The sequence below is a fragment of the Suricata suricatta genome, chromosome 3, assembly GCF_006229205.1.
Source record: "Suricata suricatta isolate VVHF042 chromosome 3, meerkat_22Aug2017_6uvM2_HiC, whole genome shotgun sequence".
NCBI classification, from domain to species: domain Eukaryota; kingdom Metazoa; phylum Chordata; class Mammalia; order Carnivora; family Herpestidae; genus Suricata; species Suricata suricatta.
The window spans coordinates 116,801,283-116,873,094 of NC_043702.1; the positions used below are offsets into that span (position 1 = coordinate 116,801,283).

The 71,812-nt window shown below is 50.2% G+C and overlaps 2 long non-coding RNA genes across 4 annotated transcripts in view; both read right to left on the bottom strand.

Moving 5' to 3' along the window:
* Window positions 1–29,062: 29,062 nt before the first annotated feature.
* On the bottom strand, window positions 29,063–57,323 carry LOC115288017. Its single transcript, XR_003906780.1, has 7 exons — window positions 57,243–57,323; window positions 56,004–56,308; window positions 55,612–55,812; window positions 52,172–52,384; window positions 43,235–43,367; window positions 41,702–41,925; window positions 29,063–29,792 (listed from the first exon to the last, which is right to left on the bottom strand). It is a non-coding gene; the product is annotated as an uncharacterized LOC115288017 (long non-coding RNA).
* A 13,440-nt stretch (window positions 57,324–70,763) lies between these two features.
* LOC115288016 overlaps window positions 70,764–71,812 on the bottom strand; it is a 35,488-nt gene continuing 34,439 nt past the window's right edge. For all 3 annotated transcript variants that reach the window (XR_003906778.1, XR_003906777.1, XR_003906779.1), the window contains exon 6: window positions 70,764–70,848. This is a non-coding gene — a long non-coding RNA (uncharacterized LOC115288016). The remainder of the gene's footprint in view (window positions 70,849–71,812) is intronic.

Consider the following 71,812-nt stretch of genomic DNA (forward strand, 5'->3'; position numbering starts at 1 on the left):
ATTACCTTTCTCCAAATTCAGGGTTTGAGATTTTCGGGGGTAACCAGAGGACCATAGTTTTCCAGAGGCAGGTTTTTTTCCACTTCACCCTTGTGCACAAGGAGTGGTCCTTTCAGACCCTGGGCCGAGGCAGGTGCTTATCAGGTCCTAAGCTCCAGTGGCCCTTGGACTCTGGCTTTCCCCCAAGCCCTACAAAGCACTAAAAGCCCAACTCAGCCTCACCCCTCTTCCAGATCAGCCAATGGCCCAAAGGACAAAACTGGCCCCCAGGGCTGGGCTGACCTCTCTGGATCCTGACCCCTCTCTGTGAACTTGTCCCCGTGAGAGTCCTTGCTCTCAGGGTAAGTCTTTGATGCTTTTAATGTTTTAAGATTTTATTCAGCTCTTTAAATTGTGTGTGAAGTGGGAGGATTGGTCTGAATTACTTGGCCTACCATTACCAGAATCAGGAATGTCTACATAACCATAAAATGTCAAACAAACAAACATGGAATCCAGTACCCCACCACTCTGACTTCCAAGGCTCCATGCATATCTCAGACCTCTCCCCAGCCCTGCTGCAGAACTGTCTTGTCTGCAGGAGTAGATTTCAGGAAGTGAGAGCTGCAGCCAGTTACGGCTTATTAATTCAACAAATGTTCCTTAGTGGTGGTGGGCACTGTCAGGGACCCGCAAGACCTCCAACCTAATTGGTGAGGTTATAAATAACCCCTTCACACGGAGTCAGAAGAAAGACAAGGAGAAGGAAGAAGGAAGAGCTGCCTGTAACACTTACTGCCTGAGGAAGCCAAGAGAGAAAGTAATGAGGAATGGATGTTGAGTGACCAACCTACATGGTTTCATCTACTGTGGACATTGGAAGGAAGACATTGGAAGGGCAATTGGTTTGTTTTTTTTTCTGAGCCACCATGCAGCCACAAGTGGCCATGTGACACCGTTTGAGCTTATGAGAGATATACTCCTTTTTGTCTGGAATGCAGATGTGATACCTGGAGATACAGCAGCCATATTCTGATAATGAGGAAATCAGCACATTAATAATGGAAAACCTACCTAAAAAGATAGAGCAAGCACCATTGACAACACAATAGAGCCACCAAACCAAGCCTGAACTTCCAACTCCCTGTAGAGTGAGACAATAAAACTTGTGACTTTTGGGGGGCACCTGGGTGGCTCAGTCAGTTAAGCATCTGACTCTTGATTTCAGCTCAGGTCATGGTCTCAAAGACCTGAGATCAAGCTCTGCACTGGGTGTGGAACCTGCTTCAGATTCTCTCCCTCCCTCTCCCTGTCCCCTTCCCTGCCTCCTCCCTCCCCAACCCCCAAACAACACAAAACCCTCTGACTTTTCTAAACCATAAAAGTAAGGGATTCTTTTACTTACAGGTAAACACAATTCTTTGCCGATACCAGGGTGTAATGTTTCGGGGATTGTTTTCCTGATGTGACAGGAAATCAGATCCTTGACATCGTTACTGTCCCCAACTCCTGTTACCTTCCTGACTTGCTCTTCTTAGCACATGGCTTTGGTTCTCATGGTCACCAGAAGGCTGCCATGTCCCCGTCCACATTGCAGGCAGGACAAAAGAAAAGAGCCAAAAGCTTTCATCCCATGAAGACATGCTTTTTGGGCGAGTAAAGGAAGCCCTCCCCAGGGCCCTCCTGCATTTGATTGGCCAGGACTCTGACACGTGGCTGCCATATCTCTGTGAGTCTGGCAAAGAAGAAAGGATTCTGAGTGGCCTTTGGAGACCTACATTTCTTCCATACCTATTGTGGGGGTTCTCTTATAAAATTTCCGAATGTACAGAAAAGTAGAGGGGCACCTGAGGGGCTTAGTCGGTTGAACGTCCGACTCTTGGTTTCGGCTCAGGTCATGATCTCATCGTCTGTGGGGTCAAGCCCTGGGTCGGGCTCTATGCTGACAGCCCAGATCCTGCTTGGTATTCTCTTACTCCCTTTCTCTCTGCCCTCCCCTGCTCTGTCATTTGCTCTCTCTCTCGCAAAATAAATAAACCTTTAAAAAACAAGTAGCAAAAGGGGGTAGACTGAACATCCATCTCCGTGTCACCCAGGTTCAACCACCATTAGCATTTTCCCATACATGCTTCCTGGTTGTCTCAAACCACATCTTACAGCCGGTTTCTCCAAACCAGGACGTGAAGACCTTCCCTCCACCCCCGTCACCCTTGGGACTTTTCAACCTCTTCCTTGCGTGTGATTTACCCGACAGGAATTATTTTTAGGTTGAATGTGTGCCATGGACAGCTGGTGCCGGGCACAGTGACTGTGCTCAGCGGGGGCCCACGTTCGTTGCTGGGCGCGTGTGTCTGACTCAGGGCTGTGTCCATATAACTCGCATGGCACACGCGTGGAGAAGCTGCTGCGAGTTATGGACTCGAGAGTGCTGGGTACACCACCTCTTCGTTTCCTGGAAAACAATGTAAATCTGAGTCCCCTTCCTGCCTGGCACGCAGGAAATTCCGTTTCAGCCTGGCTTGGGGCTGCCCACGGGATCTGGGGGGCTTGCATACACCACACACCGGGAGGTTCCTTCCTCTGCCATTGGTCGTTGGTCATCTGCTCCTGCTGGTTCCTGCTGACATCCCGGCTGGACGGGTCCTGGGTCCCCGCACCTCTGGCCTTGTGCTCCCTCCCAAATGGAGTGTAGGGAGCCCTGATGCCTAGCTCTGCCCACCCCGGGCACCACACAGCCCCATCTCTGAGGTCTCCCCTGCTCCAAGAGTCGTGGGCGTGAAAGAGTGTATAGGTCCCCTCCCTCCAGAACCCCAAGTCAGCCTGTTTCCAGTCTGCAGGAGACTACTTCCCGCCTCCGCCCAGCTGTTGGCAAAGCCAGTCTCCTCTCTGGCCTCTCCCCCAGAGGGACAGCTCCCAGAATATCCCAGCATCTCCTCAGAACCGGGAGGAACCTTTAACTTCAAAGCTCTGCGACTTTTCACCTCCCAGTTTATCCCGCCGACATTTATTAGTGTAACCGCAGTAATTACAGTAAATTGTCCATTTTCTGTAGTGATCACAGTAATTTCCAACATTTTCTCTTCCGACCAGTCAACAGCACAGCGGTCGTTGCAGTGAACAGGAAAATTAATACAGGATTAAATTCCAAATTAAACCCATTCATTCCGGCTCATTGTCATAGGATGTCAGGAGGACCATAGGTAAACCGTAAACTGGCCCCTACCGCCCTTCCATCACCAGGCTTGCCGTGCGATCTGCACCCTGGTTTCTCACCATCCGGAAACCCCGTGGTGGCCCTGAGCAGTTGTCACCCGGGTCACATGGGCACGCTGAAATGTAGTGTTTCAGCATTCATAGATTTAAGAATTCACACGTAAAAGGACTAAGAACGAACTCACGAAAGAAAGAAAACTGAGTGTGGATCCATTTATTAGCGCACTTAAGTATCACTGTCTCAGTCTTCTGAGTCTGTGGGGACCCTTCTGTCCCTGCAGCGCGCCCAAATCACCATCACCGTCCACACTCACGAGAATTAGGACAAAATAACGCGATACTTCTTAACACTCCAGACTCCAATACAGTGTGATTATTTTAACGACATACAAGTGTCTCATCGGTGCCAGGCATGTAGATATGGTGCAAACGGTGCTCAGAGTTGACAGCAGATCACGTTCTCCAAAAGCCCATGCTTTCATAAAATAATTGTAGTTATCAATGAGAAAAACAATCCAAAGATCAGTTTCACACAAGAGTGCACTCAAAAGAACAAAATTTAAATTTTTTTCTAAATTTAAATATTTATTTTAAAAAAAAATTTTTTTATGTTTATTTACTTTAGACAGACAGAACATGAGCAGGGGAGGGGCAGGGAGAGAGGGAGCCACAGAATCAGAAGCAGGCTCCAGGCTCCAAGCTGTCAGCACGGAGCCTGATGCAGGTCTTGAACCCATGAACTGTGAGATTATGACCTGAGCAGAAGTCAGATGCTTAGCTGACTGAGACACCCAGGTGCCCCTAAATTTAAATCTTTAAAATGTTGATAAAATGATTTAAAATATTAAGAAAATATCCTTAAAAAAATGTTAACACCAGCCAGCATGTGCTTAAACATGCTTGAGCATTTCCAAACATGAAATATTCGAGAGCCGTTTAAATAAGAATAATATTGGGGCACCTGGGGGGCTCAGTCAGTTAAGTGTCCAACTTCTGCTCAGGTCATGATCTCATGGTTTTTGAGTTTGAGCCTTGCAGCAGGCTCTGTGCTAACAGCTCAGAGCCTGGAGCCTGCTCTGAATTCTATGTCTTCCTCTCTCTCTCTGCCCCTGCCTTGCTCACACTCTGTCTCTCTCTCTGTCACTCAAAAATAAACATTGAAAAACAAATTTTCAATAAAATAAAAACAAGAATAATATCTATATGAGCCCATATTGCATCTAAATTCATGGCCCCAGTTGTTAGAAAATATATCCAATGAAATGAAAAAACAACTTAATTGAAAAGTTGTAAATCAAGACAGTAAAATCCCTGGGAGATACAATCAAAGATGTAAATTCACTAAATCACTTTGATAAATAAATAAGTTCAATAAATCACGTTAGCCTGCTCTGACCACCAACAGAATGTCACAGACGAGACGGCTCACACATGAGGAGTTTACTTTCTCATAGTTCTGGGGGCTGGACGTCCAAGGTCAAGGTGCCGGGAATATCATTTCTGGTGAGAGCCCCTCTTCCTGGGTGCCCGTGGCTGTCTTCCCCGTGTCCTCACGTGCCTTTCTTCGGTGCACGTGCTGAGAAGAGGGGAGGCATCTGGGGTCCCTTCCCCTTCTTAAAAGGACACCAGTGCTATGGGATCAAGGCCCCCACTGTGACCCCACTTAACCTTTATCACCTCCGTATAGTCCCCATCTCCAAATGCAGCCACACTGGGGTCTAGAGCTGTGACATACACATTAGAGAGGGACACAGTCAGGTCCACAATAACTACCACACATCAGATAAACAGGAAGAATTTACTCATGTGATAATCTGGGGACTGAGATCAAGAATTGAAAGAATATATGAGGAGTGCCTGGGTGGCTCAGTCAGTTAAGCATCCGACTCTTGATTTCAGCTCAGCAAGATCTCACTGTTTGTGAGTTCAAGCCCTGCATTGGGCTCTGTGCTGACAGCCCGGAGTCTAGCGCCTGCTTCAGATTCTGTGTCTCCCTCTCTCTGCCCCTCCCCTCACCCATGCTCGGTTCTCTCTCTCTCTCTCTCTCTCTCTCTCTCTCTCTCAAAAATAAACATTAAAAAAATAAAATATAAATAAGTAAATAATAAAATTTAAAAATAAAACTTTAAAAAAGAGGAAGAATATTTGAACCTCATGGGTAGCCTGTAATGCTGTCATGCAAAAAGAATGTAGGGATTTTATAGTCACTTTACCGTAACTTCTAAAACAAGGGTCAACATTTTTAAAACGGAAAAAGAATGTAAAGAATAAACCTTAGAAAACAATACTCCAATAGTGAGATTTCTGCTCTGTATGATTTACAAGAAATAGGGGTTTCTGTTCAATTGATTTTATTCAGCACCACTCAGTGAAAGTTAACTAAGCTAAGGATAAGTCAAAGAACCTACAGGGAGACCGAAATAGGATATACCACTTGAAACAAAGCAAATTGGCATATCTAGTAAATGACATAAAGCAAGGACACAGGTAAGAAGCAAAATGAGTTTCCTGTTTGTTAAATGCTGTGACTTCACCAAACAAGGTTAGCAAAGCTCCGTGGAATGAGGGTGACAAAAAATTAACAAAAATCAACCCGACTCATGAAATATGTGTGAGGACAGAGAGGCCCCACCGGTCCCCACTCTCCCATCACGAGGCTGAGGCAACGTCCTGGGGGAGGCCTCCCCAGCTCTTCCTGCCCCAGGCCCTTGGTACGTGCAGCCAACACCCCACGGAGCCCAGCACAGAGCTCAGTCACCAACAGATAAAGAAAAACTGCTGTTTCAAACCAGGTGGTGCAGTGACAGCTGCCTGCAAAAGGCCTTTATTTACCAAGTGACCTTCCTAAGATGGAGCCCACCGTGGACAGAGCTCGCGCCTCCCCAGAAGGGAGAGCGTCCAGAAAAGGAGGGTCTCCCACAGCCATGCTGAGGCTCCAGATCCCTTAACTCCATTTGCTCTGATCCCTGCAGCCCCCCAAGTCCCCTCTTGACAAGCAGGACACAAATTCTCTGGGGTCTGGGCACCCGGGCCAGGCTCCAGGGTCACGAGTACTTACCCCCTCGTTTGTCTGGGGGGCAGGGTGTCACAAAACATACATAAAACTTAGCATTTTAACCGTGTTTTAGGCATTCAGTTCCATGACATGAAGTACATTCACAGTGTTACGTGACCATCACCACCATCCGTCTCCAGAAAATTCTCATTTTCTCCAACTGAAACCGTAACTCTCCATTCTCCCCTCCCCCAGTTTCTGGCTCCCGCCGTCTTACCTCCAACCGCTATGTCTCTGACTGTCCTCCATACCCCATATCTGCAGAACACCACCCCATCTGACATGCGGAGTTTCTGCCTCCTCTAGACACGGGGAGGCACTTGACACCAGGGCGCTTGCCACACCCGGTCCCCTCTAATCCTCACGCACTGCCAATTGTACATCAGCATCTCCAGTTGACCAACGTGGAAATGGAGATTCGGAGATGGTCAGCTAGGATTCATGCCCACATCTGCCTCACTCAGAAGCCTGACCTCTGAGCCGAGGGACACTTGGGTCCTGGACAGAGAGCCAAGGAACTTAGGCAGGTAAGTGTGTGCATGCACAGGTGGGCTATTTTATGGTTTGGGATCCAGGACCTACACACCGAGGCACGAGTATGTCCTGGTTTGCGGGACACGGTTGGGCCCAATTAAGCTGTGGTCTCTCCTGATGCTTTGAAATGGGCTTCCAGGAAACCCACCTCCACAGTGAGACCAAGCCTATATCACATGTGACTGGTGAGGCCCAGCAGGACAGAGGAGTTAGGTTAAGTTTGCCAGGGACACACAGCTAATAGATGGAAGGGCCAGGATTCAAACCCAGGCGATCTGCCCACACAGAGTACCTTCAGGGAGGACTTGACTGTTCAACCACACCTGGGAGCACAGGTGGGGTTTGGGGAAGTAAAGGGGTGCAGGTGCTCGCACACATGGACCACTAACGGGCCCGTCCGGCTGAGTTAACGGGGGGGGGGGGCGGGGGAGACACAGCATCACTAGAAGAGGAGTTTGCTGCTCTTGAATGCCAACTGAGAGGAAATAAAAACAACTTCAAGTGAAATTGGGGTTTGCCTTTCCCAGTCGCCTCCCATATCCTGCATGGACACCTGTAAATCTGCCAGGAGCCCAGCACCCCATTCCCAGGGAGGGATGAGGGGGGGCAGACAGGATGGCCAGGGACACATGGCACACGGCCCAGGCTCACGGTCACAGGGCAAGGGCGGGGAGTGACGGAGGCACAACAGCCCAAAGAAACCAATCAACTAGTAACTCTTTCATCAGGTTGGATGGTGGAATTTGGGCTTCCATTATTTCTCCATTGATTTGTGGTCTGTCATGTGCCAGGTACGGTGCTGCCATATAGAGGCAAATACGCTGGGGCGCCTGGGGGGCTCAGTCAGTTAAATGTCCACTCTCAATCTCAGCTCAGGTCATGATCTCACAGACAGTTCGTGAGTTCGAGCCCCGCCCCTGGCTCTGTGCTGACAGCTCGGAGCCTGCTTAGGATTCTGTCTCTCCCTCTCTCTGCTCCTTCCCTGCTCTCTCTCTCTCTCTCAAAATAAATAAATTAAGTTAAAAAATTTTTCTCCTCCCCAAAACTCGAGTTTGGGGCAAAATCTTTCTTACACTATATGGAGCTGCCATCACAGCTACGGGTCCAAATGTCAACACGAACAGTTCGTGCAAAAACCAGACCCGACCAAACCCGCGGAGAGCCTGCTTTGAGAAGAGGCTGCAGCCTGCCCTCGTCCAGGACAGAATCAGTTTCCCTTGCGCAGAGGAAGTAATGTGGCTTATTTCTCATTTAACCTGCCGCTCCATCTCACCGGAGAAGACCAAGCCATTACTCTGGTTGGAATGTGGACCCACAGCAGTGAGGACACGTCATCCCTCCTACAGGAAGGGAGCATGGAGTCGCTGGGCACCCGGTGCAAGCAGGTGCACGAAGCCCGTGCCCGGGGACAGTCCCCTGCCTGCTTCCTGACGTCCGACGGTGGACCAGACTGGCTTTCTGAGCAGCAAGAGTTCAGTCCAGCTTTTCACCTCAGAGCTCAGGTCCTGGAACCCATCTTGGGGAAGATCTGGGAAGTGGATGGACATCACGAGGCCCATGAGACGGCTCCAAATGAACACAGGCCAGGAGGAAGCTGGGGGCTTGGCGCCAGGGCAGCCTCAGAACAGAGAACAGAAGCCCCTGGAGGGCCCAGAGCCCGAGAACCCAGGCACCAACACCCCAATCTTTTTCAACTCCTAGAATCAGCACCGTCAAGTCAGAACTAAGAAGGATGTGCGGGCGGGTGCTGCTGGCAAGATTGTAAAAAGTGCAAAAATCTACCTAATTACTCAGGCCATGTGACCAGACACCTCTGTGTGTCAAGTCCCTGGTTGTCTGAATGGTTATTTACATCTGAATTAATTTGCACTCTGGGAGCTTTAAGTACTTTTCTCATTAAAGCAGCTGCAAAGATCCTACCAGAAATTATGTTGTTTCTGAAAAATCCTTTTTCTACATCTCTGATGTATTCGTGGGCCAAGGGCCAGGACTCCTGTGCTAGCAGAGGCCCCAGGCAGGAACAGACATCCCTACCTTGAGCCACCACCACCTCCCAGCTTCTTTTGGACCCTGAGCCTGCACCCTGGTCCTCACACTCTTTCGGAGTGCAGGTCCAAGGCAAAGGCCCTGAGAAAGTCTGCACACTCATTAAAACTTGAAAAGAGGGACGCCTGGGGGGCTCAGTCAGTTAAGTGCCCGATTTCAGCTCATGTCATGATCTCACAATTTGTGGGTTTGAGCCCCACATCAGGCTCTGTGCTGACAGCTCAGAGCCTGGAGCCTGCTTCGGCTTCTGTATCTCCTTCTCTCTCTGATCCCTCCCTGCTCATGCTCTATTTCTGTCTCTCTCTCAAAAATAAACACTTAAAAATTAAAAAAAAAAACTTGCAAAGAATGAGTGACAGGGGACAAAAGGTACAAACCTCCAGGTATGAGACAAGTGAGGCCTGGGGACACGGCACAGTGAAGAGCACCATGTCGTATATTTGGACGCTGCTAAGAGAAGAGACCTTGAACGTTCTCATCACAAGAAGAAAAATTATAAAAGCGTGGCTCATTGTAACTGTGATTGGTGATTGTTGTCACCTTCTCCTGGTGAGCATTGCAGAATACATACGCGTATCATAGCTTGTGCTGCATACTAGCATGGCGCTGTCTGCCAGTCAGATCTCCGTAAGACTGGAAAAAAATAATACAGATAAATGATAAATTTTTTTCAAAATCTTGAAAGAAAGCTATTGAGGAAAAATAAAAGGAAATGCCGCTTACACATTTTGAATATGGTCATTCATTCAACAGATACTCGATGACATCATATTATACGTCCGATGGTCTGGTTACGTCTTGGGGACAGATATCCAAAGAGGCACGCCATCATCTCTACCCACAGGGAGTTCGCAGTTTCATTTTGGAAGCAAACACAGGAGGGAAAAAACACAGAGTATGGTAAATATTTAGGGGTGCAGTGGAACTTATATACTAAAACTCAAACATGCAAAAACTATAAATAGATTTTCTATAACTAGTTTTCCCTTGTGCTCAGTCCCCACTGACAACACAGACTCACAGATTTCCCGATAAAAAATAGCTCCAGCTCTTATAGACTGAAATGTTTCTCTCCCGTAAATGCACACTGACTTTCAAGTTCAAATTCTCTATCGGATCTGCTTCCTGTTTCCAAAGGGGCTCTGGCCACACACCTGCTTCCTTCTCAAATGGCGCTAGGGGGAGCCTCCCTCTCTTACAGCATCTCGCCCAGGCCTGCGGCCCACAAGCTGTCCCCTGACCTCTCTTGGCACCGATGTCCTACCCCATGTGCACGGCTGTGGCTGGTGCCTCCCAGGGTCCTGGGCTGAGGTCCCAGGCATCTGGCCTCCCTCCATGGCCTCCCTTGTCCCAACCGCTGGCTTCACTCTGTCAGTGGCCCCTTGGCCACATCCGCACCCCCACCGGCCAAGCAGATTGGCCACGGGCAACCAAAACATGACCCAGAGCACCAGCACTGCCCAGGGGGCCACACAGTACTCCCTCCCGTGGCTGCCCAAACCGAGTCCCACAAACTGGGGGGTTCACACTACAGAAATTCATTTTCTCATGGTGCTGGGGGCCGGAAATCTGAAGGCCAGATGTCAGCAGGGCCACGCCTCCACGGCCTCTCCCAGCCTCTGGTGGCCCTTGGCGCTCCTGGACCCGTGGCCGCATCACCCATCTTGCATCCTCCCTGTCTATCCCCGAGTCCTGTTACTAGCAACAGAAAAGAAACAACTGCTTCAGGCCGGGAAAGGGCAGAGACCTTATTAGGTGGATCACCTCACCTTCCTTGGGACGGACAGGGCCCTCAAGACAGACTGCCTCACTGGCGCTGCCCAGAACATTCCTGACTGACCCATTCAGCTACATTTCTGCAGGGAGGTTGAAACTGCAGTCCGGTTAAGTATCAAGCCCCAGTTTGGTGGGTTGGCCTGGCACGAGGGACTCGATCTGGGGCCTGTGGTTTTCTTTCAACCCCATAAGTGGGCAGTTCCCATTTGGGTTTGATTCACTTGCCAAACTAGCAGCTCACAGAACTCGGGGAAGCCAGTTTCCTTATGAGATTATCAGCTGACGGCAAGGGCACATCCAGATGAAGAGGTACACGGGGTGAGTTCGGAAAGATCCGGAACACAGGAGTGCGGGGTGCACATGGGTGTGCTCTGGTGGTTGAACCTGTAAGCCTTCTGCACCTCATTCTTTTGGATTTTTGTGGAAGCTTCATTAGGCTTGAGGGATCAATGGCATTCACCATCAGTGACTGAACTCCATCTCCAGCCAGACCCCGCTCCCCAGAGGTAAGGAATGGGACAGAAAGTTCCACCCCTCCAGTCCCACTGTGGCCCCCAACCACCCAGCTTCCAGCCTAAGGTCACTTGAGGGCTTCCCAAAAGTTCCCCCATTAACAAAATCCCCAGAGTGGTGGAAAGGGGCTTTTTACAACTAAAAAGGCACCCACTTCACCTTTATTTCTCTGAAGCCCATGCAGGAACTGAGGACAGAAAGCAAATATTACAGCAAAAAATCCTCCCATGGCTGTTATCCCTCAGAAATTCCAAGGGTATCTGGCCGTGCACCAGAAACTGTGACCAAACCTACATATTATTATTACAAACCACAGTATCACACCACCCATTTCTCCCCCGCACTGGGGAGGCGGGAGGGATGGTCCTCTCCCGTGCAGTGAGAAGTTCCCTGCATCGGATCTGGGCTTCTCCCTGCGCTCAGGAGAAAGCCCAGGGCCTGCACAGACCCAGTCAGTTTTCGCTACGAGAGGGGATGACTTATGTCTCTAGAAAGTCCCTTTCTTTTTCAACAAAGTCTGCCTTTCGAGACTCTTGCCCGAGTATAGATTCAAAACAACTTCAAATATGAAATTTGGAGGTGAATGCTCCCGTCCCACTCTCCGCGAAGACATCGATTTGTCATGTGCGCAGCTCAGGACACCCAGGAACCAGGGCATTCGCAAATGAAGGAACCATACTTTGATTTAATCTCACCAGAGCATCCCCTCATGTAAACTAAGGAAGCACACGCCTGACCCCCTGAAGGGACCATGTCCTCCCCATCCTGGAAGGGAGAGGCGGGATGCTCGGTATGTGCATGTTGAAGGACTGTGCGGGGTTGGAGGCGATGTTGAGTCAGGCCTTGAAATATAAATGAGTAGGATTTGGATCGAGGGAAATGGGCAGGAAAGGCATTATAAGCAAAGGGCGAACGACCAAAGTCATGGAGAAATGGAAGAGAGGGCATTCCCCTGGGTGGGAGGGGCCTGGCGTGCCCCGTGGCGGTGGGTGGGGGCCGGAGGGGTGAACTGTGGCCCACACCGCACACTCAGGCTCTGGGGGTGTGCCGCAGGCCTGGGATGTTCACAGGAAGGAGAGAGGCGGTGCAGGCTGAGAACAGAATGTGCTTCCGGGGTTGTTCAGATGCAAGCATGCCCTGTAACAGATTCCTGGGGAAGGCAAGGGAGGGGTTCAGAGCAAGTCTCCCCAAAATGTGCCCCTCAGGCATGAGGACTACTTGAGGTGAAGGCCATCAGGACAGAACGGACTCAGGGACACTTCTGCCCCTTCCTTAATGTCCTGGGAGGAAAATTGGGGGTCCTGCCCAGAATTAAGAGTTATTGCCAGAGACAGACTTCATTCGAGTAGCCCGCCTTCAGGGCAGAACAAACATCTTACCAAATCCTGCCGTGCGCGCTGAGGCCCCAGGCCCCCAGCCCATCCCTCAGCTCAAGATGGCGAAACGTCTCACTCTCCCTTTCCTGCCTTTGAACCTCTCGAGTATGTGGGGTTCCAGTGGGCACCAGATTAAATTCGATCTCCTCCTGTGAGTCTGTCTTGTGTCAGTGTGGTTCTTAGCCCAGCCGAGAGAGCCTCCAAAGGGGAGAGGAAAATTGTTCCCTCTCAACCCTCACACCTTATCTTCTGAGACTCACACCAGCAGCTGGGTCCTTCCCATTCCTAAACATGCCCCTCAGTCCTAACCTCACAGACCTAACAGTGGCCAACCTGCACGAACATTTCTAAGACTGCTGTGACCATATCTCACACAAAGGCTCACGCTGCTGAATCAAGGAGCCAGAATATCGTGTCAAATGATAATGATGCTTGCTCATCAAGTTCAAGTTCTGCCCTCCTTAGGACGGATATTTTTACCGGCCTTTGTTCCGTGACAAAAGGAAGGGTCTACATCAGCACTTTTCCTCTGCCTTCTCGTGAAGCGGCGTCGAGTCTGGCATTAAGGGTTCGTGATAGATCCGGTGAATTTCCTTCCAGCACCCAAACCAGACTTAAATCCAATTTGTTCAAGATTGAGGAGAACCTCGCTGTCTGATAGAACACCAGGTAGAACATTGCCTGCAAATCCCTTGTTATTCTGAGATTTAAGGATAAATTAGATGTGCAGTATTTACCCGGATTATATGTCCTCTCTGCAACAGAAACTTGAAATTTTTTTCTAATGCCTTTCTCTGTATATTATAACTCTTTTTTTTAAGAATTAGACAAAACTGAAGTCAGAAACTAAATAAAATAGCTTTTTAAAACATAATGATGATGGTTAACATCAGCTATAGCAGTGAACAAAAATGCCCTTTTTAAAAAATTCTCCACCAACAACTCTGTATCCTGCAGAATTATCTCCCTGGAAAAGACTCCAGGTGGGGCTGGTGCAGCCACGGGGCGCGGGGAGCTCAGCAGTTGCTCGTCCAGGAAGATACACAGAGAGTAGGGTGTGGGTCAAACATCCCACATTGGGAGCAAGGAGTGCTCTGCTAAAATGCAGGCAGCAGGCCCTAGAGGGACCCTCGCGTCTAAAACCATTGGCAGAGGAGGACTTCACACCCCACCAGCCTCCGGTCCACCAGCCCAGCCCCAGCAAGCTTTTGCCAGGCGTGGCGGAACTGCCTGTCCACACCGATGGGACCCTCCGCCCAGCGACGTCTTCCAACCCCCTCAGGAAGGCACCCTTGCCTGAAATAATGCGTTCTTTGCTCATAATTTCCACCTGTGAAAACGCTTCCTTTGCTCAAGCCCACTGGGGCTCCTTCCTATTTGCCAGTGGGACAGGCTCCAATTCATGAGCTGCTGAATAAAGCCAAGGTCATGGCAGGGTTTTCTCTGTTGCGATTTGGGTGTTCGACTCCTCTCTTCTATCTCCCTTGCCACTGCCCTGAGGCCCAGTAACGGGGAAGGAGCAGAGAGAGTGGGAGGGGCGAGAGAGAGAATCCCAAGCTGAATTCTGCCCTCAGCGCTTAGCGCAGAGCCTGACTCAGGGCTCCATTTCATGAACCTTGAAACCATGACCTGAGCTGAAATCCAGAGCCGGACCCTTAATCGACTAAAGCAACCCTGGCATCCCTACCATTCTGGCATTTTAAAACCAGGGAGTGAACAAAAGTGGTTGAAGAGCTTTTTTCTGATCAGAGACTCCAGTCCCCGGGGTCCTGGGAAGTTCGAGATGCTCCCCACATGATCTGAAGCTTCTCTGATTAGGGGTCACCCACCCACCACCGGGTCTCACATGCCCTCGCCCCCCCACCACACGCCCCCCCTGTTACCCCCCACCCCGAGGCATCGCTGGGATGCTGTCCAAAACCATCAAAGATTCCTGAAAACAAGAAGGGTAGCTGATGGCTGATGTCCACTCACTGGCCCCACACGCAGTTCCGATCTCATCCCTCACTGTCCCACAGCTCTCTGAGCCGGTCCCCTTCCTAGCTGGCAGTTCTGCCCTTGCACTGGCACTCGCACCCCTGGCATTCCCCACCCACCCCACTCAGGCCTCACAAAACTCTCGGTCCTGGGAGACTTGTCCCCATGGTCACTCAGGACTGTCCCTGGCCAGGAATGCTCCCTCTGTTCTCTGAATTCTTACAGCACTTGATGGGAGCCTGGGGCAGACGGAGCGGGAGGGTCCGGGACCACAGACTCCCAGGACTCAGAGCAATATCTTTAAAGGTTAAGGTTTCTAAAACTGTATGTGAGTTCTGAAGTCTCCATGGTCTGTCTAGGGAGACCACCAATGCCCCAAGAAGTGTGCCACATTGACCCCGGCCACACACTGTGGACCTTAGGGTCGTGTCAGTTGAAGTCATAGGTTTGAGAAGTAAATTAAAGTCAAAGTCTCCTCCCCTCTATTGCTAAGAGTAATGTGGGCACAAGGTGGCAGCTCCCAACCTGGCAGTCTCAGCTTTCAAAACAGCACAGTCCGCCAATTAGCAGGACTCCCCCTTCCTAGAGGCATCCGGAAGGCCTTCTGATTCCAAGCGTGTCCCCTGGGGTCACTGGCCCTGCCCTCGACAGGCTCCTCACACTATGTGCCCCGAACACATGCTCCCTTCTCTCCAAGAGGCATTCAGGCAAATAAACTGCTTCCATTCCATTACCTGTACAGGTAAGAAGGGACTCGTGCAGGAATCCATCGGGTGCATCGTGCATACGACAGCACCCTGATATTCAGTATCTGTCACTATTCTGGACAAAAAGTAGTCAGTACTTAGCTTGGGGAGAAAAGCGATGGGCTTTGTTCTTTCCTCTCTTCACACCAGATCCTGCTTAAGAAAATATTTCCCTCTAAACCCTCATGCTAATTACCCATTCACACTTGGAGGCCTGGCCAACAGTGGTGTCAGCCGCAAATAGCAGTTAAACGAATAAACGCAAGAACATCTAGAGGAGGGAGCACAAAGCGAGGGTACAGGAAACCCGGCCTCAGCCGTTCAAAGCCAAAAAGCCAAACAGTATGTTAGTTTTATGAATGAGAATGCAAAGATCACCCAGAGAAGAGCCAGCCTCCCGGCCCCCAAATCTCCTCTGCTGATTTTTGTCATCGTAAGCACACCTGCCCCTCCATCTGCATGGACAGATGTCTGACGATCCCACCTGGCGCATCCTGTCGGATTCCAGAGGTGCAGAAAGGCATCAGGACACCCAGACCCCCTGCCTCCCCTCTAGCTTCTGAGGGTATCTATACTGCCCTAATTTGGGTATGACAGTGTCTGTCTGTCCCTCAAATTCCAAGCTTACCTATGAGTGACTCAAATGTCATCCCTAAAGACCCTTAGTAAAGAAGATGAGCTAAATATGGCCTTAATACATCATCTTCCAAGGAAAGAAAAATGAAGCCTGTCCTCTTAACAAAGCCAACCGGTCGATAATAGAAGAACAGCTCAGGCGAAGGACAATCCTGTCCCCCCACGACACAGGTGCACACGCAGCGGCGCTGGTTTGCAGAGCACCATGACTGACTTCGCCTACCTCCTCACTTCAGGGGACGATCAACGTGCTTCAGATTCTTCGTGTTATTGTCTCGAGAGTGAGGAGTGGCATGTTTCGTGTCAGCCAAAATACATGGTAGATGAATCAGCAGAGTGTGGAGGTGGGCCCAAGAGCGAAGGTTTCTCAGTGGTGGAAAGAAGGGACTGGAAGAGCCGGCCCCATGATCTCCAGGGCCTTCCCTATGATGATGCCTCCTTTATCTCCAGAAATCTTAGGGCTCCGGTTCAAGTCGCAGACTAAACATACTCACAAGTTTCCACTCCCTCAAAACCCACAAAACCAGGAAGGAGATGCCTGGTGAGGGCAAGCCCTGGAATAACAGTCAGTTGATCTTCAACAAAGGTGCCAAGAGGATTCCATAGATAAAGAACAATCTTTTCCACAGAAAGTTCTGGAAACACTGGATAGCCACATGCAAAAGAAGGACTTTGGACCCTTACCTTACATCATACACAAAAATTAATCCAAAAAGGCCAAAGAACTTAATGTAAGTGTTAAAACTACAGAACTTAGGGGCACCTGGGTGATTCGGTCAGTTGGGTGTCTGACTTCAGCTCAGGTCATGATCTTGTAGTCTGTGGGTTCGAATCCTGCCTCAGGCTCTGTGCTGACAGCTCAGAGCCTGGAGCCTACTTCAGAATTTGTGTCTCCCTCTCTCTCTCTCTGCCCCTCCCCTGCTCATGCTCTTTCTCTCAAAAAGGAATAAATATTTTTAAAAAATTTTTAACTATAGAACTTGGAAGAAAATGCAGAGAAGAGTCTTCATGACTACAGTGATTTCTTGGATGTCAAACCCAAGAGACAGGCAACAAAAGTAAAAACAGATAAATAGGACTTCATCAAAATTAAAGACTATTGGGCATCAACAGACACTACAGGGGAGCAAAACAAAACCCATCAAGCGGGAGACCATATTTGCAAATCACATATCTGGTAAGGGATTAATAATAGAATATATAAAGAACACTTACAACTCAACAACAAAACAAACAGCCCAGTTCAAAACTGGGCAAAGGACATGAGGCTCAGGGGCTGTGGTGAGTGAAATCTAGAAGAAAAAAAAAACACACATCCCAATAGAAAATGGTTAGCAAAAAGAAAAAAAGAAAAAGGTTAACAAAGGAACTGAACTAGCTCTCTGAATAAGAACTACAGACAGCAATGTCCATACGAAATACGCTCCACCCCATGCATAATCAGTAAAAGCAAAATTAAACCACCCAAGACAGTGTTTCACAATAATAGACTGGTAAGAGTTAAAAGGTCTGATAAAGCCAAGCGCAGGCGATGATGGAGAAAAATCAGATGCTTGCATAGTGCTGGCAGGAGCGTAAATGGGACGAGCACTGGGAGAACCACCTGGAAGCAGCGGTGCACACGGAGATGCATGTGCCTGTGACCCGGCGCCCAGGTAGCGCCCTGGACCTTTTGTCCGTGCGCACCGGGTGACCCACTGACCGAAGCAGTGGGGGCAGCCCAGACATCCATCCCCACTTGGACAAGTAAATGTGTTCGAGGGGACCCGACAGAGAAAAGGAGCCGATCACAGCGACACCGGCAGCTCAGACAGGTCTCACTATCAAACATTCCCGTGGGAAAGGAAAGTTGCAAAAAATACCTAAAGCATGACTACACGTCTACAAAGTCCAAACGCATGTAAAAACGACACGGCAGATTGTTTTGGGAGAGAAAAAAATCAAAAGGTTAAAAAAAAAGAGTAAAGGAAAGCAAAAAAATAAAAGTAAAAGGAAAGCAAGCGATAGAGTTCAGGAGAACAGTGGTATCTGGAAGGAGGCTCCCAGAGAAGCATGCAGGGCGTGTGACACAGCTATCACCATCTGTCATACGTCACACACATCTCACGACTGTCCTTTGGAAGCTACTCAGTATTGAATGAAAACAGTTAAGTGACATGATGAGTGTGACACAGAGCACAGGGGCTGGTGTGTCCTAGGTGCCTGGTCCTTTCAGTCGTCTCTTGCTATACAGACTCTAGAACAAACCTGAGCTAACACCAAAGAGTGGCTTTCTCGCAGGCCCAAAATCAGCTGGTAGAGTGGCGGATGCGCAGGGTGTGCTCAAAATCACAGACCAGCAAGGCTTCCCTGCTTGCCCCCCACCCCCTTCTTACGACTCCTCACCCTGGCCATTTGTGCCCATTTTACTAAAAATAACCAGCTACAGGTGTTTCAGCTTATCTCTGCCCACCACAGTGCTCTTTCTGACTAGAAAGTTCTTGGGGCACCTGGGTGGCTCAGTTGGTTAGGTGTCTGACTTCGGCTGAGGGCTTGATCTCACGATTCATGAGTTCAAGCCCTACATTGGGTTCTGTACTGACAGGTCAGAGCCTAGAGCCTGCTTCAGATTCTCTACATCTCTCTCTCTCTCTCAAATAAAACAGTAAAAAAATTAGGAAAAGTAAAAGAAAGGTCTCCTTCGTGAGGCCATGAAAGAGGCCGCAGCCTGATGGTGGAAGAAATGAAAATCGGCCCAGCACCCCATGTAACGGGCAGGAAAGGAGTGAAGAGAAATGCCTGCTCAGGGCCCACTTTTCGATTCTCTCCTGGCCCAAATGTCATAAATCTCTGTCCATCTGAAAACACCGGTCACACCAAGGGAGTTGCAGGCAGCGCTGACATTTTCATAGTAAAGGCTCTGACATTGATCCTCTCCCTACAGTTTTGATTTTCTTCCATAACTACGATGCAGTTTGAAAAACATCCAAGCAACTAACACATACCACATTTTGTTCCTTCACCCAGACAGACTTCAGGGAAGTGGCATCCAGGAGGGACCCAGAAACAAACGACAGAGGAGTGGCCATCTCTGACGCAGCGGGGTGGGGCGGGGCAGGCCCAGGAAGCCAGGGAAGGCAGCCCCCAGCTGGTGAAGGGCAGGGAGCCAGCACAGCACCAGATGCCAGGCTGACCAGAGGGCCTGGAGCAAAAGGGGTGTGGTCCAAGCTCCCCAGGGCTGACAGCTGGCCGGACAAGCCCGGGCAACGCGCAGTCTCCTCCCCCGAGAACAGGGCTTCAGGACTCACACACCTTGCCTCGGTTTCCCACCGCACCTTGCGCTTGTGCAATGAGAACACACTAAACTGCAGGTGCGTGCGGGCCAGGAGGCGTGGCTGGGGGCCCCAGGAGCGCAGCCGGACAGTAGAACCCGAAACCCAAAGACTTGTCTACAATGTCTGCGAGAAGAAAACATTTGTAGTGGGCTCCCCCCCCCATTTTTAGGTCCCCTACTTGTAGGAACCTCTGTCCCTCCCCCCACCGGTACGTATGAATAGGGGCCTCTGAGCCTTGCAAAGTTTATTTGGCGAAAGGGTTACCCATTCTGTAGGGTCCTTGTTGTCACTGAGAAACTTTGATTATGAATCAAATCAGCTGGGGGCATTTGTGATGTGGGACAGAGCGGGCGAGTCCGGCCCCCAGCCCCCAGACTTCCCAGAGTTAACCCCTCCCTCCAGTTCTGTTGAGCCCCTCACGTCACGTGGGCTCATTTGTGACTGACCCTCCTTCACGTAGCCCTCGATGTTCCTTTTGACCTAATCTCACTGGGATAAAAATGCTGGTTGTCAGGGGTAGGGCTTGAGAGTTCCAGGGGGAGAAAGCTCAGTGTGTGGTCTGTCTTGAGGTCTCTATAAACCCAGGATTTGGTCAGACATTCCTGGTGGATATAGTAATGGATTCTTTTCTTTAAAATAATGGCTAGGGGCACCTGGGGGGCTCAGTCGGTTAAGCGTCCGACTTTGGCTCAGAGCACGATCTCACAGTTCGTGGGTTTGAGCCCCATGTCAGGCTCTGTGCTGACAGCTTAGAGCCTGGAGCTGCTCTGGATTCTGTGTCTCCCTCTCTCTCTGCCCCTTCCCTGCTCACGCTCTATCTGTTTGTCTCTCAAAAAATAAAATAAAATGTTTTAAAAAAGTTTTTTATTATAATAGTTAAACCTAACTTGTTCTTTTTGTTGTCATGGAAAACCAGCCATGTTCCAAACCAGTAGTGACTGTCTCTTCTACCACTTCAGACCACCGGCACATAGCAGGTGCTCACACACACCCACTGAGGCGAGAGGATGAAGAGGCAGCACCAGAGCCTGCTTGTTCAGTAAAGGAAGTTTCCAGAAACCAGAGATCCAGAAGCACATGCACAGACGACCCCATCCCGGGCACACCTCAACATGAGGCCATCCCCGGGGGCCATTCCATCCAAGCCCACAGACCCAAAGCCCACAGACCCCTTCAGCATGGGGACCTATTCCTCTCTGGAATCCCACCTGGGGATCCCCTTTGGAAAAATGTATGTTCACCGGGTAGATTTTGTTTGAGATTCTGTCCTCTCCGTGGGAAGAGATCTGGAGACGCCGCCCGGCAGGAGGGACCAGGAAGGACCAGATGGCTGGGACGTGAGAGGCTATTCTCAACCCAGGGCCAACAGAGATGCTGGAAGCCAGAGCCCAAATTTAGTTTGAAACCTGGTACCCAACAGGATAAAGTTAGAAACTCCCTTGAGCCATCTGTCTAACCCTCGCTCAGCGAGGAACCTCAGAGTCTAGCTCCGTCCCGGACACGAGTCCACACCATCACCATCAGAAGCCTCGAGGCCCCAGGACCAGCTGACAGAGTGGGCAGCGGCCAATCTGAAGGGTCTTCAAGGTCTCTGGGACCCATCTTCCACCCTCTCTTCCCGCCACCCAATTCTCTTCTCGCTCTCCTGCCTGAAGTCACGACACATGCACGTGCACACGTACCCCGTGTAAAATGTCCCGTGTTCTTGGCCTTCCATCAACCCAGCCACAATGGTCTCTCCTTCTCATGGACCTGTGCCTCCATGCCCTCGTCCCCTTCTGTGGCACTGACACAATGTTTCTGTCACCCCTGAGCATGAGGACCAGGAGGAAAGAGGTAGCCACCGTGTGAGGTAGCGTAGGGTCACACGAGGTGCAGCGAGGTCTCAGGCATCCCTGCGCACCTGCCCGCCACTTCTTTTTTTTTATGTTTTTCATTTATTTTTGAGAGACAGAGAGAGACAGTTTGAGAGACAGTTCGAGCAGGGGAGGGGCAGAGAGAGAGGGAGACAAAGAATCTGAAGCAGGCTCCAGGCTCTGAGCTGTCAACACAGAGCCTGATGTAGGGCTTGAACCCACAAACCGTGAGATCATGACCTGAGTTGAAGTCAGACACCCAACCGACTGAGCCGCCCAGGCGCCCCCGCCCGCCACTTCTTAAAGGTTGTGCAGTGGCCTTAACTGGGTTTGGCCACGTAAACCCCCCACGTGCTCCTGACACCACCTTCATCTCCCATGCCTCCCCTGCGGGAATGGTGAGCAGAAGGCACACAGAGGGACAGAAAGGGTGCAAGGAGCCCACTGCGGTCCAGGCCAGCTCTCGGGGTGAGCAGTGGCCACATCCTTTCCAAGAATTTCTCCAAGAGGTCACCGCCCCGTGCCTGCCCTGCACCTGCCAGCACCTGGCCTCCAGCCTCCACACGTGGCCTGTGGTGAAAGACAGACGGCCTGCGATGCGGACAGATGCAGCCCCTGCCTCCCAGCTCACACACACTGTCTGACAGGTCAGAGAGGAAGATCCTGCCAGAAGGTGGGGCATTAGGAGCAACACAATTAATTTCCTGATATGATGAAGCATCGTCAACCCCCTCTTTCTTAAACAAAAGAAGTAGGAAATAGGAATATTACTAGTAGAAATGTCATTGGAAGCAGAGCCGGCCGTCCAGCGGCAGAGTCGGGGCCATGCCTCTAGTCCCGGTTCCGGGCCACCTCCTCCTGGCGGATGCCTGGCAGTTGGCTGTCTCCAAGTCCTCTGTGCCCAGGGCGCAGTCAGCCCACTGCCAATTACCGAGTACCCCAGAGGCCCTTTGTCGTTCAATGACATTTATTTCTTAGTGAAAATGGCAGGCAAATGTTAACATTTATTAGGATTTTTCTAGCTGATGGCAGTAGAACTGACTTTAACAGCTGGAAATAACTGGGCTATTATGTGGAAATCACGATGGGGGGGGTACGTGGTGAAGACATCACGCACTGTGCCTGCCGTGGGGCACTCGCCACCCTTGAATATCGGCCCTGGCGGAGTCCCTGTAACGCCCCTGGGCAGCTAGAGGAGGGGCCCCACAGCCAACTCGCCTCAGCGTCAGTCGCATGGCCTCCCAGTTCAGGGTCAGTGGCAGGAAGCAAGCAGATGGGGAGCAGGGTCCACTAGTCCATCCAAGGGCAGGGGAAGACTTAACACTGAGGAAGGGGAAAGTATTGGCTGGAAACTCTGAAAAGAACACTGCAAAACCACAATCAATAAATGTTTTACTTTTTGTCTGCAAGATGTAATAATATTATGTCAACCTCATTTGCTAAATTAATATTCATAACAATGTCATTACATTTAGAAACAACCACAAGAATTCCAAGTGTGAATGAGCCAATCATGAATTAAACAAATTATTCACAGCCAGATTACTTCAAAGGCAAATTACTTTTAGAACATCTTCCAAGTATTTATAGGAAAAATGTACATTTAATGTAGCATTTTATTTATTTTTTAATGTTGTTGGATAAGGCCTAAGAAAGAAAAGCTTCCTCGGGTCTTTAAACAGGCCTGGCCAGTGTCGTCCTGAACCCACAAAGAAAGGCTATTAAAACCATCAATAAATCCAGTTCTTTGCACAATGACTGAAATGTTCTTGGTCTCCATTAAATCCTAATTACAGCCGCAGCAACTTCTTACTCAACATGTCTCCGGAGGCAAGAGAAACAAAAGCAAAAATGAACTATTGGGACCTCATCAAAATAAAACGCTTCTGCACAGTGAAGGAAACAATCAGCAAAACTAAAAGGCAACTGATGGGATGGGAGAAGATATTTGCAAACAACATATCAGATAAAGGGTTAGTATCCAAAATCTGTAAAGAACTTATCAAACTCAACATCCCCCCCAAAATAAACAACCCAGTGAAGAAATGGGGAGGAGAGATGAATAGACACTTTTCCAAAGAAGACATCCAGATGGCCAACAGACACATGAAAAGATGTCCAACATCACTCATTATCAGGTAAATACAAATCCAAACCACAATGAGATGCCACATCACACCTGTCAGAATGGTTAACAGTAACAGGTCGGGCAAGGACAGGTGTTGGTGAGGATGCAGAGAAAGGCGAACCCTCTTGCACTGTTGGCGGGAATGCAGCCTGCTGCGGCCACCCTAGAGAATGTAGATTCCTCAAGAAACTAAAAAAAGGGGCACCTGCATGGCTCAGCTGGTTAAGCGTCCAAATCTTGATTTCAGCTTGGGTCATGATCTCATGATTTGTGAGACTGAGCTCCAAGTCAGGCTGTGAACTGACAGCACAGAACCCGCTTGGGATTCTCTCTCCCTCTCTCTCTCTGCCTCTTCTCCCCACCCTCAAAATAAATAAATAAACATTAAAAAAAGAAACTAAAAGTAGAACTACCCTACAATCCATCAATTGCAGTACTGAGTATTTACCCAAAGGATACAAAAATACAGATTCACAGGGGCACATGTTCCCCAATGTTTGTGGCAGCACTATCGACAATAGCCAAAGTATGGAAAGAGCCCAAATGTCCATGAACTGATGAATGGATAAAGAAGATGTGGTATATAGATACAATGGAATACTACTCAGTCATCAAAAAGAATGAAATTTTGCCATTTGCAATGGTGTGGATGGAGTAGAGTGGATTATGTTAGGCAAAGTCAGTCAGTCAGAGAAAGACAGATACCAGGTGATTTCACTCACACGTGGAATTTAGGAAACAAAACAGATGAACATATAGAAGGGGAAAAAAGAGAGAGAGAAGGAAATGAACCATAAGAGACTCCTAATGACAGAACGAGCTGGGGGTTGCTGGAGGGATGCTGGGTGGGGAATGGGCATTGAGGAGGGAGCTTGTTGGGACGAGCACTGGGTGTCATATGTAAGTGATGAATCACTGGGTTCTACTCCTAAAACTAATACTGCATTCCTTGTTAACTTACTGAAATTTAAATTTTAAAATAAATGTAGACCTAAAACATCTTTTGGAGGCTTTCCTATCCAAGGGGATCCAGGGAACTAACTTTTACCAAACAGTCAAGCTCTCTTAGGGATGACTCTTCTGAGCAGCCCTGTCAATTATTTGAAATTTCGATAGCATGATTTTTATTAAAACCCAATGTCAGATTTCTTCAAGATAAATAATGAATAAACCCTGATCGCGTTTGGAGGCCAAACCTCTGTGATCATGAGTATAGGGTCCAGGGTCAGATGGCTCCAGTGCAAACCATTGCCTCTGGACTTCACTGGGCATCCTGAGGCAAGTAGGGCAACCTCTCCATGACTCCTTTTCCTCACGTGTAACATCAGGAGCCCAAGAGGACCCACTTCAAAGGGCCAGGAGGTTGACTGGGTTCATACATGTGAGCATGGGTAACTGTGGTGGGCACACAGTAAGTGTTGACTGTGTGGTTCATGGAAATGTGAATCCGCTGTGGGAACTCGAACCCACAGTCATTATCATGTCTTTCCAAAGTGAGTATGTGCAGGAGTGGACAGAGATGCCTCTTCACCCAGGGTTCTCGGGACGAGGCGAGGGCACATGACACAGGCAACCCCAGCTGGGCGTTCTAGTGGAGAGCCAGAAACATGGGGCATAGACATGACTCTCCCAATGGAGCCCTGAGCACGCTGCTGGCTATCAAATAGTTTCAAGCCTCCCTGTGGTGGAGTATTTGTTTATAGAGAGGAAATGGAGAACTTTTGAGAAACTACATGATTAATTAGTCAACAACTGAGTGGTTGATCTGTGGCAAATGGATGTTTCCTACAGAAGAATCAATTACTTGAATGCCAACTTAGTGTTTTATAAGCCCCTTTAAGATCAAGGTAATTCTTTAAAGCATTCATTTTGTTTGTTAGGAAGGAATGGAAGGGAGGGAGGGAGGGGAAAGGAGGGAGGGAGGAAGGGAGGAGGAGGAGAGGGGAGGAGAGGAGAGAGAAAAGAGGAGGGAGGAAGGAAGGAAGAAAGGAAGGAAGAGGGGAAAGGAAGGGAGGGGAGGGAGGGGAGAATGGGTGGAGAAAATAAGGAAAGAAAGAAGGAAAAAAAACCTACTACCAAAGAATTTGTAGTATGAACTCATATGTGAAAGTAAGAAACCCAGACTCCACTTGGTATGTGTTATGTGTATAAATCTGCAGGAAACAGGCTGGAGGGCACACAGGTGTTTGTCGGAGCCCCACCCCTGACAGGGGAGATTTTCTGCAGGGGAGGGGGGGCTATAGTAGGGGGTCAATGGGGAGTGGGGGAGCACAAGTGTAAAATGAGAAAATTTGGGGGGTGGATCAGCTGGGTCCCTGGAACCTCAAGCTGAACTCACAGGTCCACACCCCACTGGGGGTCCCACAACCTGGATGTGTGTTTGGAGGGGAATGGTGAGGGACCCTTGCCAGAGGAGAAGAAACTCACCTCCATACTGCAGATGGGTGCTATGAACCTGAAGTCTTCAAATATTTTAAAAGTACAATAACAGGTGTTGGTGAAGACACGGTGGAAAAGGACCCCTCATGCACTGTTGGTGGAAATGCAAACTGGTGTGGCTGCTGTAGAGAACAGCATGGAGGTTCCTCAAAAAAATTACAAATAGAATTACCATAAGACCCAGTAATTCCACTCCTGGGTATTTACCTAAAGAATATGAAAATGCTGATTGAAAAAGATATATATGTCCCCATGTTTACTGAAGCATTGTTTATAATAGCCAAATTACAGAAGCAAACCAAATGTCCATCGACAGATGAATGGATAAAGAAGATGTGTGTATACACAATGGAATATTATTCATCCATGAAAAAGATTTAAATTTTGCCATTTGTTACAATGTGGATAGACCTAAAGGGCACAATGCTAAGTGAAATAAGTCAGTCAGAGGAAGACAAATACCATATGATTTCACTCATATGTGGAATTAAGAAATAAAACAAAGAAAAAAGAAAAAAGACCCAGAGTCTTAAATACAATTGATGGTCACCAGAGGGGGTGGGGCAGAATGGGTGAAACAGGTGAGAGGGATTAAGAGTACACTTATCCGGATGAGCACTGGGTCACAGGCGCCTGGGGGGCTCAGTCAGTTAAATGTCTGACTCTTGATTTTGGCTCAGGTCATGATATTCCTCTTTCTGAGTTCGAGCCCCCAAGTCAGGCTCTGTACTGACAGCTCAGAGCCTGGAGCCTCCTTCAGATTCTCTCTCTCTCTCTCTCTCTCTCTCTCTCTCTCTCTCTCTCTCTCTCTCTCAAAAATAAGTAAACCTTAAGGAAAAAAATAGTAACTATAGGTTGACTTCTAGGTAAGATGGAGAAACAGAGCCGGATTTACTTCCTGCTTGAACCAACTAAGAAAATAGAGAAACTATATAAAGCTATGGTTTTCCAGACACAGGATGGAAGGCAGGCAATGAAGGATGGTGATCTCTGAGAGATCACAAACAAACGTGAGTCCAACGTTAGCCCACCTTACTGGTTTGGGACAGTTTCCAGGCTACGGCTCAGAGAGGAAGAAGGGAACCCAGGCAGAGCCCCCGTGGTCTCCCTGAATTGAGGACACAGATGCGGGACCACAGAAGGGCCAAGACAGCTAGCGTTCCAGGACAAAGTGCCAAAGATGACAGAGCTGTGCACAGAAAGAGCTCAAGAGATCTACAGAAATTCCTCCTCTAGGTGTCAGCTGAGTGCTGCCCAGCTTGTATGTGTGAGGAAACTAAGGCTGGGGAAAGAACCACAAGGAAGTCCTAGAAAGAACAATTCCTGGACACCATGACAGGGAGAGTTCCTGTTCTTACCAGAGTGAAAACTCTCCTAATTCCCAGAACCTCAGTAGAGTATACAGAAGGTCTGTGCCCGTACTGGGGGAAATGATCCACAGATTAAATGCTACTCTGGTCCCACCTAACAAATATTAAAAGCAAGATGGGGAACTATCAAATGAGTAACTTAAGCACATCCCAAAATAAAGTTCAATAATATTTAGGGGAAGCACAAGAGTATCCAGAACCGAACAAGGTAAAATGAACTGTCTGGCATCTAAGAAAAAATTACAGGGTATGCAAAAAAGCAGGAAAATATAATCTATAACAGGGAAAAAAATCTACCAACTGAAGCTGATCCAGGAATCACAAAAATGATAGAATTTGTGGGCATGGCAGTAAAAACATTTGTTCTAACTGTATTTCATATGATGGAAAAGCTAGAGGAAATATCATACATACTAAGTACAGATATGGGGTATATTAAAAAGATTCTAACTGAAGGTCTATAAATGAAAACTAGAATGTATAAGATTAAAAGTATTTTGCATGGACTTACAGGAGGTAGAAATTGCTGAGGAAAAGATGTGTGAACATAAATGCATAGTAATAGCAGCCAAACACCTGGAATTTAAAAAAGAGAGGAGAGGGAGGCACAGAGAAAGAATTATAGAGAAATTTTCCCAATTTATTTAAAACCTTATAAGCCCCACAGATGCAAGAAACCCAGTGAACACCATGCAGAAGAAACATGAAGAAAAACTACACATCAAAAGTCAAACTGCTCATAACCAGTGATAAAGAAAAAATCTTAAAAGCAGTCAGAGTAGGAAAACACATGACATACATCAGAAGAAAGAGTGGCAGCAGACTTCTCTCTGGAAGCAACAGAAGCTAGAAGACAGTGGAGCAAAATGTTTTCAGTACTGGCAAACTTGTCAACCCTGACTTTTATACTCAACTAAAATATATTTCAAAAACTGAACATAAAATAAAGACCTGCAGACCTACAAAAGTTGACAAATTCATCCTCCTAGGGTAAGTCCCAAAGTCAACAGCTAAAAACTGGTCAGACCCTTCCATTCTAGTTCAGGGATATAAACGAATTCATCATCAGTGAACCAGCCCTTCAAGAAATATTAAAGGAAGCCCTTCAAGCAGAAGGAAGACTATAGTGGACGGAGGTGTATAGCTACACAACAGAATGAAAAGCACAGCATGGTAATCATGCAGGTAAATGTACTGTTTTCCCCTTGTTGTGTAACAAATTGCCATGAATTTAGTGGCTTAAAACAACACCTATTTATTATCTCATAGCTCCCATAGGTCAAGAGTCTGTGTTTGGGTTAGCGGGGTCCTCTACTCATCGTCTCACCAAACTAAAATCAAAGTTGTAAAACCGAAATCCCTTTATCTTTCTGGCTTTCAGTTGAGGATGACTTGCAGGTCTAAGTGGCTGCCCATGGGTCCTAGCCACATGGCCCCTTCACGGACAAAAGAATCTCTCGTACTTCCCACTTTCAGCTTCTGACCTCCAAACCATCTTTCAAAGGGCTCACCTGACCACCCAGGATAATCTGTCTCTATTAACTCAAGGTCAACTTGTTAGTAGCCTAATCACAGAGAGATCTCATCATATTCACAAACTTCACTCACACTCAAGGGGAGGGGATTATTAAAAAGCATAATGTACACTTGGGTATGACTCCTGGAGATCTTGTGTGAAATCTGCTTCCCACAGTAAATATAAAATGTTCTACTTATTATTTAAATCTTTTTGCGAGCTAGCCAACTATTTAAAGCAATAATAATAATGTATTCTGATATGTATAGCACACATGCAAATAAAACCTATAACAACAAGATCACACAAAGGATGAAGGGCAGGTTGGAAATACACTATTGTAAGTTGTTTATGATATCCGGCTGGCATAATATTACCTGTGACAAGTTGAAGATGTAGCCTATAAACCCTAAAGCAAACACTAATAAAAGACAAAGAATTAAAGCCAATAAACCAAAAAAGTAAGTAGAAGGGAATCCTAAACAGTATTCAGTTGATCTCCAAAAATGCAGAAGAAAGAGGAAAGGAGGGACAGAAGACCAGCCAGAACAAACTGAAGACAAGAAGATGGTGGATTTAAACCCAACTGTATTTATACTCACATTCTCTGCAAATGGTTTAAATGGTACATCTTGGAAAGTGATGGTCAGTAGAGCCCTGCCCGCCGTCCCCCCTTGGTTTCCAGGCCCATGTAATACATTGTACCTAGTGGAGCCATGAGATACAGTGGTTATACCTTCATGGTGTCTGTCACCTTCTGGAGGACGCGCCCTCTCAGGGGATCATCTCCAATTTGATGCCTCCATCTTGCCTTCAAAAGAGGACTCCATTGCTCCCTCAGTCTGGCACCCTCTGAGTAATGGAAAGTTTCATGGGGCAAGTGGATCCCATAAGCACATCCCTGCTTCTCCATCTCCTGTGCTGTTCCGTGGGTTCCTTGACTCATGGTGCTGTTACATGGGATCCCATGTTGGTGGGTCAAACACTGAGCCCCTCAGTTGGTGGTGCTGACTGAGACCCTAAAGTCAGGAAAGACAAACTTGTACCTGGAATATGTGTCCATTGTAGGCAAGATGAATCATTCTGCCTTCCAAGTAAAACAGGTTTAGTGCAATCAACTTGACGCCAAGTGGTTGGTCTGTCTTCTCAAGAGATGATGACATATCAGGAGCTTAGCACTGATCCCTGTTAGCAGAAGATGGGCATTCGGCAGTGGCAGGTCTCTGTAGCAGCCTTATCAGGTCAGAGTCCTGGCTGCTGTGTCCATGGAAACTTGGCCTCTTCTGTAGTCAGTTTGGGTCTGAAAACTGTCTCATGTCTGGAAATTAGTAAAAAAATAAAATAAAATAAAATAAAAATTACTTTTTAAATTGTGACAGTTGCCCTCAGCCTCCTGGTCATCCATCCTTGATTGTGCTGATTACATATCTGAGCAACATCCCCGGCATTCATCTCTTTTGGCCCCTAGGGACACCGTGTTCTACTTACCAGCCCCACAGGTCCCTGAGAGCTTGGTCCCATGGCTATCACTCTGACCTTGTCTTTCATTATAACAATCATGCTCCATCTTGTTTCTGACACATATGTGCCACCACCTGGCCTTGATTATTTGGGAATTGTATAATTTCCATTTCTGTAAGAGAACTCAGTTCTGTCACAGCATATCCTGACAACAGTCCTGCAGAGGAGTCACCACAGAGCTTCCCAATGACACTGGGGCTCGCTTCTTCAGCATGCACCTTATTATGTCAGTAAACAGTTCTCAGAGCTGCCCACCAAATACGGTCATTGGTGAGCTTTCCATCTTTAGATAAGATTTCCTCCACTCTCGTATGCCCACTTCTCTGAGACTTGTGATTCCTTCTTTCACTGCCCCAGCATTTGACATCTCTACCTCAGTTAACATTAACCACTGTTTTCTCCAGGCCTTTTCTTTTCCAGGCTTTTTTTAGAAAGCCATCCTTCAGTATATTAGCACCATCTCCCAGGGGTTTTACAAGGATATTAAATCCTGTACCATGAAAGCATAGTCCCATATTGATAAGCTTCCACCATCCAACTTTATGTCCTCTCCTAATCTAGAGCCCTCAGAATCCTTCCCCATGTACCCTGATCTAGAACTCCCAGAATCTCCCATATACACTGATCTAGAGCCTCCTCTCAGAATCTACCCCGACATATACTGATCTAGAACCCTCAGAATCCTTTCCCTGACATGCTGATCTAGAACCTTCAGAATCTCTCCTCATGTACACTGATCTAGAATCCTCAGAATCCTTCCCCACATATACTCTCCCAGCTTGTGCCAGAGAATGGTGTGGACGTCTTGTAGCTCCCTTTCCTCCCTTCACAGGCCCATCACATCTCCAGTCAGGCTATGGAAGTGCTGAAACCTACTTACTGGCCTGGTGGCATCATCTTGAAGAAAGAGGGAGTACTAGCCTTTAACAGAGAGAAATAGGTTACTTCTGTGGGCCCAGAAGGCTCAGAGGGATCCAGAGATTCAAGACTTTACTGACCCAGACCTCCCCACTGCGGGTCTCAGGATTCTCACTCTGCCCCACTCAGGGCCATGACCTTGGCATAGCAGACTTGACAGAACTGACAATAAGGCTCTCTCAGGGACACCCGCTACCCTTCCAATTAAGTTTGGGGCCATTTAGCACAGCCTTCCCGTTTGGGCTTATTTGGTGATTAATTACCATTAGCCTTCACTATCTTTGTTCAATGGGCCGATTGCCCATCTATGACCCTCCAGTTCTAGCTTCTGTTTCTGAATTACTACTTCCTCCTTAGTTGGCAAATGCCTGACATGTCACTCTAGCCAGTGCATTTGTTTCCACTGGTGTTTCATTCCAGTTGACCCCAGTGAAAGTTAGGGATGACTGCATCAGTGCAGCCCTCCAGGGGCAATCCATGCTCCCCCCACCCAGCCCCAGTGACCAGCATCTCCCTGCCAGGTGGGTGGAGGGTGATCAATATAGGAGTCCAATACAGGCGTGGTGAATGGATGGTGCATAGGCAGATGGCTGCGGGGATGGGTGGGGTTCTCTGGAAGTCCCCCGGGTTAGCCTGAGAAGTAGCTGAGAAACATTGGCACTTCCTAAGCAAAGGTTTTCCTTTACTAAGAACACTATACAGTCAACAGGGATAGAAAAAGCAAGTCTTTGGGGACTTCTGACGTCTCAGCAATTAATAATAAATCTGTAAAGTCATGACTCAAATGAACAGTCACTAACCAAATACATTATGACCCTGAAACACTAAGGTAAGTTCCAATACACTTCAGTCAGAATCAACATCACTCAGAAGGGCCAGAGGAGTCACTCTGCCCCTCAGGCTCTGGAGCCCGGAGGGTGACAGTGTCTATGTCACTCTCAGCACTGCCTCCTTGAGGATATCCATGGTAGGTACCAGGCAAAGCCCAGGAAAGAGAAGGGCAAAAGAGAATTACTTTACCTTGAAAACTCAGGCATTATTTCCAGACCAATTTAGAGTTCCGGACCCTCTCTGTTCTTCCCTGGTCGTTTATCAAATTGCCAGAGAAACTGAAATATCTCCAATTGTTAGGAAGTATCACTGTTTTGAATTTTGACATCCTTTTGTTCATTCAGCTGCCAGCTTGGCAACAATCTTGCAAGTGTGAACACAGGTAGTCCCTGAGTACTCGCCCATCAACAGTCCAAGTAAGTGGCTGAATGACTTACTAGATCTGGCTTGTGATTGTCACAGGGTTTGTTGCTAAAAATATGTGCCCTGTCTAGAGCACCATGTCAAATGTGCCCTGTCACTGTCTCTTCAGAAAAGATCCTCCTTGAGTATCACCAGCAGACAATGAGACAGTGTCACGGACTCGAAAACATTTATCTGTCAGAGCTGAGGCTTCTGCTGATCTTAAGGTTTCCTGAGAGTTGGAGGGAGGACACCCCTGAGTCCAGACCAGAGGAGGGGCCTTGGTGAAGTCAGGGAGATGCTCACAGCTCCATGTTCGTTCCACAAACATTTGTGAGTGTCTGCTATGTTCAGGTGCTGCTGACACCGGAGAGCAAAACCCACCCATGCCCTGTCTTCTAGAAACTTCTAGCAGGGAAAACAGAAACTAATACAAATATATGTGTAGTATATACATATACATGCATGTGTGTGTGCACATAAACATAATACCCAGGAACAAGACTCGGGAAGATCTATGAGGGTCTAGGTCCAGAAAGTTCTGAGAGGGAGAGTAGTGTGATCTGCTCTGGTCTGGGAGGGCAGGGAAGGCTTGCCTGGGGGCCCCCCTGAGTCTCTGCTTATAGCTACGCCTCCCCCCACAGGCCTGGAAGACTGAACACTGGGTTTCCCAGACTCCCTTGCCAGCAGGCTCTGCATGGGGAGGCACCAGGAGGCGGGAAGTCGGAGGCAGGGAGACATGGCCATGATCCTGATGCTGCTGACATGTCAGCCATGGACTCGGGTCAACACCGTGCTCTCTTCTGCGCATTCAGCCCCCAGAAGTGGCCGGGCTTCCTGAAGCAGCCAGTCTTGGAGTCATTCGCCTTCCACTTTCTGCTCAGCCACTCTCACAAGACCTCCATTACCAAGTTCCTGTATTCAATTCCCTCTGTTTGAAACCCTAGAGGAGCCGTTGCTCCCCAACAGCACTAATGCTCAGCTCCTGACAGTTCCGCAAACCAACCCAAACATGGGCATCTGGATGGGTCCCCGGAGGGACGCAAGTTGATGCAAGGCTAGAGACCCCTCAAGCTTCAATAACCATGACAGAGACCCCTCAAGTTTCGATAACCATGACAGAGAACCTCTGGTCTCTCACAGCCCCAGAGCCCATCTACTGAAGGTCAGACCTCACGTCTGAGCAGGCAGGTTGCAGAATTATCATTAACAGACTCAGCTGCAGTTCTAGGTTGTGGGGCTAGAGGTGCACAAGACGCATTTGCCCAACAGCACTTCGGCCCGCCCGCAGCGGGGTCCATGCGCAGATCTGAGGAAAGGCATTCCAAGCAGAGGGAACAGCAGGTGCAAGGCCTCTATAGGGAGCCAGCATGGAGAGTCTGAGGGACAGAGAAAGGCCGGTATGTCCAGAGCACATCAAACGAGGAGCAGCACACAGAGGGACATGGCACCAGAGAGACAGTGGGCCCGGCCGAATGAAGACTCATTTCATTCTGGTTTAACGAAATCCAGTTGATGGTGAAAAGCAGGTGGTTTCCTGGGGTTCTGACACTAAGCACCCAGAGTCAGTGCAGACCCCCCTGGTTCAAGGGCACAGCCTCTGAGAAGGCAGTCACTACTTCAATGCCGGCTATGAATTCAGGGTCCTGAGGCCACCCACACTTCTGACCAGCTGGCTAAATAATGCAGGGGTCGCCATGGCCTCCTTAGGTTTGATAACTCACTAGGATGACTCACGGCATTCGGGACCAGCCAGGTCTGGGGGAGGCCCATATCCTCTCCCTGGGGACTCCCTGGGAACTTGGGATGTGTCACCAACCAGGGCAACTCACTCCAGCCTCAGTCCCCAGTGTCTGTCAGGTTTTGGTCACCATGGCGACACTGGCAGACAGAACCGAGGGCCACATGGTTGGACTGCATCTTCAACGGCCCCCCCGCCCCCAAGGGCAAGCTGGCACCATGTGGGCTCACAGCCCCACTGACCACAAGGCTGGTGTTTCTGGCGTGGGCCATCTTGTCAGCATAGACCATCAAGACCCACCATGAAACACAATGGCACTCCCATCACTTGAGAAATCCCATGGGTTTTAGAAGCTCCATGCTCAGAACCTGGGACAAAGAGCAAAGAAAATCTCTATTATGTAACAGCAGGTGGGTTTCATAAGCAGAGTTAAATTTTAGAAAGATCATCACAGCCGCTAGATGGAGGAGTGGATGGCAGGGGCAAGAGTGGCGTCTAGGTGGGGTTCCAACGAGACAGTCCCTGGGCGGAAACTAGTGTGCTTGTTCCCATCCATTTCCGAGCCTGGTTCTGCAGCCTTCCCGGCGGTTCTGGGAGCTACAAAACACCCTCGTGACAAACCATGTCTCTGCTCAAATTCACCAGATTGCTGTCTGTAGTTTTCTACCAAGAACCCCAAGCGCTGCATGCCTTTATAGGCTCCTACAGTATCTCTTCTGGAAAACAGAATGTGGTGGGGGCCCCAAACACTCAGCACAAAGCTCAAACTTACAAGGGGATGGGAAGCCACCAAATCTTTGTCTGGAGAGAGGTGCAATGGAAGGAAGTGTCCTCTGAAGGGTGGGAGCAGGCTGGATTAGAGGGGGTGGGGGTGGGGACCGAGAGAGACAAGCAGTGTTTAGACAGGATATGGTAGGGGCGCCTGGGGGCCTCAGTCGGTTAAGGGTCCAGCTTTGGCTCAGGTCATGATCTCACTGTTTGTGAGTTCAAGCTTCCCGCCAGGCTCTGTGCTGACGGCTCAGAACCTGGATCCTGCTTCAGATTCTGTGTCTCCCTCTCTCTCTGCCCCTCCCCCACTCACACTCTGTCTCACTCTCTTAAAAATAAAATGTAAAAAAAATTTTTTAAATAAAAAAAAACAGGACACCATAGTTTCCTTTGCGTGGAAGAGAAAGAAATCATCATCATAAAATTCAAAGTTGTTCATGAGGGAGAGCAGTAAACCCCCAAAGTTACAAACTGCCAATTTATGAAGAACGTCCCTTAAAGAAGTCAGTTCCTCGCTGTGTCCTTTCTACTTCTTCCTGAGGTCAAGAGGCCATGGCCTGGCCCGCTAAGGGCCCAGATGCTCAAATCTGATGAACGACTATGTCTCCCTGAAGGGGAAATGGGGCAGTTTTGCTCACTCGGCCCCATTTCCCCAGTTAGGCAAATCTATTTCTTGTACACACATACACACATCTTTTTCAAGAGCCTTGTCTCCCTCTTTCCTCTCGTGCAACTTGTCCTCAGTTCCCGCAGGAGAATGTCCCTCCCTTTGTCCTCCATTTTCTTTCACACGTGAGCCAAGGACAAGTGAGCCCCACAGGGGCCAGTGCCTGATGGTGCCAGCAGCACGGCCACCCGAGGAGGAAGGTAGCCCGACACCAGAAGCACAGTTTCAGGTCCTAAAGGTCCAATCATCTCTTGGAATGTCTCAGGACACACATCTCCCTGCGGACGATCCGCTAGCACCGATCTACGCTACACCATCGTCCTTCCTTAGTTAACCCTAGGCCCCCGCAGGTGTCACCATTTAGTAAAAATGAAAACCTTCCGTAATCAATTTCAGGGATGAGGGATTAAATTACTTACCTATGTGCTAATGTTGCAAGGGAAATGGATTGTGTTACGAATTTTTCTCGCAAACACACAACATGGCATCAATATTATAAGTTTAAATGGCGCTGGTGGGCCAGCCTGGGCACCCAGTTGTATTTTTAGAAGAAAGCGCCTTAGGTCTTCAAACAAATGGACTTCCAAGCTGATTGTGTAAGATTTAATGGATGGAGGCAGAGATGAGAGGAAAGAAAGAGACCAAGTTATGGAGCCAAGAAAGCCTTTATTGGGATCTGTGATTCCCAGGCGAGGTTCCGTGACTCCAGGAAAGGGGGTGTCAGGGAAGTCGCACCTGGTTTAGGAAGGACGGGGTTTTTTGTGGGTGAGGGGGTTCTGGGTTTGGTCTTGGGAGGGCAGACCACCAAATAAGGGCACTTTAGGGACGTGGCGGGATGGGACAGGTTGCTTCCTCTGTCAGGGTAAGGGAAGCTGGAGCTTCATGATTGGCTGTTTTCAGACGGCTCGGACATTCCAGGTCTACGGGTGGGGGTTGTAGGTGCATGGAGTCCTTCTAGGACCCACAGCAAAATGGCCGCTCGGTCACCACCTTAAAGTAACTCTACAGATTGCTGGAAAGTCAGGTTTTGAAAGCTGAACATGGCTTAACTCTTAATGAAAAAAAAACCCTCTAATAAGATGTATGAAGTTATATAGTTATTTTAAGTCTTGTAACGGAGAATTCCAACCTGCATGTTGAACGCATGTGACTTCTGTCCTCACCAGTCCTTGCGTCCTGGGAAGCTGCCAGCTCTCTCTCTCTTCTTCAGAAGCCATCAGCTCGAATTCTGCTGGCTCACAGGGTGAACAAAAGACAAAAGACAGGCTGGAGGCACGAATGCTGCCGTCTGAGTTTTCTAAATATACTTATTAGTGCTCCTTAAAGTATCCTCGAAGCTGGTGTCTTTCTCAATTTAGAGCATCTTCTCACTTGGTTTAGCACCACCGACTCCCTTTTTATTGTTCAAAAGCCAGATGCAGCTGCACTTATTTACATTTTTTTAAATGAATGAAACTCCTAGCCTGTAGACACACCAGAGAGTCTGAAAAGGGCCCCGTTTAAAGCCATCCTGGCGAGAATGCCGGCAGGGGTGGTGGCGTTGAATGAGCCCCCGGGGCAGCACAGTTTACATTTTTCAAGGGATTTTCTTCTTTCACGCGTTTGCCCCCAGCGAGGAGCTGGATCTTCAAGGCTGGCCTTCCGATTACCCATAGCGATTACCCATAGCGTGTGACTTTGACCTCTGTGCACCAGTTGACGGTATGGAGAACCCTCCAGGCGTAAAGGCTGCTGGGATGCAGCCACGGGGCCAAAGAAGTAAGAAGATTCTGTGGCTCCTCCTCTGAAAGCCAGCCACTACTATACAAAGCAGAGAGGAAGTCAGCCTAGCGGGGACCCATTCATTCCAACCTGAGGGAAACCTACCAGGGAGGTGGGTCTGAGTGGAAGTGAGGAGGATCCCACAGATGGCTGAGCAGACCAAGAGGCAGAGACGGCAGGTGGGGCGGCGTGGGGGCCAGCGGAGACCTACATGGGGGAGGGGAGGAGGGAGCTGGAAAAGTGGGTCAGGGCCACATCTTTGAGGGCCTTGAGGCCACGACCAGGAGTGAAACCAGACACTACCTGACCCATGTCATAGAAGAACACCCACATGGAGCGTCTGGGGTGCTCAGTCAGTTGAGTGTCCGACTTCAGTTCAGGTCATGATCTCACTGTCTGTGAGTTCGAGCCCTGCATTGGACTGTGTGATGACAGCGTGGAGCCTGGAGCCTGCTTTGGGTTCTGTGTCTCCTTCTCTCTCTCTGCCCCTCCCCTGCTCATGCTCTGTCTCTCTCTCAAAAATAAAGAAAAATTAAAAAAAAAAAAAAGAAGAAGAACACCCACATGGCACAGCCCATGTCACAGAGAACACCCAGGTAACAATGAGGAAAATGGACCGGAAACCTAATCAAGTGAGAAGTCCCCAAAACACACAGAGTGGAGTTAACCAGTGCAGAAGCTAGAGAAGAACCACGAGCAGGGACAAGAGACTCATGGGAAGAAACCACAAGGGTTGGCAATGGGTCATCCGGACGTCTCCAGAGAGAATGGAGAACAAGGCTGGAAGCCAGCCGGGAGTCCAGCCAGGACAGAGGCCCCTGTAGCCACATAAATAAACACGGCAAATGGAGCAGTGAGGTGGAAAGTAGCTGTCGTTTCAATGCGGCGAGTTTTTGTCACTGATGAGAGAGGGGTGCATGAGGACATCCAAGAGACTGTCAGAAGTACGGTGATAGGTGAGACCCCACAGGAAGGGCCTGGAAAAGAAGATAAAAGATGGGAAGATGGAACTTGGAGGAAAGCTGCGTTTAACATTGTGAATTTAAGTCGTAAGCAGAGAGGAGCCCAGGAAGAATCACAGAGAAGACATTGTCCGAGATGCAGCAAGACCCAGAGGAACACTCCTGGGCACTAACAAAGGAGAACGGGGACATGGAGCTTGAAAATCCCCCCAAACCAGGGGTGCCTGGGGGGCTCTGTCAATTAAACATCCAATTCTTGATTTCGGCTCAGGTCAGGATCTCACAGTTCCTGAGTTCAAGCCCCGCATGAGACTGTGCTGACAGCATGGATCCTGCTTGGGATTCTCTCTCTGCTATATGTTCTCTCTGTCTCTCAAAAAGGTAAGAAAATCCCCCCAAACTAAAGCTCTTTGAGTGTGCTCCCTGTCTTTGCTCAAACCAAAGTGAAACAATCAAACCAGGCCTGGCCTTGCGGAGGATCAAGGCTCCAAGCCCTCCCTGCCACACACCTGTTCGTGAACGATTCAGGACACATGCCTCCTCTCGGCAGAAACCACCAGGTCCCTGAGACTCTCCCGGGACGGTGCCAGCATCAAACAAAGTCAGCAGCTTGGCAAAGTCAAGGTTGCAAACTTTCCCCCTTGATTGGCAGGTCTGATTTCTGTTCTTCCATCTGCCCTTCCTGCCCCGGATCCTGTGCTGTCCGTGGAGGGAACGGAGTTGTGTGTTAGGCGTGACGCTGACCACGAGCACTCGGAGGCTCACAGCCCGTCAGGTCAGCTGAGACTGCCCCGGGCAGCTCCCTGAAGCCCAAGGCACTGCCGTACCGCTGAGCTCACACCGTGTACCTACACGGCTTCTCCACGTGCGGACGCATTCACACCTCCCCACAAGCCTGTAAGGAGGACGCTACTTTGCTCCCCCTGATTCGCACACTCAGAAACCCCTGGCACCTCTGACTTAGGGCTGGGTCTGTGTCATCGTTCCAGAACCTTCTCCAGCTTGTCCTCTCCGCTGCGTGGTGCCCAGCTCACCAATGCCCCCTGGCCCGTGATCCCCACCTCTACCCCCAGCATTTTCTGCCGGCAGCCCTTCCCTCATGATCTGTCACACTTTTTAGGTGGCCCACCCTCCATCTCGGCCCCATCACCCTTAAGCCTTCAAAGAATCTACATTACACGTTGGCATTAAGAAACATCGACTTCTCTCCTAAAAAAAAAAAAAGGTGCCACCAAAACGCAAATAGTCTTGAAAGGGGACTGTTCTGACCAGGCATACCAGGGATAGGCAGATCAGAGGGGGCTGGGGCAGCTGCTGACCGCAGGCCCCGTCAACACACACTGCCCATCCCCCAGTCCCAGGACCTCACTCTGCACCCAGGGAGGCCGGCTCGGCAGACGGCCTGTGGCTTCCCTGGCCCCCGGCTCACAGTTGGGAGAGGCCAACAGATATCCTAGGGTAGAAGAAGAGCGGGACCAGAAACATGCCCCCCACCCCCCTTTCCCACTCTGAAGGTGATGATGGCCACGTGCCCCCATGGCAGCCCCAGGTCCTGGCACGTAGGCACCTTGTGGGCCCCACCCTGCCTGCTCCCCCCAGGGGGTGACAGCGGTATCCTGAGTCACCCTTTGCCACCTGCCAGTGCCTCCCCTGCCCACACCTCTGCATGGCCCCTCATCCAGCTGTCCTCAGCCACCACGTTTGAGGGTCACCTGCCACCACAGTCCCTTTCTGGAACACGCTCAGCAGCCCCCCAGACTCCAACGACTATAAACACCTATAACGGTTAACGGGCTGATGGAGCAGAGGACAGGGGACACAGAGCTTCAGCAGGGAAACCGATGGGAGGAACAAGGTCCTCGTCGCCTGGGGCCATTGTCCCAGCACAGGCCAGCGACTTCAGCCAGCAGGGCCCCCAGAGGCACGCGATGAAGTGATGGCCATGAGGCTACGGCGAGCTGTGTTCCCTCAAGGGAGGGGAGCGCCCGTCCTTGTGCCCCCTGGCCCCTGCTGGCCTTCCCGGTGCTCAATGGCCTGCACTGCAGCCCTCAGGGTTCTGCACCTGTTGTCCCTTGGCCTTCTCTGTGCACGCCCCTGACTCCACACGGCGTTCTCCTCTGGGGTCCCTTGATGGGGACCCCGGGCACAGCACCCGCACCCGCTGCGATCATAGACGTGGGTCATAGACGTGCTTGCTCATGGCAGGTCCTGTGCTAGCCGAGAGCCACAGCACAGGCCCCTCTCACGAAGTCGTGGAAAGGGCCACGTCTGTGCGAGGCTTCAGGACACTCAGGTGGAGACCCTGTCGTGGCTGAAGACAATGGGACAGTCACGCTGGTCTGCCTACTGACTTCTTCCAGGTTTGCTTTTCTGGAGTCTGTTACTCTTGGTTTCAGCTCAGGTCATGGTTCACGGGTTCGGGCCTCAAAACAAAATAGTTATCTTACCTGTCACCGTGACCAGGAAAGGTGGGTCCTATTCCACTAAATTTGGCAAACCACAACTTGCTGAACGCCCGCTGGCTGACCGAGGGTCCCTCGCTAGGTTCCGACCAGGTCCTGGGCGCAGAACCCAGCTGCCGCCCCCCTCGGCCACCTCCCTCCCAGGTGTGAAGTGCCATCACCTTCTCCCAGATGACTGCAAGAGCCTCTCCTGGTCAGTGTTTCCGCCTGAACCTGCCGGCCTGCCCCCAGCACAGCGGTCACATCAGGTCACCTTCTTCAGACCTTACACTAGTGCCCATGTTCTGAGGAAAATTCAATGCCCAAGACCCTCTGTGCTCAGACCTCCGATCGTCCATCTGAGCCGCCCTCATACTCTTCCCACTCGGGGGCTTTCCCGGGGTCTCGGCACTGGCCGCTCCTCCTGGAGACACTCTTCAGGTCCATGCCAGCCTGACCTCCCAACCCCCGTACCCTCCTCTATTTGGTCTTTCTGCACCATACCTTAAACATGAACATTTTAGGGACCCTGGGTGACTCAGTCAGTTGAACATCGACCTCGCCTTAGGTCATGATCTCACAGTTCGTGGGTTCAAGTCCTGCATCAGGCTCTGTGCTGACAGCTCAGAGCCTGGAACCTGCTTTGGATTCCCTCTCTTTACTGCACTTACCGCCTCTCCCCTGAACTCACTCTCTCTCCAAGGACATGCAGACTGTGGAAGGTAGGACGTCCCTCCTCAGAGGTTGCCAGAGGTGGTGCCCAGCACCAAGAAAAGCCCTGTATGCTGTAGGATGAGTCCCTCTAGGGCTCTGGATACCAAACCAAAAACCAAAAGCATGTCCTCCACTAGGTCTCCCCTGTGCGGTGTTACCTCCTCGAAGCCTGGTGTTTCAGGAGAAGCTGCTGTCCTCACATGTATTGAAGGAGAGCAGTTGGGCATCAAACGTGCCCAAAGCACACGGACATGCCAATGCGTTTCTCATTGCTGACTGTGAGCACAGAGTTCTCACCCGCGCTTTTCAGAAACATGGTCTCAAGCAGAAGATGAGGTTATTTTTTGGCTCATGCCACTAATAGTGCAAGAGTGGGACTGTCCTCAGAGCTTGGATAAGGACCTGGACTCACTCAGTCTCCCACCCTGCCATCAGCCTCTCTGGCTGCATGCAGGCCGACACCCCCGCCCCCACCAGCCACTGTGGGCTGTGTCCTCTCACCTGCACTTCCTAGTGGGAAGGCCACTTCCCTCCTCCTGGGATCCTCAAAATCTCAGAAGTCGAACCTCCTGGCTTGGGCACCTGGTCTCGGCTCCTGCCTGTCCTTGAATCGATCACAGTGGCCCAGAGAAGTTGACACAGACCATGCCCGGTCGTTGGTAGAGGTCTGTTCTCCAAAAGCAAGTCAGAGCGTTGTTACCATCAGAAAAGGAAGTGATTGGACTCTGAAGGCAAATAGTAACAGGTGCACTTCAATCCCCCGTGGTCTCTGCTGACCTCTTTACACCTTCCTTTCCATTCATGCACTGGCAACCTAACATTACGTCCTCTTCTTGCATGCAGCTCCAGACCGGGCTCTCTGGGTCATGCAGATTCCTTGCAGTACAGTCCTGACAAGTACTGCAACCACAACACAACCACGTGTCACAGGGGGAGAGAAAACGGGATGATCCCATACAATTTCCGCTGGGCAATGTGAAGGGGCATCACTGAGATGACCAGCAGTCCCCTGCTAAGTCCTGCTCTCCTAGACAAGAACGGCAAGGGCACCTGCCCTCCCAGACGGGGAGTCCGCAGCCAGCTGATGGCCCTAGTTCTTTCTCCAAGCGGGTCCCCTTCACTCATTGTCCATTTCTATGTCCAGAAGGATCCATCAGTGACCCCCTTCCAGTTGGGGCAGATTTGGGCACCGGGGCTGAGCAAGCACTGGCCCTGCCAGCCAAGCTGACCCTCCTCTGGCAAAGAAACCCCTAAGAAGACTAGTACTTAGTATGACTTAGTACTCCATCAGTCCCTTAGCCCAGTACCTAGTACTTTGTCAGTCTAGAACCTAGCGCTCTCTCAGTCCACTGGCCCAGTACCTGCTGCTCTGTCAGTCTATTTGCATTTACTCATTTCATGGGATATTAACCAAAGCAAGAGAAGTCATCCTCATCGCAGGCTCTGGCCTGGGAGTTCTGTCTCTTAGCAACAGCCTGCAGGCTCTACCCTCCCCCTCAGTTTTGCGGCCTCCAGCCCATGCCTCTCCCCCATCACGGCAGTGAAATCCAAACTGGCAACGCGGACGGGACATTGTCAGCTCCATCACATGTAACACCCCACTGCCCAGGACCGATTCCGGGCAGGAGGCTTTCACACCACACACTAGCTTAGGCGTGTAAGCGATGAGATCGAAGCAGGGAGAGAGGTTTATCAGGTCATGTGACCAAACAGTCAGGCAGGAATCTGTCAGCTACACGCGGGGCTTTGGCAATTTCGTTCGGACCACATTTCTCCCTCACCTCAATCCTCCCATTCTCCGACTTAGCTTTGTTCATTCGTGCAGGCAGGCACGCAAAACTTCCTCCTCCTGATGTGTCCTGAACCGAGTCCTGAACTGAGCCCCCCTGGCCTGGCTCAGATCATGCTCCTACCCTTGGGACAAAGGAGACAGAATCCTCCCCGGACACCCTCTATGCCCAAAGGAAAACCAGCAAACGTCACCAGAGGGGGCACAGCGGAGTAGAACAGGTGAGAACAAAAGTCATTTCCTACCTGGAAGGGTGTCAATCACTTGGGGCAAACAGTACGAAGTGCCCATCCCATGTCCCTTTCCGATCCTCCTCTTCCCGGCTGATGGAATCTCAATTTTGCTCGCTTGACAATATTCCAGGAAAGAGCCTCCTCCCTGAAAAGAAAAGAGGTTTGGGCAGAGAGCCCACACACATGCAGTCCTGGCCCGCTCCCAGTGCCTGGCTCCAGGCCAAGTACACAGGGACGTGATGGCTGGAGCTGCTGCAGCCACCTTGTGGACGGACCATGAGGGGCAGCCCAAGAGAAGAGCAGAATGCCAGCCCAGAGCCCAGATGTCCTAGAGCTACGGACCCAGCTCCAGACCTGCCACCTCCAGGCTGCTTGCGAGGAACATGACATGCACAGAGCCAGGCTATCTGTTTCTCACAGACACACACTAGCTGTTCCTTGACACTCCACAGACACACGGGACCTCTCTTCACACAGCAGTGGCAAACAAGGAGCCAACAGACCTTCAGCCAACCACCTTTGTTGAGTTAAAACTGTCTGGATCATCAACCCCCAAAAGCATGCAAATGCGGACACGAGCCACAAACGATCCTCCTGCCCCAGATCTGCCGCTTATTTCCCTTTACCTGTAGTAGGTCGACCTTCATGAAATTGACCGGTTCAACCGAATGCAACTTTTTAACCAGTGGGGATGCCCTCGTCCATGCTTTCATGAGGCCGTGCCCACGTCAAGTGAAGAGGCAGACTGCTCCCCCACCTCCCAGCCATGGTGGATCCTTGAGCAACGTTTGAAAAAAGTGCCAATGATACATAGCGCTGGCGAGGGGACAGGGATGCTGGGTGACAAGGCGTGGCTGTGGCCGAGCGCCCTTGGAAGACAGCTTGGTGCTTGTCGGCTGGCTGCGTAGCCTGGGTCTCTGGGTCTCGGGGTCTCTGGGCAATATTCCATTCCGCACTGTCCCATAGGGTAGCCACCGGCCATATGTGACCACTCGAGTCACGTGACACTTCAACTGTGACAAGTGTGACTGAGACACTGAGTTTTCAATGCACTTAATTTTAATTCATTTCAATTGCTGCATGCAGGGTTGTGGCAGCCATGCCGGCTGGTGCCACCCTAGACTTCAATGGCTGTCCCCATTGCCTCCATTAAAGTGCACCAACACAGGCTCCTGAGGGGCTCAGTCAGTTGAGGGTTGGACTATTGCTTTTGGCTCAGGTCATGATCTCACAATTCATGAGATCGAGCCCCATGTTGGGTTCTGTGCTGACAGCTCAGAGCCTGCTTCGGATTCTGTGTCTCCCTCGCTCTTCCCCTCCCCAGCGTGCACTCACTCTCTCAAAATAAATAAATAAACATTTAAAAAAATGTTTTAAAAATGTGACAAGACTCTTTCATCCTGGGAAAGAGTCCCGACAGAAGATGCCATCTGTATTGGCCAAACGGCTCAGCTGCGAAAGGGCCTGACTTCCACACTGACCACCGTGACTTCTCGGTCACTCTGTGAAGTTTGATTCATTCATGCATGCAACCATCATCTCGTGGTTCTTAGTGCCCAGAAATGTGCTAAGTACCAGGATTAAAAAATATACATATGGTAGCCAACCTTGGGACCTCCGCTTTGACAGTAAATAGACTAACAAACAAGTCACACCGTGGGGGGTACACATGACAAACAGGCCCATGGAGGCCCACGGAAAACAGGGTGGTTTTAACTCTTACCACTCATCCAACCACCCGAGCCCACTGCAGGCCTGTTAAGATAAGAGCCTTCGGAGGTGAAGCCCAGGGAGGCCTCTTCTAGAAGCTCCCCTAAGGGATACGGAAGCCCTGACCTCCCTCTGTACACACCCTGGTCCCCGGTTCTATGCCCACAGGAGAGAAATTACACTCAGACACAACCAAACAAGACGCCTGGTGTTTGGCAGAAGGAAGCATGAAGAGGGAATGAAGGGAGCGGCTTTGAGGAGAACAAGACGTGGAGAAAAGAACTGGCCTGTTAACTAGCATATTCCTCTATTTCCTATGGCACATTTTTACAAAAGTGGCATTTGTGTGTTTGGAGCCAGTGCCCCTGTGGCGAGGGCCCAGACGAGAGCAAGATGGTAGTGCTGCAGAGGGTGGAGAACGGCGCAGTCAGTTGAGCGGACACAGTGAGGACACCTTTTCCCCGGGCCGTTCACGGGACCACCTCCCTTCTTGGCGAGAGTCCCTGGTGATCAGGCACCTGTGTCCCACCTTCATCCCTGCACTGGGCGCCCCAACTTTTTGCTGGCATTAACCTTAACTTTCTAGGGTCTGTGGTCTGCTTCACAGGGTTCTGGCCACAGGACAGGGGTAAGGAGAGACCGCACTTCCTATCAGAGAATGAAAATGCCCCATCAGTGACGAAAAATCAAGATCGAACACCCTGAATAGAAGCATCACCGGCACAACCGGTGATGACAGCAACGCTAACACTGGCCAGGCTGTTTTGTTGCCTGACACAAGTCACAGTCAAGAAAGTGAGTGATCTCTTCTCGCACATGTGCACACTGTCCGCATTTTGCAGGACTTCACTGAAGTGGGTGCAAATACGGCAAGTTACATGCATCACAGAGAGAGAGTGTCCTGGGCTCGCCTCTGGGGTCTCCAGACCAAGTCAGCAGCTCGTACAATAGTCACCACAGTAACCCCGGCCACTTATTAAGCATTTACTGCATTCAAAGGCTGAGCCTTTGAAAGAGGGACCAGGATGCGTACAGAGGGAGGTCAGGGCTTCCGTTTCTCTCTCTGGTTCTGTGCCGTCTTAAGTCCTCCTTCAGGCTTAGGTCAGAGGTAACTCTGAAGTACCTCTATAATTTCATCCTATTATTATTCCCTTCTTTTTCAAGTGAGGAAACTGAGGCCCAAGGAGGTAAAGCAACATCCCGAGGCCCTGCATGGAGAGCTCCAACCCACACCTGCCACGCCCGATCTCGAGGGACCCTCCTCCTAAACACTGTTTCCTACAGGAAGCAATGAGAGAGCTGAATTTGGAACCGGAGGCTGGCTTCTAGCCCCCGATCGTTTGGCTCTGCGCAGTGTGCTCTGTGCGCCCGAGCCTCAGTTTCCTGGGGGGTAAAATGAGACTAGTCCTCTCCTGCCCAGTCTGGGTCACAGAGTGATCACAGCAACTGCATGAAAGAGAGGGGCCCCAACAGCAGGCACCAGGTCTGTCTTGCACCCTGGCACTCTGTGCTTGACAAACGTTTACTGCAGTAATAGTGCATCCGAAGTGTTGAGTAAGCTGCTACATCATACGGAGAGGCATGGGGTCTGCATGTGCCGGCCACCTCTGGGAGGGCCTGCTCCACTGCCCTTGTCGCCCTGGTGGCCCGTGCGTCCGTTTCTAAGGTGTGTAGACCTCGCCTCCCAACATCACAGAGGAGCACCTCCCTCCAGTTTACACACTGCGACAGCCGGGTACACCGACCGGCCACGTGGCTGAGGCTTGTGATGCAAGCTCCAGTCTATACTCCTCAGCTTGTCACAGCCACCCAGCATCCCTGGGGTCCAGCATCACTGGGCTTAGTAACAACGTGCCATTATTTCTCCTTGGCCAGCATTCACTCCAGAACAGAAAGCCATGAACACACCTCCCATCACACACCAATGCCCTGGCGACAAGGTGCCAACGCCAACCAAGGGGATGAGCAAACCCCGCAGAGCTGAGCCGAGCCCAGCCCCAGCCGAGCGCAAGAGCCATGCAGAGTCTGAGCTCCTGCATCCGGGTTTACAGCCCAGCTCGGCCATGTAAGCTCCCAGCCCGCTGTCCCTGCACACCCCACGGGCAGATGCCCTGGGAACCAGGCATCCCTCCGAGGTCTGCTCAGCCCCTTCCCTCCACAGTGACCTGGGTCCATGGGGTCTGGGGATTCATGGGGACCACTCTCCCCCCTCCACCATCTCCATCAGCCCAGAAGAGGGAAGTAGCTGAGACACACACATGTCCCACATCTGCCAATCAGTATGCAGGTGTCGCATCCCAGGCCCCATGAATTCTGCCCCTGAAACAAGGCAGCCTGGGTGGGGGGGATGGTGACATCAGGTGCACACCCGGGCCTCCTAAAACCTGGAGGGGGCCCAGGAAGGCCCTGCAGGGAGAGAATATGTCATCATAACGCAGTGTAGGGACAGAGGAGAGGGAAGTGTCTGCCCCATCCGTTTGGCTGTGTCCTGCCTGTGGCCAACGCCACATGGCCCATCAGCCTCTGCTGAGCAGGACCATGCCATTGTCCATGTGTCTCAAGATGGCTGTAGAGACAGGGTGCACCAGGCCTCCTGTCCGGGGTGGGGAGAGGGTTTGCACCAACCACACCCAAAAGGTGAAGGCCCAGGAGTCTTACATGACAGCACTTTTGCTTTGAGATGTAAGAATTTGCCCCCTGTGGCTCTGAGCTGGGCTCTGAAAATTCAGCAATGAATAGGGTACCATGGCTGCTCTCAAAGGTCATGGCCTTGGGGTTCCTTGGAGGTGGGGGGCTCAGTCCATCAAGCTTCCAACTCTTGAACTCGGCTCAGGTCATGATCTCATGGTTCGGGGGTTTGAGACCCACATCAGGCTCTGTGCTGACAGCTCAGAGCCTGCTTGGGATTCTCTCTCTCCTTCTCTCTCTGACCACCCTTCCCCCCAACTCACACTGTCTCTGTCTCTCTCAAAGTAAATTTCTTTTAAAAAAGGTCACAGTCTCGTGGAAAAAATCATGGATGTGGCCAAATGGTAGTAGGGTGTGTAGTTAAAGAAAAAGCAGGTACCCCACCGCCCGCCCAGGTTTTGAAAGGTCACTTTAAGCCAATTTGCTTTTACCTATGTTAGCACCTGTTCTTGCTAACTGAAAGGGATCCAAAGCGGATTTCCGCTTTTACGAGAGAAGGTGAAAAGAGAAAATAGCCTTCAGCATCTCTTACAAGGGAAGCGCCTGGCCTCGCCCCCACCATGTGACCCCACGCGGCCTCCCCACATCCGGCATCTCCGAGCGTCAGCTATGCACACCCATCAGTAAGATGTGTCCTACGGTATCAGAAAAGTGAGAGGCTATTTTTGGGTCTGGAAATGCTAAAAATATTTCCCATATAAATCAACGGTAACTGCTTCTCCTCCCTGCCACTTTCTCTATGGAAGGGTTCATGCTTTCAGTTACTTTCAGATACTGCGGGGAGCCTGCAGCTATGTTTATATAATTAAATACAAAATAAGCTAAGCTCCTTTAATATTCACACAAGCAATGGTTTTCACACCTTCACCTGGTCCGCTCCTCAGCAGTTGGTCATAGAGCTCTCGGGGGATGGGGCACCAGGTGACAGTGGGGACTCCATCCCAGGGCTCTCCTCCCTCAGCACAACGTGACCTACAACAGACCAGCCAGGGAAGTGGAAATACATAGCAGATCTAGTTTTTAATTAAATTAACCATCCAGAAAATGAGCAAGAGGCTTCCATTTTTTTTTCTAAGAAGGAAACATGAATTAAGTAATAACGCAAGACAGTGAACAAGAGAAGGCAATCGTGGCCTGAGCTCAGTCCATTACATCACAGGGGAAATGAGGCAGCCAAAACGTTTCCCAAATGATCGAGCCTATCAGAAAGGCACCTTTACATTCAGCGTTGGTAACAAGTAACCTAATCCCAGGAATAAACGGTGGCTCCAATACCAGCTGATGGCAGCAACAGAAACACTGCATTTAACAAGACCTTTAAAAATACTGTTTACATCATCTTCACCTGTCTTTTCTGAATTTTTATGCATGCTTTATAAGAAGCACAATATGTTGGTACTGTAATGCGTGTATAAAATTACAAATAAATGGGTATACATCTGCTGGGTGCCCACACTCATAACGGTGGGCCATCAGAAGGTTCTGGAAGCCACCACTCTGAGCCACAATGCCCAGAAAGTATTGGAAGAAGAGTAATTTCCCATAGATGATAGTGGGGTTTCTTTTAAAATCAATCTGTGTCAGTTTCATATGCGTGGTGGTTAAAATAGAGAGCAAATAATGTAGCAGGAATGCTTTGTGTTCAAATGTTGGAGAGAGAGGGGGTAGATGGAGGGAGGTGGGTGGGGGATGGGCATTGAGGAGGGCACTTGTTGGGACCATCACCGGGTTTTGTATGGGTTCTACTTCCGAAGCCAAGTCTACACTGTATGTTAACTAACTAGAATTTAAATAAAAATTTGAAACAATAAATAAATAAAAACTTGATGATTAAAAAAATAACAAGGATGACAAACGAGGGGCTCTTGCTGTCACGGCTCCGCCACCTGGACTCAGGGCCCTGACTTTAGGCCGCCTGAGGATCCGCACGACCTTGGGCCGGCTTTGTGTTTCATCTTCCAGGAAGGGGGGATGGTTTGTGTGACAACAAGCTGGGAATCTAAGTGATACCTGAAGAAATGACCAAATCCCCTGAAACAGTGAGGAACAGACCAAGAAAAAAACGGTCACTCAGGCAGGCTCCGTCTGCCAGCAGAAATGTGCGGGGTTTGGTGCCCCCTGCTGTCCCCTTCCTGCTGGTGTCTGTATCCTGGGTCCTACGTTCCCCGTGTCCCTGTGTCCTGTGTCTCTCTCCTGTGTCCTGTGTCCTACATTCCCCATGTCCTGTTTTCTGTGTCCCAGGTCCTGTGTCTGTGTCCTGTGTCCTACGTTCCCCATGTCCCATGTCCCTATGTTCCCTGTAACCCCAATGACCCATGTTTCCTGTCCCAGGCCCTGTGTCCCTGTGTGAGTCTCAGAGACCAAAGGACACAGGCCAGGGGTGGCCAAGGCAGGTCTCAATTCCTGGTCCACCAGACCCCAAACTCCATGCCCACATCCTTCTGTGCCTTGGTTCTATTGTGCGCAGTGGGGATGCGGCCACATGTGGCACGCAGCCATGACAGTGTCACCTCAAGGGCTAGAGGAGAGGAAGGGCTAGGTTGGGGGGGCACCCAAATGCTTAACTTCCTTTATTTTAAAAAGTTTTGGGGTGCCTGGGGGCTCAGTAAGTTAAACATCTGACTTCAGCTCAGGTCATGCGCTCACGGCTTGTAGGTTCGAGCCCTGTGTCAGGCTCTGTGCTGACAGCTCGGAGCCTGGAGCCTGCTTCTGATTCTGTGTCTCTCTCTCTGTCCCTCCCCTGCTTGCACTCTATCTCAAAAATAAACATTAAAAAAATTTTTTTCAGTTAAAAATGTTTCCTAAATAATATTTTCATTTTATTATTTTTTATGTTTATTTGTTTGAGAAAGAGTGAGACTGAGTGCAAGCAGGGGAGGGGCAGAGAGAGAGACACAGAATCAGAAACAGGCTCCAGGCTCCGAGCTGTCAGCACAGAGCCCGTCACAGGGCTGGAACCCCCGAGTCGTGAGCTCATGATCTGAGCTGAAGTCGGACGCTTCACTGACGGAGCCACCCAGGCGCCCTGCTAAACAATATTTTTGAAGAAGAAGGAAAAGACACTGAAGGAAGAAAGCATCCTCGATGACCTGAACAGGAAATCCTGAAAGTGGGTCCAGCCACTTGGCAATCCCGCGCGGCTGTGGAAACACTGATTTCTCCTCACGGAGAAAATCCAGGTTATTTATACACGCTGTCAGCAGGGGGTTTCTGAGCACATCACAAACTGGAGTTAATGGCACCTCCAGTCACCCAAAAGGTGGAGGGGCACTCTGTACCTTGTCAAATGGAGTCTGGGCAAAGCAAAGTGTCTAGTCTACCCCACAGCCTGGGTGGGGGCAGGGCAGGGGACCCGAAGTCTAGAAACTGGACAAACACCCCACCCGACTGCAGCTGTGACACGTCCCACCGCTGCCCCTGTGCCCTGTGGGGCCAGCTCGAGCAGAGGAAGGCCTCCTTCCTCACATGAAGCCCCGTCTGAAAATATCCTTCCACATATAAATAGAGATCTTTTTCAGGGACAACCCAAACCACATCCTCTGGCTTTTATTTTACATACTCTGCCAGGCTTTTTCCAGCCCTGGGCCTCAGTCCTCCATCCCCTCTTGGCAGACAGGCCCAGGAGGAGCAGGGACGGGGGCTCCAGAACCCCCTTTGGAGCCACAGCAAACCCACCTCCTCATGGCAACACTTACCTGCCCACCCGACTCCCAGGCTCCTGGGGCCAGGGCTCCCGAGAACACCAGCAGGGTGTCTGGTCCTCCTGGCTCCTTGCCTCAACTCCTGGCCCCCTGACTGGCCTCAGGGCTCCGGAAGGCCACCTGCAATGACTCTAGAACCCATATCTGAGCCCACAGAAATCTAGGTCCCCCCACATACTGTAGACGGTCCTGCACTGGCGCAGGCAGCAGCCTGGCCCCTCTTTCCAGAAGCAGGGCAGATGCAGGGGCAGGCCCCAAGGGACCACCGCAGACCACCCCAGACCAGTCCAGGGAGGGGGTCCTGGGGAGCGGGACAAGCAGGGGAAGAAGCGTGGCAGCAGAGCGGGGGCCTGGGCTTCGGGAACAGAACTCGAGCCACAAGGCACCAGGCCCCTCCACATCTTCCACAGACCCACCAAGGCAGAGAGCCTTCTGGACCACAGCCCCTTCCCTGGGGTAGACGTGGGAGACACCTGCACGGCCCACTGAAGCCCTGAAGATGCTGCTCTTGGGGGCCAGACACAGGCACCACAGTGAACCCACTGCTGAGACTGCAGGGCCAGGAGCCCCTCCCCAAAGCTCAGGGCTTCCAGTTGGTCCTGTGGCCGAAAGAGAGCCGTGGAGGACCTCCGCCAAGGGGTGCCGAGGGGGACCTCCGCTGGGGGTGATGAGGGGGACTGCTGCTGCGGGTGACCTGACCGCCGCTCTGGCTGCTGTCAGGGACAGGGTCACAGTGTCACAGCCAATGACCGGCAGGGTCCTACAGTGACCTGTAGTGACCAGAAAGGACCCTGTCTCAGGAATCAGGACAGACACACACAGAGCCACAGAGCGCCGGCCACATTCTGACCCTGATGCTGAAGACCACATCTCAGGAACCAGGACAGACACACGAAGCATGAGATCCAACTTGCGAGCACCTCCGTCTTTGCTGGGAGAGCCAACTCCTTCCAGTGCCAGCAGCATCAGCAGCCCCCATGTCCAAGCTGCACCCTCCCACAAGTCTGCAGAGGCCCACGTCTGGCTTTAATGACCACCATCTAGAAGAAACATATCCAGAGACCTGGAAAGGAAGGAGAAGCGTGTGTTTAGAGGAAAGGGGGGGAGAGTGTGCTTTGTCTCAAACCGTCTAGCTTCCTTTTTATAAAACTCGCCACTGCCGACGTGCGTCAGGCCGGGGCCCTCACAGTGCTCACATGTGACAGAACACGAGGGCTGATGATGGAAACACCTCTCATTTGCCACTCTGGGGGGCAGATGGCCCTCCTCGCACGCAGGGAAATGGACTTTCCTTCCAGAGAGAAGCCTACAACACAATGCAGTTTGTCCAGAAATGCCTAACTCCAGGCCCACAGGCATCCAGCATGTATGTGACACAGAGAAAGTGTTCCCAGCAGGGACCCGCTGTGGGCCCTCTTCCTCTCATCGTGGGGCCTGCACAGAGCAAGTGTTTTCCAAGGATGAGCTCACACAGCCTGTTTAAAGACTTGCCTCAGTTCAAGGTGGAAACACCAATGGCGTCTCTCACACTGGGAAGCTTGTGAGTGTCTGCACCTCTGCCAAAAATCCGACAGAGAAGCAAGACGGCAGGTACCTATTTCTTACAGACAGCCTCGAGGAAAGAGCAGGGATGGAGGTGAGCTTTCTCTACTGTAGTATGCTGTGGTATGCTGAAGTTCTACGCTATACTGTCGCATGCTGTGCTATACTGGGGTATGTTGTAGTATACTGTGGTGTGCTATGCTAAACTGTGGTGTGCTATGCTATGCTGTAGTACGCTGTGGTATACTCTGGTGTGCTGTGCTGTACTGTCGCATGCTGTGCCATCCTGAGGTATACTATGCTATACTGTGGTATGCTGTGGTATGCTATGGTACACTCTGGTGTGCTGTGCCATACTCTGGTGTGCTGGTCTCTATGGTGGTATACTACGCTATACTGTCAAATGCTGTGCTACACCGAGATATATTATGCTATACTGTGGTGTGCTGTGGTTACTGAGGTATACTATGCTATACTTAGGTATGCTGTGATATACCGTAGTATACTCTGGTGTGCTGTGCTGTACTGTGCCATCCTATGGTATATCGTGGTATACTGTGTGCTGTGCTATATTGTAGTATACTGTGGTACGCTCTGCTATGCTGCAGTATACTATGATATGCTATGCTGAGGTGTGCCCCGGTATCCTGTGCTGTGTGATGGCACACTATAGTGGACTGTGGTACATGCAGTGTAGTATGGTGTGCTGGGGTAGCTTGTACACTGCAGTGTGCTGTAGTGTGCTGTGGTACACTGTGATACACTTGCTACTGTACTGCAGCATACTGTGGTATAGTGTGCGATACTGTGCTATACTCAGAGCCTTTTGGTTTAACGATGGGCCCTAGTTGACAAATTTGGCTGTAGCATTCAACATTATGGGGATATATACATCAGAGAAAGCTTTTAAATATGTATGCATATTCAGCAAACCCTGATAAAGAATTTATTACATGTTAGGCAATATTTTAATCACTTTTAAGGTATTTATTTAGTTTGGGGCACTGGGTGGTTCAGTAGGTTAGGCGTCCGACTTCAGCTCAGGTCATGATCTCATGGTTCATGGGTTAGAGCCCCACGTCGGGTTCTGTGCTGACAGCTCAGAGCCTGGAGCCTGCTTCAGATTCTGTGTTTCCCTCTCTCTCTGTGCTTCCCCCACTTGTATTCTGTCTCTCTTAAAATAATTAAAATAAAATAAAATAAAGAGATTCATTTAGTTTAATGCTCCTATAAACCCAGAAGGCAGTAACTAGTGTTATCCTTGTTTACAGATAAGAAAAACAGAGGCACAGAAAGGGTACTTAACCTGCCCAGGGTCACAGTGCTGTTAAGTGACAGAGTTAATATTTGAACCCTCATTCTGTGACGATGCTAACACCTGGCCTTTTTTCTGGGTGGCTATAATTCTCCTCCTGACTTATTCTCTCATGTTTTAAGAATTGGCGAATTCCCTGTTTTGTGAACACAAGCAGTATGTCACGTAGGTCCTGAGGATTAAAATGTGATCTTCTCCCTAGTCCCATGCCGGCAGGAACCTATTGCCACACGCATGTAACATTCCAGCATAGAAAGGGTCTAATGGAAAAACAACCAATTCCGCATCCCACAGGCAGCTGCTAGAGACCCAGGGGCTTGTGGGCTGCCCTGGGGATATCCCATTTCCCTGCAAAGGGAAGGCCTTGGAAGTAGGGGTAAGGCAGGCTGTCATCACAGCCCCGCTCCCACGGCTGAGCCCATTAGGAGCACAGACTGACACTGGGCCTGGGAGCGAGCAACAGAGTCCTGGCTGCCGCCGGCCCTTTGTTGGGGGGCCGGGAGGAGGGTGTCACAGGGAGAGCCGAGCCCAAAGGGGAAGGCACAGAGATGGTGAAGATGGAACATGCCAGCCTCAGGGCCTAACACGCCACTGTCCTCTGGCAAGGGGCAGCGGCCACGTGTGTGGGCACATGGCTGGGCCGAGTCACCATAGCGCCACTTTGCCACTGGGTTTTATGTGACGGCCTCCGTCACAAAGGAATTTCATTCCCCACACACCCACTAGCCCCTTTTGGTTCCCAAAAGATCACTATAGGTCAAAACTCCATGATCCAAGATTCCTTAAAGTCAGAAAACTTGGGCACCAAAATCTTTCTGACCCGGGGCACGGGAGAAAGAGTGTGCTTTCAAAATGGCAAACACAACCAAGACTGCAAGCCCATCTACCGATTCAGGAGAAATAACCAAACTTCTAGTGCAACAGGGAGCCAAGTACTACTTTCAGTTAAAGCTCTGGGCCCAGTCAACATGCTCTGCTCCTCCAGATTTCTTTTTAATCTTTTATTCATTTGAGCGAGAGAGAGAGAGAGAGAGGGACAGAGCACGAGCAAGGGAGGGGCAAAGAGAATCTGAAGCAGGCTCCAGGCTCTGAGCTATCAGCACAGAGCTTGACATGGGGCTCGAACCCATGAGCTGTGAGATCATGACCGGAGCCGAAGTCAGACATCGAGCCAACTGAATCACCCCCCAGTGCCCGTGCACCTCCAGATTTTTTATAATCAATTGACAGTTTGCCAGTTTTGTTGAACACCAGAAGTCTGTGTGGTATCGACACAATTGGGAAAGAAGATTACGGCTGAGAATCTGTTCTGCCGAGACGGTGCCAAACGGCACCACAAGGCCTTAGCATCAGGCTGGCAGCCGCAACACCTCAGTCATGCTGCCAAGTCCCTCTGGGCCCTCGTTTTCTCATTAGTAAACCGGGGTACTCACACCTGCCGCAGGAATCTGATGTCCTTGCAGCTGTGAGATGCTGTGTGAAGCTGCTTCTCCTCGCTGTGAAAACAGACCCACACCCTGCCATCCTCGCCAAGTGGGCTTCTTTTGCAAATCTGGCGACAAGTTAACCAGAGTGGAGGGGGCGGATCAAGGTGTTTATGGGTCACCTCACAGGCAAATGCCACCAATGGTGATCTGATGAGGGAACAGAAGACACGACCAGCTTTTAAGGAGCTCACCACTGAGACGGGGGAGCGAACGCCCCTGTCACACACCGAGCAGTGCAGAAGTCGTCCCAAACCTCCACCGAGCACGGACGGCCAGCCAGGCACACTGGCCACCTCAGGGCGGGGCTCATCCAGGGCCCTCGAGGCCCACAGACGCACCTGTTCCCAGGTTTGGGTCTGGACTCCTGCCATCCGGATCTACAAACACGGCATTGTGGGGGTGGTGACAGTCTTGTCTCCAGAGAAACCGGGCAGAGACTGAGGGGTAGTCGGCCTGTGGCACAGCCTTCTTGGGAGAGTTGAGTCCAAAGGAGAAATGTGATCTGGAACGGCGGGCACCAGGGTTGGCTGACCTGTGGCCATGGAGGGCTTTGACCCCAGATCTAAGTCTAGAGGGCACCGTTCAACCCCACCTATTTATTTGGCAGGACCAGTAGGATCTCCAATCTTGACATGAAGACAGCCTGAAGGACAATAAGTAATTGGAGTGTAAGTTTGGTGCACTCACAACCAGCCGGGCCGGGCTTTGTGACACCCACTCCTCATGCCCACCTACCCCCAGTGAGGGCCACTGTGTGTGTCCCCTCACTGGGCCCCTATGTCCATTCTGGATCCATGTGTCCCCGCTGGGCCCCTGTATGCGTGTGTGTGTCCACTGGGCCCGTGTGTGTGTCCTTGCCGGGCCCATGTGTGTCCCTGCCGGGCCCGTGTGTGTGTATGTGTGTGTGTTTGTGTGTGTGTGTGTGTGTGTGTGTCCCCATCGGCCCATGAGTGCCCCCTCTAGGTCTGTGTGTCCCAGCTGGGCCGGGCCTGTGTCCACCGGAGCTGGAGCTCCCCTGTGGCCTCTGCCAGAGGGCTGGGCCCTCGCTCCTATCTCCTCGGCCACAGCTGTGCTGTCAACAGGGAGAGTCATGCAGCTCCCTCACGAATCCCAGGCTCTGTGCACAGCCGGCAGGGTGTGTGAGGACTAGATTAGGCGGGTGGGCCTGCCCCTGTGCTTCGGCCTGTAAAGCTCAGTCCTGAGACTGTCCAGGCCGAGGGCAGGGACACAGCGACCCAGGGCAGGCAGAAAGAAGCAGGCAAGGAAAAGATCGAGAGGGACTGAGGGCCAGAGGACCAGCACAGGAAAGATGCAAGATGAGCTTTCCAGCAAGCATGGGGCACGTGTCTCAGACCCTGTGTAACACGTGTTCACTTGTTCAGAGTTACACCGCCGACAGACTTGGGTCCACGTCGGCTAAAAGGTGTTCTGGCATCTCATACAAAATAAAGGCCATTCTCTTTCACATCCTCCTCCCCAGGTGCTGGCCCCACGCTTGCGAGTGGCCAGGTACCCCTGGCCCACCCAAGCCTCCTGCCCCTTCCCCTGTCAGCCCATCTCTGTTCCTCGCCACTCACATGGTTCTCAAATCCACGGCTTCCTTTCTGTGGTCAGAGGAGACAAAGCTTTCCTTTCTGTTCACCAGAGTTCAAATGTCTTCTGAAAACATCCAGAAAAGACTATTAGAGGGGAACAGTCTCTCCAACGGATTGCTCAAGTAGAGCTCAGCAGGGATTGCAGGCAGGGGGCTGGGGGTGCCCAGCAATGGGGTCTCAGGTCACCTGGCCCCCTCCCCCCCTCTTCCTGCTGGAACTGCACCCCCCCACCAGGACTAGACCAGGAGAGAGGATCTGCCCTCAGCCCTCCCAAAGCCAGGAGTCTCAGAAAGCAGGGATGAGGGTTTGGGCTGTGAGCCTCCAATGGGCAGCTGTTTCCAGGGGCTAAAGGAGGCCCCTCCCCGCTTGCTCCATGAGGTCTACGCAGACCCTCTGCAAGTAACAACTCTGCTGACCCGCTACCTTCTCATAGGTAATTTCTGCCCCCTCGTCCTGGCAGGGGTCTCTCCTTTGTGGGGCTATGGCTTCAACCCCTCAGTTTCTGAGGACCCTGAGAGACAAGGGGACACACTCAGCCGCGCCTGGACCCTGCCTGCACGCAGCATCCTGGAGGAAACCCTTGGCCTGTAAGCCACCCTGCACAAGGCCCTGAGGGTCCTGCACTCACCTGCTGCCCTGCCTTCCTCGACACCATCCGTGCAGTTTTCAGGGAGCATCAGGCTCCCCTGCCCCCCACCCTCCCCTCTCCGACCACTCACTCTGCCAGGACTCAGTGTCCAGGGAAGTATCTCTCTGCACAAAGATCTCTGTATGAAACGCGAGTGTGTGGAACATGATCTGTGGGGCAGGAGAGCCTGGGTTCTGGTCCACACCACTGCCTGCTGGCCACACGGCCAGACGAAGGTGGTGAAGTCAGATTTTGTGGGGAGAGACCTTAACAAAGAGCTCTGCATGCAGAAAGCTCTCAGTAATGATATTATTAGTACTGGTGACCACTTATTCAACACTCAAGCCTCTACACTGAGCACAGTAAGAATCCCTCTATCTCGGGGCAGCTAGGTGGCTCCTTCGGTTAAGCCTCTGGCTTCAGCTCAGGTTATGATCTCACAGTTCATGGGATTGTGCCTTGCGTCGGGTTCTGTGCTGACAGCTCAGAGCCTGGAGCCTGTTTCGGTTTCTGTGTGTCCCTCTCTCTCTGCCCCTCCCTTGCTCTCACTGTCTCTCAAAAATAAATAAACATTTTAAAAAATCCCTCTCCTTCAAGGTTCTTTCTGTTGAATTAAGGACTTAGAAATAAACAATTGGATATAATGTTATAAAATAGAAAAAAATATATATATATAATCCTATTAATATTTTGTCTTTGGCCAGAGTTCCTAACACGGAGCTCCTAAATTTTCCTCAGAACTTCCTGGGTGATAGTGTCTTTTGTTCTAATGAGGTGACTCTTGGGAGGTTGGGGGGGGCATCAGAAAGTCTAAGTCACTTTTAGAAGCTTGGAACTTTCACCCCTCCCTCACTTGTGCTCGCTCGCTCGCTCTCTCTCTCTCTCTCATATATAAATAAATAAACGTTTTAAAAAATAAACATTTAAAAAAAAAGAAAACCTTGCGACTTTCAGCCTCACCCCTGTTCCCTGAGGAGGGGCAAGGAGTTGGAAAATGAATTAACAGTCAATCCTTCCTACAGAATGAAGCCTCCGTGAAAATCCCTGGGGCCCCTGGGGGGCGCAGTCGGTTAAGCATCTAACTCCAGATTTCGGCTCAGGTCATAATCTCACACTTTGTGGGTTCGAGCCATGTGTTGGGCTCTGTGCTTACAGCGCAGATCCTACTTGGTTGTGATTCTCTCTCTCCCTCTCTCTCTTTCCCACCCCTCCCCAAATAAATAAACAAACATTTGAAAAAAAACCCAAAACCCCTAAAGTTCAGGGTTCTGAGAGGCTCCAGGCTGGTGACACATCTGCGTGCCAGGAGGGTGGCATGCTCCGGCTCCACAAGACCCTTCTGGACCTCACCCTATGTGCCTCTTCAACTGTATCCTTTATTATATTCTTTATAATAAAAGCTGGTAGGTGTAAGTGTTTCCCTAATTCTGTGAAACATTTTAGCAAATTATCAAACCAAAGAAGGAATCGTGGGAACCCTAATTTACAGCCAGTCAGTCAGAAATAAAATGACAGGCTGGGATTGCAGCTGGACTCCAATGTGGGACCGTCTTATGGGACTGAGCCCTAACCCATGGGATCTGACACCACCCCCAGGTGGGTGGCATTGGAACGGAATTGTGGGGCACCCAGCTGGCATCAGAGAATTGACAGCAATGGTATGGGGCAGAACCTCACTGGCTGTCAGAGGTGCTGAGGGCGAGGCTCCAGGAAACCGTGCATTTTCTCAAGACAAATGCAGAATTCATAAACCAGCCACACATGGGAGAGCCTGGTGTGCCCCTGGGGGTGGGGGAGGGGTGGCACTAATTACGCCCGGAGAGCAGAAGGATGTGGCACCCGCACAAGGCTGTGATGCTGGAGCAGGACTGCGGTCAGCGGAATGAGCAGTGAGTCCAGGAAGCAGTGGGAGGTGGGCGTGAAGATGTGAAGGTGAGAGCAGCCTGTGTGGGGTGAACAAATGCTGGGTGCTTCCTTGGGTTTGAGCCCTCCCTCCTCCCTCCCACCCCCGCCAGCCCCAGTGTCCACTTAGATGCCCACTCAGTTCCCAGAAAACCTCTGTAGCTGGTAATCAGTCAGCATGTCCCACTGGCTGCAGGGATTGGTAGAGCGTAAACATGGATGTAAATAAACCGAGTCAGAATGAAGGTGGCTTCAGAAGGCTGCGCCAAATGCATTTTCCCATTCTTTAGAGACAAGAACAAAGAAGCACAAAGCCCCAACAGTTGCCGGCAACCATCCCAGGACCATGAAAATCAGACAGAAAGAGACAGAGAGAGTCCTTGGGGAAATTGCTGAGCTACTAGATCAAGCCTTGCCTGAAGCTCACACTACAATGGACTTTTCTTTTAAGGCCCAGGAGCAAATAAATCCCTGTCTTGTATAAGCCAGTTTGAGCTAAGCTTTCCAGTTCCTTTATGTTCATGTATTGCAGAACTGCGGGTGCAGAGAGGGATGTAAAAGACATTGAAACTAGAAAGGTAGTTGAGGATTAAGCCCCGGGAGGCTTTTCTTGTTCCACGCTAGGGTGCCAGACATCATGTAGGCAGCTGGGGACTCGGTGAAAATTGTTGAGGAAGGAGGTGGCATAATGGAATCTGTTTTTCGGAAATTAGCTCTCATGGCGGGTTGAGTGACAGACTGGAGGGAAGGGAGATTAGAAGCAAAAAAAAAAAAAAAAATGTGATTAGTAACGGGTCTGGGAAAGGACACTTTATCAAATATCCCCAGATGTCGATGTCATGGGGAGAGTGGGCGTTGGTGAGCAGGCAGGTACTCCTGCCCAACCTCTCCTTTTATCAGCGCTGAAAGCCTTTCCTTCACCCCTAAGAGCAAACAGCCCACAGCTAAGTGGCTCCAAATCCCAGTATTGCAATAAATACGAAGGCTATCCAGTTGTCTTAGAAGTTTCAAACAGATAGAAGCTTTTTATCTGGAAATCTAAAACAAAGTAATTTTACTTTACTTGTTTTTTTAACTAATAATACTTGCATTTTTTAAATGTTTATTTATTTTTGAGAAAGAGAGAGAGCAGGGGAGGGGCAGAGAGAGAGGGAGACACAGAATCTAAAGCAGGCTCTAGGGCCTGAGCTGTCAGCACAGAGCCCAACACAGGGCTCAAACCTACAAACCATAAGATCGTGACCTGAGCCGAAGCCAAAAGCTTAACCAACTGAGCCCCCCCCAGGTGCCCTGAACTAACAATACTTTAAAGAGTGGAGAAAAGAGGCGCCTGGGGGTGAGTTTGAGCCCCACGTTGGGCTCTGTGCTGACAGCACAGAGCCTGCTTCACATTCTCTCTCCCTCTCTCTCTGCCCCTCCCTCCGCTTGCTTTCTCTCTCTCAAAACAAATAAACATTTTTAAAAAAAGATTTTTAAAAAGAATGGGGACGAGAATATACCCCAAAACAAGAAGCTATAACAAGGTGTCCCCACTCCCAAAAGTTTGTGAATCGCTGATCTAAATCATGATGCTCCCAGCTGCCTGGGGGGAGCACCTGTCACTACTCGAGCAGGGGTGAGCTCGAACCTCCTGGCCTCGGGGGATGGCGTGAGGCATCCAGGGCGCACGTGGCTCCGCCCCCACGTCCACAAGGAGTATGAACATCTGCGTCTTCTCTCCCTGCATCCACAGAGAGCCTGGCTGGCCCTTTCCGTCACGGCCCGGGGCGCCACAGCCCACCCCTCGCCCACCTCGCAGCCTCCTCCTGGGCGTGCAGCTCCCAGACCTGGCCGAGTCCACTCAGCCTCCAGAATTTCCCACAGGCAGACCGCCACCTGCGTTGCAAACCCGCTGCTTCATCCACATGATTCCCATCACTTTGCTGGCTTTGTTTGTGGAAACTCCTATACAGCTTTTGAGCGTCACAAGACCCAGGAGCGAGGCTCACGACAACCCCCTGCCAGTCTGGTCCCTCTGCATCGACGGGGATGGGGGAGCTGCTATCTGATGACTGCCCTTTTTGTTGTAGAAACAGAAGCCTGAAAACACCCAGTGGTTTCCAGTCCAGAGTTTCCCACAAGGTTTGACGGCTCTGCCTGCTGGCTTCCTGTTAGCAGAACAAAGTTTCAGGCTGAGTCATGGCAGTGATTCACCAGTGTTGCCAACGAGGCCCCTGCCGCCTCCACCAGACACCACGGGCACAGGCCCCACCAGGCCTGCTGTGGCCCCAGCTTGGCCAGGTCCCAGAAGCGAGGCAGCCCAACACCCTGTTCCTGATTCTCCCCCCTGGGAGGCACATGACTGGCAGCAGCAGGAACAGGCTGGCCTTGGGATCCGGGGACACGATGGGGCCTAAATCAGGGCTGTTCCAGGGACACCCAGGAAGGCGCCCCTGCTCCCAAACAGGTCCCCGCCCTGCCCTCCGCAGGGCTGAAGAATCCTCCCTATGAGTTTTCTCCAACTTCCTTTACAGCACAAATACAGCTTAAACGGGCCATCACACCCGAGGATGACGAACGTGATGACCTCACTGGAGAAATGACCCAGGACACCACCAGTCCGGGAGCGGCAGGCAGGAGAGAGATGCAAGCGTCCAGTGCATCCCGGTTTGGCCCAGGACCAGGCCTGCCTGCGGAGCTCACACTGGGGAAGGCCCTCACCATCTGCCAGGACGCAGTCCAGGGGTTTCTCCCAATTCCGAGACCATCCTGAGGGGTCTCCACACACAGCATGCCCCACAGGTTCTGCAGGGACAGATGTGGGGACAAAATACAGGGGCTCCAGGCCACGCCCAGACCGGGACACCAAAGCTCACAGGTGGGCCTGTCACATGCATGGTCGCATGCACATCAGCCTGGGAAATGCAGCCCCTCCTGATGGCAGAGACAAGAGGGACGGGTCCCCATGCATACATTGGACCCAGGTTTTCTGATCCAGGTACCAGGAACAGCCACGGCATTGCTGATTAATCCCTAGATTTAGCAAAACTCCAGACGTGGCCACATAACATGAAAGAAAAGTCCACAGACAGCAGTGGCAGGTTACACAGCCACCAGTGGTCCCTGACTCTGTATCCAGGCAGCACACGGAAGGCCTTCCGGCAGCCCCTGCAGTGGGCCCTGAATCAGAGGAAGCAAAAGCAGAAACTCCGAGGTACTGAGGTACTGCCTCGGACTGGCTGTGTCACAGGACCCCAGAGGCCTTGGGGACCCTTCCAGTCCCCGGGTTATGCTCCAGGAAACAGCAGCTTGGCCCCCGCTCAGTGGGTACGTCTCCCACCCCCGGGGAACTCACAGACATCTTAAATTTGACTAACTTTGAACTACAATTCCCCTTCTCCTCCACTCCCTCCAACCTCCAAACTCACTGGTCCCCCTTCATCTCCTTTATCTCTGATCCTCCTGCCCCAGGGCCTTGGCACCTGCCCACCCCCACCCTCCCCTCGCTCAGCTTATGGTTCCTGAGCCCTCTCCTCATGGTACTCAGCACCCCACCACTCCTGGGGGTTCGGGGCCCCCTCCCAGGGAGGACCCCTCAGCCACTGGCCATGCCACCTCTCCGCTGTGCCCACCTGGCCACATGGACCCAGCTTCTGATGCACACTTGCCTCTGCTGTGGCCGTGCATGCGCAGGGTGACCCCCTCATCAGTGTCTGCAGCCGGCAGACCCCCCATCTCTCCTGAAACCCCCAGCGGCCGGCACAACCTGGTGCCAATCTGATCAACCAATGAGCTCGGGTTTTGTCTCTGTTTTCACCGAGCTCCTTATTTATTGAGGTCTAACAGACACAGTGATTCAATATTTGTGTATACTGTCAAACAGTCACAAGAAAGTCTAGTTAACCACCACCACCATGCACGGTCACTGAAAACATTTCTTCTTGTGATGATTAGGAAGAAGCCCTAAGAGCTTGAGAGGATGGAGCTGCAGCAAAAGGAACCTCAACGTTGCCGCAGCAGGTGGTTACGGAGACCAGGGCTTATTCCAGAAGCCACCTCTCACCCGGCTTTGACCGCAGAGGGTCTGTGAGAAAGGTGGCTTTGAGCATAGGGCCCGGCAGGCAGACGGTGTGATAAACCGGTTCCTACCTTTGGTCTACTCTCCCTGCCTGCCTGCCCACTTCCAGAACGCAGGCCTGAGGAGGCCCCTTCCTGCCAGGCAAGAGGAGGTCACGGGGACACATGGGGACAGCTGGGCACCAGGGAGATGTGCGCACACCGTCCCTTCTCATCCCTGGGACTACACGGCATTTCAAGGGTTCAGTGATATGGGGGGGCACCTGGGTGGCTCCATCAGTTAAGTGGCCGACTTCAGCTCAGGTCATGATCTGGTGGTTCATAAGTTTGAGCCCCACGTTGGGCTCTATGCTGACAGCTCAGGGCCTGTAACCTGTTTCAGATTCTGTGTCTCCCTCTCTGTCTGATCCTCCCCCACTCACACTCTGTCCCTCTCTGTCTCTCAAAAATGAATAAACATTAAAAATAATTTTTAAGTGGGCTTGGTGATTTTTGAAATTCTGTATGAAAATGATTCGAGATTTAATTTTTCCAAGTCCTTGCGGTCCATTCCACCCAGAGGGTGTGAAATCATATTGTCACAGTTTTTGACACAACACGTGGGATGAGACCTATTCAGAGACAGGCCCTGGTGGTTCTAAGATGGAGAGTCTGGAAGACTTGGTTCCTGGTCCTGCAGTTACTTTGAAGAGACATGTGGGAGCAGATCAACGCGTTCAAGTCTGTGAAAACGCCGCGGTTGGTCGTACAGCTGACTTAATGAAGCGCTTGGCTCAAGGCAGAGTGGTGTGGATGGAGGCGTGGGGCCCGGGAGAAGGCTGGGGGGCAGGCGTGGGGTCTCAGGGCAGGAGGCAAGAGGGGCTGTCCGTCACTTCCCACTGCCGTGTCCCCAGGCACTCAGGGCAGCCAGGCAAGGGGAAGGACCCAAGTTATGTCTCATACTCAATTCAAACCTGTCATCCGAAGATGACAACATTTTTACTGTGACCGAAACATGTCACGCAGGACACACCTTCCAGCTCTCCGGGACACCAGGGGAGAAGCTCAAGGTTACTGGACTGTGTTCCTGGAAGAGACAGTGCACTGGCTTCGCAGCCCGCGTGCACGCGCCACCACACCTGGTCTGGCTTTGGTTCCACCTGTCTGTGCTTCTAGCCCTCTGAACAGCATGGCTGTGTTGCTGAAACCTGGGTGCAGTTCTTTTTTTGTAAACGGTCCCACATTTGAAAGGCACTCAGGGAGTTTCAAATATCGGAAGGATGGCTACGAAGAAGGCAAAATGCTTAGAGTCAGTGTCAGGAGGAAAGAGTCACAATCCACCTGTATGTGCACACTGTGGTTAAAGTTTCAAATCACATAGATGTACACTTGATAACCTTCTGGAGTAGAATTTATCGAAATTTGTAATAGTTACATTAGAGTAAAAAAATATGGGTGATTTCTTTTCTTTTTTAAATTTTTTAATGTTTATTTTAATTTTGGGACAGAGAAGCAGAGCATGAACAGGGAGGGGCAGAGAGAGACACACACACAGAATCCAAAGCAGACTCCAGGCTCTGAGCTGTCAGCACAGAGCCCAATGCGGGGCTCAAACTCATGAACTGCGAGATCATGACCTGAGCCGAAGCTGATGCTTAACTGACTGAGCCACCCAGCCACTCCCCTAAAAAACTTCTTTTAAGTTGAGACAAATCTGTATTTCAAAGGTTTTAAAAACATTAATATTTCCCATTACAATAAAATTTAAATTTAACAATTAGAATACCCCTAAAGTCGATCGAAATTAAGAGGTGAAGACAAAAAACAGCAGATTTCTCTGTCAGTGACTCCCCAGGCAGTTCATGTGCTCAGGATGGGCTCTTACCCACGTTAATGCCTGTTCTGTCCTGGGGCCCGTGAACCTCTGTCCCAACGAGGAAGTGTCGGTATATCGGCCAACAGCATACACGCCCCTTCCTTAAGCCCCTGGGGCAGACGGAAACTACCTCAGAGAGGCACCCCGGATTTACACACACACACCCCACAGCCCCACATGCACACCCCACACACATACTCACATCACACAGCCCAGAGGCACATGCACACCCCACACACCTCACATGCACACTCACACACCCACACCCTCACATGCACTCATGCCACACACACACCACACGCACACACTGCCCATGCACACTCACACACACTCACACCACACACACCACACAGACACTCACACCCTCACACTAAAACTCATACACACACACAACTCACATACATGCCCACACTCTCACACCACACATTCATGTGCACACATGCACTCACACACTCCACATACCACTCACACATGCACACTCACACTGTCACACATGCGCACAAATGTACTAACACATGCTCATACACACCACATCCCACACATGCACACCACACGTATATATTCACAGCCATACACTCACACACACTCCATGTCAAACCCTTCAGGTCTCAGGGAGGTTTGCTCAGCACAACTCTAAAGGCAAAAAAACAAAAAACAAAAAAAGACAAACCTCGTCATGCTCTGCAAATATAAAATTGCCGCATGTGGGGGGGAGCCTCTGGGGGACCCCGTTGGTTAAGCATCTGATTCTTGACTTCAGCTCAGGATATGACCTCATGGTTCAGAGTTCGAGCTCTGCATCAGACTCTGCTGGCAGCTCAGACCCTGCTTGGAATTCTCTCTCTCTCTCCCTCTCTCTGTCCCTGCCCCATTCGTGTGCTCACACTCTCTCATTCCAAAATACATAAACTTTTTAAGATAAATAAATAAATAGAAAGGAAAAATCTCTTCTTTCTCATCCTAAAACTCCCTTGTCCACTGATGAGAAACCCACACACGCCCTGGACAAGCGTCCTCGCTCTGCAGGGCATCACTGACTAAGCCCCCCTGAATTCATGAGACTGCTCCGCCGCCTCCATTCCAACACCGCTGGGCATTAACAGTAAAATAGCCAGAGTCAGTCCATCTTGCCGTCAACACAGGTGGTGTCTGCTTTTCCCTTCTACGCACCTAACGGCCTCTGCTGTACACTCAGATGTGAAATGGAAACTTCCGGAAATAACCTCAAAAAGAGACACAATAAACCTGGATCAAGTGCTCCTAACCAGCGACACTGTGGTGAGCAGACTCACAGACACTTGTCCGGGCCAGGCCACCAGGCTTGGTTGGGACTTCCAGGACCTTCCGGCACAGAAGCAGGTGACTTGGTGACGGTCAAAGATCAGCATGAGATTGGCAAAATAAAAATTAATTTCCTGGGATAGAGAGAGCGGACTGAATTGTGGCAAAGGTTCTATTTTGAGCAGGTATGAGGAAAAATGCTCCTTCCTCTCTTGTCTCTACCATCAGCTTAACTAACGTGCTTTCATAAACGGCAATGGAACATTCCATAAAATGAGAGAATAGGCCAACATCCCACCTTGGAATTCACCAGGAAGAAGACTTCTGATGAAAACATATAGCATATATTTTAAATAAGGAAATTAAAAGAGAAATCTGAAAATGCTGATTCTGCAGAATATATAAATGACCTTTACAAGGTACCCAAAACAGTGGTAACAATGGTTAAATATTATCCAAAATGCTTTTACAAATTTCCTCTGCTTTTCATGATTATATAACTATCTACTCAGGACCAATAAAAATCCACCATCTTTCCTGTAAAAGTGAACTGGATAAATCAAATCTCCAATAATAAGTGAGACACAAACCCCTTTTGATTAGATATGACAAGTTGCCACCAGGACCGAGACCATGCTTTACAGGTTGAAGGGAGATGTCTTCGGTGATATGTTGGTAAGCGCTGAATGACCACCTCTCCACAGAAAGGCTCTACCCAGTAGCCTTCGCCGACTTCTGTGTCATGAATGCCCCCCGTCAAACCAATTTCAACCTGCTATCCCCGGAAGTGGAGTGGAGAGTGGGCGCCCAGTCACGTGCCACCGCCACGTCTCCACCAGAGACAGGAGAGGTGCGGACGACCTCAAAGGTGTACATTGAGAAACAAAATGTCACACAAGAATTAGGAAGTATGGCTTTTGAGTATTTATCAAATATAATTTATTTAATTGTAAGTTATAAAGTTTAATTTCCAGTAATGGACTTGTTTCACGAGCAGCTTACAAAGATTTAACGATCCACGCCTGTGAGCCGGCAGGACGCTGCTTCCGTCTGCTGCTCCCAGGAAAGTGTCCTGGGGCCCACGCCGTGGCTTACGGCACATCAGCTGCACAGGGAATAGAGAGCTTCCCTGACTCTATAGCCAAGCCTCAGAGGACCACACTGAAGGGTCCTTGTTCCTTAGCTCAGGAGAGGAAGTAAATCTGATACATCAAAGTACATGACATGCTAGAGGATTTACAAGTTAACTGTGAGAGCAGATCTGTCCGGGTTTTAGGAATATGTAACAAGGGTGCTTGGGTACAGACACCCCACTAAGCCCACTAAGTCTAAGCCCAGACTCAGAATGGCTCCACTTTCTCATTTTCCACTCTGTGATGGAAACAAGACACTATGCACGCAGTGGGAACCACACTTGCAGTTGTGGGTTTTGACCTTTTCCCAGGCTAGCAACCTGTGCCATTCTCCAGGAAGGCTGGGCAGTGGTCTCTGCTCCCCCCAGCTGGCAGTCACGGGGGTCCGCACCCCACACCCACAGCCATTCTGCACCCACACAACCATTCCACTCTTCAGCTTCACTACGGTATCCAATAAGGCACACGAGATAGCCAACATTTCACTATGAAACAGGCTTTGTGTTAGATGATTTTGCCCAACCGTAAGCTAATATAGGTTTCTGAATGGTTTTGAGGTCAGCAGGTGTATTAACTATATTTTCAGCTTAAGGATATTTTCAACTGGCAAGGGCTTTATCAGACTTGACTCGGTTGTAGGTCAAGGAAGTTGTGTATTAACATCTCTTGTGGGCTATATAAATAAAACCAATGACTGAAACAAAGTACCACTTGAGTTACACTGAATCAGAAAACCTCAAAGTAACCTAAGAGGTCAATCTGAGCGTCAGGTTGGGGCTGGACCATAAGGAGAGCTGGTTGTCCCAAACTTATGGGATGTACACCCGTCCACTTGGCACCCAGAGACAAAACAAACAAAGAAACAGAACAAAACCACAGAAACCAGGGTCGCTCTGTATAATTCTGGCACACAAAATAAGAAACCTTGAACCTTTCCTGCAGGTTACTGACCCCCTACCAAAAAACATCTCTCTCCCTAACTTGGGGAATGCTGATGTGTGAAGATCCATCTCAGCTTCTAACTACTAAAATCATGCAAAAAAAACTAATAATTTTTCTACCGTAAACAGACTGACTGTAAACTCAGTGATTTGGTAATTTCTTCCCTTTAAATGCCTGTTGCGTTTTTTTCCTTGCTCAGCCTGTCTTTCTGAAGCTTGGACTCCCTTACAAACCTCTTTATAAACAAAGTTGTTTTCTTTAGGTATTTTCATCACTGAGTCCTGTGACAGTGACTTGCTCATCTGTCCCCATCTTGTGGTCCTATATACCTCTCTCCACACCTGCTTCTAGTCATGGCCGTGGAGCCCCTGTCACACCACTTCTCACAAATAACAGCTGTAAGCTCTGGGCAAAATATAAAAACAACTACCCGAAGACACTGACAGTAACCAGAACAGGGAGATACAGGAAGGAAGTGAGCACTTGGATGGAGGGAAAAGAACTGGGTGCATTTCCTGATTTTTATGGCTTTTATCCTGAAGGAAGTCCTCGAATCACGGTATCCGAGGCAGTTAGAAGTCAGACAGAAAACCCAAAGTCTTACTCATGTGAAGAACACCAGAGCAGAGTGGAGAGACACGCTCCTGTACAGCAAAGGGGGACTCCTGAAATGGGGAGAGCCAGCAAGGGGGAGCCCTAGAGCACGTGTGTACATTTTGCCCAAGTCTCTGGCTTGTGCCACATGTGTATGAAGCAGACCTCATGTCGTCTAGCAAAGACTACATGACAGCAACAGAAATTTGACCTGCCATTCACAGCAGAGAAGACAAGGTTAGCAGTCTGAATTCAACTAAGTTAGCTGCCTACTATCAGAAAAACAAATACAAAAACAGAAACAGAAAACCACAACTCTGCAGGGTAACATACCAGAATTGAGAATCTCTACAACACATCATTTGCAACATTCAGGACATGGTTCAAAACTACTTAACATTCAGGGCGCCTGGGTGGCTCAGTTGGTTAAGCGTCTGACTCTGGATCTCAGCTCAGGTTAAGATCTCATGGCTCCTAAGTTCGAGCCCTGCGGCCGGTTCTTTGCTGACAGCAAGGAACCCGCTTAGGATTCTCTCTCTCCCTGTCTCTCTGCCCCTCCCCTGCCCACATGCACGATCTCTCTCTCTCTCTCTCAAAATAAAGAAATAAACTTTAAAAAATTACTTATCATTCAAAGAAATAGGAAGACATTATCTACATTCAAGAAAAAAATAAAATCGATGAAGATCGACTGTGAAATGATTCACATATTGGAATTTGCAGATAAGGGCTATAAAATAATTATTATAACTAATCTTGAGGACATAAAGGAAAGTATGCTTATAATAAAAAATATGAGCAGGAAACTAGAAACTATAAAAAGAACTAAATAGAAATTCTGGAACTAAAAAGTATAGATCTCTGTATGTTAAGTATATACCTATAGATATTAAAAACCACTGGATGGGATTAACAGCAGAATGAAGATGAACTTAAAGACAGATTAATAGAGTTGTTTTCTTTTTTTAAGTTTATTTATTTATTTTGAGAGAGAGAGAGTGAGAGAAAAAGCATGAGCGGGGGAGGGGCAGAGAGCTAGGGAGACACAGAATCTGAAGCAGGCTCTAGGCTCTGAGCTGTCAGCACGGAGCCCGATGCGGGGCTTGAACCTGTGAACCGTGAGATGATGACCTGACCTGAAGTCAGATGCTTAACCAACTGAACCACGCAGGTGCCCCAATAGGTTTCTTTTGTAATCTGAAGAGCAAAAGGGGAAAAAAGGGATTAAAAAAATTAACAAAGCTTCAGGGACCTGCAGGATGTTATCAAAAGAGTAAACATATGTGCGATTGGAACCACAGGGGAGAAGAGAAATAAAATGAAATAGACAAGATACTTGAAGACATCATGGCCAAGCATTTCCCCAGATCTCTACATCCTGTCTAGACAGCACGCTCAGTGAAAGTAAGGAATTCTGAGTTGTACCTCCTTAGAGGTCCACACAGCACCTCACAAAAGTTAGGCAACATGGCAGATGTGCAGCTTATACATATGTATACATTCAGCCCCCTAAATAATTCCTTATTGAGTGCTCACTGTGTGTAAAGCACCATGGAAGGCACTAGAGATATAAAGATGATTTAGTTACAGCTGCTGTGCTCAGTGGGGGGTAGTGGATTTTGAAAAAGATGAGGGGAGAAGCCTGCTGTTTCTTCTTGAGGAAGGAACGAGTTTCATTCTCTCCCAGCCATTTCGTCAGGATCGGGTCGGTTTGCTTACAGTCGTCCCTGCTGAGGGGAAAATAGAACCCTGGGAATCTGGAGTGAGACGGGGTCTCCTGTCACCAGGTGAAAGTCACAGGTATGTCTCTTCACACAGCCCTTTTCTCCCCGAGCTTTGCTCGTTTAGGACAAAAGCAGGGACCGCATCCACCCAATTTTTAGTCATTTCACTTTAAGGTGCCTTTAGCCTTGGGGCAGAATGTATATCCTCCGGACACCTCCAGATTAGCCACGACACACGTGGATGCTTGTGTAATGTACAAGGAGAAAGAGCCGGACAGGACCACCTGTGCACTTGGGCAAGTGCACACAGATGTGTGAACACCCCTCCAGGGCCCAAAGAACAGAAGGTCGACAGGACTAGCTTTGTGTGTGCCTGTCAGAAAGATGGGCATAGGGGAGATGGGACTCTGGGCATCCCTTCCGTGGGGGACACCGTG